Source organism: Eucalyptus grandis, chromosome 3 (genome assembly GCF_016545825.1).
Source record: "Eucalyptus grandis isolate ANBG69807.140 chromosome 3, ASM1654582v1, whole genome shotgun sequence".
Taxonomy (NCBI): Eukaryota; Viridiplantae; Streptophyta; class Magnoliopsida; order Myrtales; family Myrtaceae; genus Eucalyptus; species Eucalyptus grandis.
The window spans coordinates 4,264,316-4,336,404 of record NC_052614.1 but is presented as its reverse complement, the minus strand read 5'-3'; the positions used below and the strand labels follow the sequence as shown (position 1 = coordinate 4,336,404).

Genomic DNA, 72,089 nt, shown 5'->3' with positions numbered 1-72,089 from the left:
CATGCGCATGGTGGACATTATAGTTCAGAGTTCAGTCTGAGAGCTGGCTATTTTCCATAAGGTATGGATTACATATCTAAATTAAGAATTTTTACTGGAATCGAGATCTCATTCAGAGAGAAAACATCATATGGTACCAAAAGATACACTTCATCAGGCTTAAATTTCCAGGGGCACTGATGAAATTTCAAGGTCCAAGAGAATGTGCAATTACACTTGTTTGCTGAAATAAATGGACCCCGAGCACTTGTTGGCTACATTTGCCAAGATTTGTGCAGAGATACTTGCAGCGGCATCTGATGGTATGCTCAATAGCGAAGATGCTACTGGACAGTCAGTTCTACAGGTACTATGCAATGCACGTTAATACTGGTCAACAGTTATGCATGGATAGCTGCAGGAAACAAAAAAAAAAATGATTATATGTTCCCTGTTTGGAATTAAACATTGCAAACGTCATCTCCATAAGCCCAAAATAATGCAGAAACTGTCCTTCTGCTTTACCACGGAAGGGAAAATGTGGTCTCGCTGTGAAATGCTTGCTAAACTTTATGTGCTGTGTGATTCAAAGCCTTGTCATTGAACTGGCACTTAGCAGTTGTCGAAAGATATCTTCACCAATCACTGTTCTTTTGTTTTTAATAAAACGGTAGTGTTTGACCCCGTAAGCTTATCCTCAATGAAAATCCTAGTTCTTATGATCTGCATAAACTCATCTTTACGTGGATTTATGCACCCTCAAATGAGGGAACAGGATGCTTTTCAGATTCTTGCATGCAAGGAAATCCGCCTCCTAACAAACCAGAATTCCACATTGGAGTCTCCCGAAATGGATGACGAAAGCAATAACATCTCCCGCAGCTGCTAAGGGACAGGTCATAAGTCAAGCAGTAAGAAAGAGCCTCATACAAAACACCATCCCCATATTCATAGAGCTGAAGAGATTACTTGAGAGCAAGATCAGCCCCATCACAGGTTCCCTCATGGATTGCCTCCGTCTCCTCCTCAAGGACTACAAGAATGAGATAGATGAAATATTGGTTGTTGATAAGCAGCTCCAAAGAGAGCTCTTATATGACATGCAGAAACATGAATCTGCAAAGGCCAGATCAGAAGCTGCAGAGACCATTGCTGTAATGGGAAAATCAGGGAATAATCATACGCATCAGGCTTCCAACGCTCCCAGTGGAGCGTTGAGCCAGAATGAGTCCTCTAATGAATTGCAGTGCAATTCTAGAGGGGCTTTATCTCTGGCAGACGCCGCAGCTGAGGCCACAGCGCGGTCTGTTCTCAGGGATGTAAGCAGAGGGACTTCCACGCCACCTCTTAGTTCTCTCAAAGTGCCCAAGGTCAGGTCTTGCAATGGAGCGACAGGTAGTAGGGGCGCTCCAAGCAATCGTCCCAGAGAAGTACTGGAATCTTTAAGAAGGCAGCCCTTTGGTTCTGATGATGAAGGTCAGAGCCAGCTAATGGATCATGTACTGTTCTGCTTCACTGAAAATGAAAGCCATTGTAAATTGTCTAGAAATCTTGTGCAAGTTTGTACCATGAGCAAGTTCTTAATGCGTAGATATGTTCCTGGTGTTGTATTGAAGCATAGGGTGTACTATGCGCACTTCCAATTTTACAGCGCTTCATATGTATTGGTAATGTTTATAAAATCGGCCCATGAACTTGCGCTTCAATGTACAGTTGTCTTATACTTTGTATTGGTCAAGTTGATTCCAAAACTATTTTATGGCATTCGATGTCGTACTTCTATAAGCATTCAAGTTGACAGAGTTTCTTGGTAATTCAACTTGGCAGGTCTATTTTTGATAAACTTAACTCAAGTCTTGTCTCGAGTCTCATCCCAACCTCCTCTCGCCATCAAGTCAACTGTCTAGTGATTGAATAGCATAACATAGGGAAAGAAGTTGCACGTGAAGAATACATCAAATTCTATCTCAAATGGCTCTCCCTTCTCTCTCCTATACTTGGTTCGACTACTGTATAACCGAATCCGCAACATTAAAGCTATCTAGAGATTAGATTCACGATATCGGCGTGACCCATTTGTCATAAACTATCATTAATTCTCCATTTTAATATGATTACCCTATTTCCTATAAATCTCTCTCAAATGATTAATGTGGCAATAAAGTAGCCACCTTATGTTTTGTTTGGACTGAAACATTTGTCTGTGTCATTAAACTTTTATCAATGTTCACTAAAAGTCAAATCAAATGATTTAAGGGCCAAAATGTGGAATGCATTTTTTCACAGTAGGGTGGTGGGAACTTGAGAAAATCATAGTAGACGATTTGGGACATCCATATATGAAAAATGAGATACAAATATAACATATTAATAAAATATCTATCACCCAAATTATTGCTCACATTATCGTACTTTTGTCTTTGAGGAGTTCCAAGGAATGGAGACGTTGGTCGTGGTAGTTGATCAGATGCTTTAGGGGGTATTGAGCTCTGGATCATGGGGGTAGGTAATAGTAACTTTAAGCAACATTTTAATAAATCACTGATATTTTTCAACTTTTATAAGTGTGATTAGTAAAATACAAACCTTAGAATGATTTTTACCAACGTCCCCAAAATTAGTCAGATACCAACTTTTCTCAAATTTTATAGGTGTTGCACTATAATATCTTTACAAAAATGTTAATGAAATTAGTAAGTTACGAGCTTCTTTCGTTACAAAATATGTTTTCGTCAACTGAAAATTTTCTATTGTCAGTGTATTGACAATTTGATATTAACAATATACGCAAGAGGGGGTTTAATTTTTAATCACTAAATAAAAAGATGGATTATTAATTTAAAAAGGTACAAAATAATGGATTGAAAACCTTAGTTTTACAAAGCACGCATATTTTCAACAAAACAAAAGAGAAATATTTTCCTTTACATGGAAACTTTTTCTATGAACCAGGTTTGCTAGTTCTTTTCTTTGATCTGTATATTTTATTTGGGTCTATAATACTTAATATCCAAATTTTCAAATTTTCTGATGAAAGGGGAGGAAAGGGTCATTTAAATTTTTCTTTTCGTCTCCTTTCCTTTTACATAAAATAATTAAGTCAAATTTAATCATATTCAATGACGACAGGAATAGTAAAGCGGATTCAAGAGTCTGACGTGATGCTTCAAAGAAATCATTCTATTGATAACACCAACAGTGATCAGAATGCCTTCTAAATACATCAAATCTCATGTGCCATCAAGTAAGATTGTTCATCCTGGATAAGCTATCGATGACTTTTCCATGCAAATGTGAGTTATAAGATTGTTCTGACCCGTTTTGAGTGAGGCGAGAGTCGACTCGATTTCTTTAGTTCTTGCTCGTGCTGGACCTGAATGAGTTGTTTTTTGTTGATTCCGAACGTTGCTCGTTGATTACTTTTGAGTTTGGGCGTGCGCTCGAGCTCCGAACAGGTCAATATTTGCTCCCCAACTCGCTGCTCGCCTTGTGTTTGAAGAAATGCTCGAACCAGATTTCGGTTATGCCTCCTCTGATTTTGGCTTGATTCCGGGCGTTTGTTGGTCCTTAGACGCGGCTTATAGTTTTTTCTATGATTCGTTGCTTGATGTGTCTTTTCTTCGTGCGTATCGTGTCTTCTCCATCGAATGCGATGACTGGCCGGAGCAACGATAGCCGTCGGGAGTAGATTTGCTTTTCCAACGGCGAGTCGAGGTGGAGGCGGACTGGGACGTGGGATGTTGGTCGTTGATTTGGTATGGGCGTATGGGTGTTAATCGGCTGGCGTTGGAGGCGAAAATTGATGGTCAATCGGTCTGGCGATGGGGCGTATATTGTTCATTCGCTGTGAAGCTCGGCGCTCATGTTCTAGCGCTTCAGTTTTCGGTCTTGATTAAAACTTTCTCTGAAATTTCGTGCGCCCCTCTGATGCTCGGGGGTGATGTGAAGGGATCCCGCTGTTGATGTTCCGGCAATGGTGAGCTTCCGTCATGTTTGGGCGTGCTCTCTCTCTCTCTCTCTCTCTCTCTTCTCACGTTATGCTGAAAAAGAAGAGAGAAGAGGGTTGAGGGAGGACAACGTAGGCTTAAGTGGGGCTTGGTTTAGGTTAAATGAGCCCGGACTTATATGTCAGCTGGGGCTGGGTTTTAATTTAATTGGTTTGTTATGGGTTGAGAACCCAATTCCGTGTCCATGGCCCAACCCGAAGACCCTATTTTCGGGAAAATATATTTTTACAAAAAATATTTTAAAAATTGAAATATCCAAAAATTAGGAAAAAGGTTAAAAATTAGTCTTTGAGAATTTTTCTCTTAAAATGTGTGAAAATCATTGATAATAAAAAATTTGTGCTCAAAATCGAACTAGGTCTTAGAGTTTTACCATAGGATTTGAGCGTCCTTAGAGACAAACATTAGGTTCATATTCCTTGATTGAGCACTTTCAATAAGTTCCCTTTAGCTTAGTAGGGAATGGGATTTTTCTTATCTCTTAGTGTTAGATTCTTGTTTTCCTTTGTAATTTATTTAATGCTTCCTTAATCAATGATGGTTATTTTAACGATTGCACACATGTGTAATCACCTCACATATTGGTGGATAACTAAAAATCAATCAACATTGCTTGAAAAACATCTTCTTGAATTAAATAAAATTAGATACCAAGAGAGCACTAGTTAATTAATTAGTGTAACCCAATCCCTGATCATAAATTCTCTAATTGTGTAGAAAGTGAGATATATTTTCGTGCTTTACTTGGTTTCAAGCCGACTTCAATAATTTAGTGGCGATTCCTTATTAGAAAACTCTTATAGAATCAATTAAAGAAAAAATTGAACAACACAATGTCACGTAAGATATGGGCTTGGAAGAGCTCATGCTTAATTGAGGACTGTAGGCTCGCTTTTTGGGCAATACCCCTAAACCTATTTATTTTTCCCTTCGAACGGAAAAAAAGGTAGGTCGCGACAACTATCACTAGCAAATCTTATTTACAATTGTCTCAAAGTGATACTTTTGAAGAATGATTTGCTTCCTTCTTTTAAATCTATTTGGTTTTGTTTACTCCCTTATGCAAAGTCTTTCCATTTCATATTATCCATGAGGATCCTCAACTTAAAGAATAATTGGCTATAATAAGCCATATGTACTCTTTGGGAAATCCCCTAAACTTCAGTCATCTTAGTCCCTTAATGATTCTTTTCATGATAAATCCTTAGCATGTTTCTAATCCGCTGCTATATTTCTTCACAAGATTCCCTAGCCATTTTGGATTCCTTAATCAAATTTTCATGTCAAATTTGACCAATGGCTGAAATGTCGATCAAATTCATCTTGTCTAGAAAAATTATCTTCTCCTTTTATCTTATGTTCATTCAAGCATTATATTTTTTTATGCCATGCAAGGTGTTGATGCTTGTTCTGGACCTTTGGAATAGCAAGATAATGCTAACTAGGATAAAAGAAGGGATGGCATTTTTATATGGGACATCTAAACTAATGATAACCGCATGTACAAGTAGTTTTGATGTGAGATATGAATGAAGTGACTGTAAAATGGACTATTTGTTCTGTCACTGAGATGAACGCAAAGCTGGATGTTGTGATTGCTTTGTGAGAGTTTTTGGTGTCAAGACAACTTTGGAAAGATGGAGATTCCTCACTAGCACATTATGGCATGATTTGCATGAGCTATTAATGCCTTTCTTATTGGTAGTTTTTCAATTTGTTGAAGCAGCTATTTGAATTGATGCAATTCATGAAGGTTGCTATTCCGTAATGATTGTTCTTGACAGTTTAGGTAGCTTGAGATGTTGGAAATTTCCTATAATATGGGCTTACATTAATTAATTGATTTTCTATTTTAAATAATCGGGTTAATGGATATTCCAATATTTGTTGAACCCTAAAGTGATCTAATTGAATTGGGTATTGGCATCTATTGATAATGGGCCTAGTTGAGCAGCAAAGTGTAGGCAATTGTGTTTAACTGAAGCCCGTAACGGGAATGGCCTAGTTGACACGCTGTTGATTAAGGTTTGCCGGGTCCCCTCTCTAGCCTATAAAAAGATAGGTTATACCTATCAGTTGCTTTAATACCATTGAAAGCTACTATATCGAAATAGGTCATAGAGAGGAAGATCTGGCATTCCGATAGATCCCTGATTATCATAATGATCTACTTTTCTTAGAGTGAAACAATGGTTCAAATAGGTACGCTTTAATTCCACTGTATTTATTGATCTTGGTGTTTTACAATCATATATGGATCTGTTTTTCTTGATTGATTAGTTGTATATGTGAATAAATTTTCTACATGTGGTATCAAAGCTTGTCATATATGATTGTAGAACCCGAAAATTTTCTTTTTCATGACAAATTCGAAATCTTCCTCTTTGACCCAAATATGAGCATTACTTTTTCGTGTGGATTTTTGCTCGATTGATCCCGAAATCATAGGACTTTTGTTCTACATGTCAATATCTTTCCAACTGTATATAACTTGCATAATTTCGTTAAGAATTGAGAGATAATTTTAAATTTGAAATTCTAGGGTTTATGCATTAAAAAGTTCTAGAATTTTCAGATTACTTGCAATTGATTGATTTTCGTGGTAAATTGTTGCATTAAGGTAAGTTTTTTTTTTTCTTTGGGCTTAAATTTGTGGAAATCTGGATTGTAGTCATGGGAGTGTTAGATCCGAAATTTCTTGAACTTGAATATGGTCGAATTCTTAGATTGCTCTTGATTAATTAGTCGTTCATGTGATATCTCTCTCTGCGTGCTTGCTATCTTCCACAATCCGTCGGAGCGAATTAGGGTTGCGTGCGTTGGGCTGACCGTTTTCATTGTGCAGATGATGATTCGAATGCTAGTCTGTGTTTTCTTTCGCTTGCTCTCACGTGTGTATTCTATAGTTCGCGGTGGATTGTTTCCCCGTCGTCCCTTTGGGCAGATTGTGTCCATCGAGATGGGAACCGTGGTCAGCTTAGGTTTCCAGATAATTCCCCTGAAAAACCCCATGATTAATCACGGCCCTAAGAAAAGCCCTCGATATCCTATAATAAAAAAAAGGATCGGACAAAGAGCAAGATCGAGGAGGAATTTGGCAATCTGTGCTTGCTGCGCTTGATTTCAAGTTTTCATTTTTTTTTTTTTTTTTGTGGGTGCTTAGGATGGATTTTCTCTTTTGGAAAAGCGACGATAGTTTTGCTTTGAGTCTGTCTTCGATATTGGCAACCGACTCTCCTGCACGATTGTGTGATTGTGCGGGGCATCGATACGCAAGCGCATAATTGAATAATTGGCTGGATATTTATAGTAGCAATTCGTAAGCTTTGCGGCTGATTTTACTCTTGAAAGTGAAAGCTGTTCGTAAGCACTCGTTTTGTCTTTCTATGCAATGCGGCATCACTTTCTTATCGCAGTTTCTTGAGCTTTAATTAGCTGGGTTCTCCATTATCGTGCTTTCTTTTGTTCGTAAATCATAGAAAGTTTACCGATGTCCATTTTATCTTTGGAAATATCGATCACGTGGACAATTTCTTGGATGAGAATGAACCAATCGAGTTTTTTAAGGGGGACGAGTTAAATGGTTGAGCTGGAAACCTTATGGGCATTCCAGCATAATAATATTGATGAATGGTTCTCGAAGATGTGGAATGTTAGAGTTAGAAAGACGTCAAATTTCGGGAGGATCGGGGAACGGCAGTGATATTTGTGTTTCCAGGACGAGAAAGTGTTGCTGCTGTCTTTGATAGAAAGCTGCCATACACAAGAAAACTTTCCTCTGTGAGGCACTTGGATCGTACTCGGAAGAATTGCTATCAAATTAAATCTTGAAAGACCGTTTGGCTGTCTTGAATATAATGAGCATTTGAAACTAAATGGAACAATTTGAGCATCCTAAACTGCTTGAAAGGAGGGAAATACGAGATAGTTGTTAGATTTGTCTAGGGTGTATGGATGCGCCCACTTGGAAGCAATTCCAATATGTCCTTCTTCAAATACTATGTGTTGTAATATAGAGATTGGGGAGTATGGCATATCGACTATGCATGTAAGGTCTTAGGGTGCCAAGGCATTATGCGATATGTGTGCGGTGGCAGTCGCCAGAAATTGTAGTTGATGTGCGGAAGTCTTTTACATGCACACTCTCTTTGGCCAATGCTCTTTGAAGGAGACTTAAAAGGTTTTGAATCCAAATATTCCATGGCATCTGCACTTTTATCTTATTGTCAGTTGTCCACATCTATTTTGTTTGGTGCTTTAAATTCTTTTGCTAATGTTGGAAGAGTGTGCTTCTTTCAATTATCATAATAGTAGTCTTTAGTTTCTTCTAGTCGCCCTCATACTTTAATGGGTTATAGCTTCATCGTGATTGTCATGTACAGCAAGATTGAGAATGTATTCTATGCATTATGATCAGGATGATGCTTTATTATAGATTTAGATTGCACGGTAGAGTTAATGTAGATATTGCAGCAGCTACGATTGATATATTGTTACAATTGACCATTACATATGGAGGCTGAATGATGCTTCGACGTTACTACGTAAATGAATTATTTCTTATGGACTGAGTTTCCTTTTCCTTTTGAATTTTGCTCGAGGAGGAAATCCTTGTTTGATGATGGCCTTTTAAGTCTAGGTCGGTTAGGTTCCTGTTTAATGAAACATGACCATTTGTTAGTGCAAGGTTTTGTCAATTTTAGCTTTTAGCTCTTTTATTGCTTTTCTTATATTAAGGTTAGGTCTTGCTGCTTTTCTGTCAATCACATTCCCTTATCAAATCGATGTTTTGGGATAAGTTATATGATGTGATCATATTTCTTGATGGGGTCAAAGAATGAATCTTGTAAAATTGGCTAGATTATGTTGACCTTCTCGAGTTAGTTGTCATTTGGGCATGAAGATTTTTAAGGACTCTTATTTGCTTTCAAATGTACGTGATCGTTTCTTCCCACTCGGAGTACAAATTAAAGTAGTGACTTTAAAAAAATTTTAGCAAGTATACACAAGGAAGAAGCCGATTCTGGAAAATTGCTTAGTTTTTGACTGAACAATTTTTGCTATATATCTATAAAAGGTGGGTTTTTTGGGTAGCATGAGCGAGGCTGATTCTTGGGTTGCTATTTAATTCCGTCTTTATGATTTACCAAGGTAATGTGTTGATGTTGCGGTGAGACTAGACTTCCAATGGCTTTTTTTTTTCTTTTTCTTGATGTGGGTGTTCCTCTAGGTAATGCTGTGTGATGTGAATAGTTATTCTTGTCAATGTCGAATGGCGTTGATCTGTGGTTGGAGATCCTCCGTTAATTGAAAAATATCTTGATGGAGCAATGCCTGGTTAGTGATGATATTGCGATGAAGTTGCATTCCATAATAAGAATGAGGACTTTTTCTACTCTTATAGTCTCTTAAGAGTCCTATTGCCTATCTTTGTTGTCACGGGATGTTATGATGGTGAGCAACACCTTGTAGAGATTAGAGACTGCAAACAACCATGGGTATTAGATTCGAAATTTTGAAGCTTGTTTTAAAAAAAAAAATTGTTGTTTGATAAATGCAATATGATTTTGGGAAGCACATGTTGTAAAGTGCTTCATATTGTTAGATGAATTTTGGGCATATATTTTTTGGAGTTTCCTATTGATAAAAATTAGTATATACAATTACCTGCCCAAAGGGTTTATTGTGTATATTAATTTGAAAATTGCATGAAGATAAATTCCAAAATTAAAAGATTGGGATGTATGACTCAAAAAGATTTATCTGCCCAAAGGGGATAAATTTTTGAAAGTTATATGTAATTCCCCTCTATATTGATATATTAGAGATGAATGATGGGGATGTGTAACTCAAAAGGTTTATCTGCCTAAATGGGATAAATTTTTTAGAGTTATGTATAATTCCCCTCTATTGAGATAATGGAGATATATATATAATTTAAAGGATTTGTCTGTCCAAAGGGGATTGATCCTTGAAGATTATATGTAATTCTCATTTATCGTCTCTATATATTGATATCATGGAGATGTATAATTTAAATGATTTGTCTACCCAAAAGGGATGGATCATTGATAATTATATGTAATTCTCCTTATTTTTATTTTATAAACTTCATGCTGTGAAAAATAATGGTGCATTATACACTCTGCCTAAATGGGAGTTTATAATGTACTAATTTATTTTTGTTGAAATACTTATTGCCCATAATTAATCTTATTGCATCATGTGTGACAAATAGTTACTTTTGCTATAACTAACGACAATGCCACGGTTGAAATGTTAATTAGATCAAATATTATACTGTTAAGAACTTGATCAAAAAGGGAAACATTATAATTGAGAATATTAAAACTAAGTCAATATTGGCCGATCTCTAACAAAAGGCTTACGATCCATTTTGTTTAAAGAACATGTAAAGAATATGGGTGTTTTAGATTCTTTTGATTTCTTTTGTTAGTGGGAGTTATACAAATTGTATTTCTAGAGATTATAGTTATATGCAGACTGATAATGCTTTTATGATGTATATTAAAGAATTTATTTTCAATGATTGTTGTTATTGATTCTGTTGTTATCATTTCTCCTATTGACTGAGAAATAGAAGTATAAAACAGTATCTTTAAACAAATTTTAGTTTAAAGATGACTGGATGTCACTAATTATAAGATCTCATGTTTGATTGTGACATAATTGTGCAATTTCATGTTGTTTAGAAATCGCACTGAGGCAATTTCATTTTGTTTAGAAATTGCGCTAATACAGTTTCATATCGTTGAGAAATTGCATTGAGGACCGATAAGAAATAGTGTATATTTTGATCACATGTCGGCACTATTTCTTACTACACTACTAGGCCCATGATCCATGAAAATATAATGCTTATTATATATGATTATGGAAGGTCTTGTGTAATAATATTTTCTTAACACATTGATCTCCATAGTCCTATACGGAGGTTATATAGAATTGGATTGGTATTGAGATGCCATTATTGGAATATTATTTTTAAAAAAGTTGTGGCCACATAAAACAAAATTTTAGTTATTAACCCGATAGTGTCGTTTTCAATATAAAATCTTTTTCAAAATAAAATAAGTTAATTAATGTAGCCCAAGTGGGAGAATGTTGGAAATTTCCTATAATATGGGCTTACATTAATTAATTGATTTTCTATTTTAAATAATCAGGTTAATGGATATTCCAATATTTGTTGAACCCTAAAGTGATCTAATTGAATTGGGTATTGGCATCTATTGATAATGGGCCTAATTGAGCAGCAAAGTGTAGGCAATTGTGTTTAACTGAAGCTCGTAATGGGAATGGCCCAATTGATACGCTATTGATTAGGGTTTGCTGGGTCCCCTCTCTAGCCTATAAAAAGATAGGTTATACCTATCAGTTGCTTTAATCCCATTGAAAGTTGCTATATCGAAATAGGTCATAGAGAGGAAGATCTGGCATTCCGATAGATCCCTGATTATCAGAGTGATCTACTTTTCTTAGAGTGAAACAATGGTTCAAACAAGTACGCTTTAATTCCACTGTATTTATTGATCTTGGTGTTTTACAATCATATATGGATCCGTTTTTCTTGATTGATTAGTTGTATATGTGAATAAATTTTCTACATGAGACTCTAGAATTATATTGATAGAACTCTTGATTTGTTGAAGGATTGACACTTCACAGCAATTTTCTTATGAACTTGAGGAAAATATCAACCAGAGATCATGTGATTCCTTATGCCAAAGATTGAACATCATAACACTAGAAACAAAGGGCGCATTTGCAGAGTTTCAGGATTTAGCATAAACTAAGTCCATATTCAATGATTTGAAATTCTTTTGCTCTAGAGAGAATGTATTTTGATAGCTAGCACAGCAAAACACTATTTGTCATCGATTCAAAGGTCTTTTCCTTCGCCCTAATCATGAGATTGTTAGCATTAGTTAATTAAGTGTAGAAGTACAGACCAGTATGTTCATTCGCATTACTTGGCGTTCTAAATTTGTACGTGGATCTTTGGTTTTGAGCTCCATGGCCACTTTAAGTTCTTGTTTCTGCAATTAAAATTTAACTCCATGCTCATTGTCCGTTGCTCTTCCAATTCTGCGGGAAAGGAAAAGAAAGGCACTTCACAGTTTTTTTTTTTTTTTTCAACTTTTTCCCATTTTTGCAATAGTATAAGAATAGACACAGACAAACAGCTAGAAGGAAAAAAAAAATCAAAGAAGAAAGGGATGATCACAAAGCGAATGAAGGGACCCGATTTGATATATTTGTAGAACGTGGATAGAGATTCTGGGCTTGTGGAGGTATCTTCCGGCAAGCAATGCAGCTTCCATGACAACACAGAGGATGTCGACGACATCCTCGACTTGGCATTTGCTTCCTTTAAATGTTCGGCCTCCCAAGTTCTTGAAGTTGGTCAAGCAGTTCACTAAGTCCTGGCTGCACTCTTGGCTCGAATAATCATCTGCACTATGTGGATGACACGACCTGCTCTATGAATAAATTATCAAATTGAACAATCACACTATGATTTCTTCATCATCATCATCGCCTAGCACATTTGAGGAGCCAGAGTATTTGAGGAAGTTATTGTTCCGAATCAATCCATGAGAAAGAGAAAATCTAGACATGTGTTTTTTGTAATAAAAACTAAATGTTGATGTTATTGCCAGCATGAGTCCATTTGCTCCCCCACAAACTCACCCCCAGACCTCATAACAGTGATTAAAGTTTGGCTCATGAATGAAGAGATGGTTTAGTGACATTGTGGAACAACAGAGCCCTCGCAGGCATATTAATCTCACTCATCTCTCTCCTTACCCATTAGTCCCTTGCATCATTTTCTCTATATCCGCTCCGTAATATACATTTTCAAGAATGTGAATCCAAGCATATATAGATGAGTAAAGCTATTGTTCACCAATGGAAAAAAGCTTCCACATTCATCCTTGTAAAATATGCATGTGCAAACGAGCGGGCCAATGACTAGTTATATCAATTGATTCGATGAAGAAAAGTTGAAATAATCGATGTCGAAACTAATTGTTTTTAGCTTGAGTGTAGGCATCATGCTTCATGTAGCAAGCGTCGAGATAGTCACTGGGCCTCTCCCCGGGGCATCCGCAACATAGAAGCCCACAATACTTGCCATATCCCAAAAATGGAGAAACAGTGTCATGTTCAATAATAATTTCTTCTTTTTTTGTTCAATAGTAATTGATCAACCACAGAAAAAGCTCCAAATTAATCGATAATCCTTCGTCATATTATGCACAAAAAAAGTGAATTTTTTTTCTAGAAAAGAGCAAGCATCAGTAGATAGCTGAGCAGATCTTGAATTTTGTCGCTTTTGACGATTTGTGTTCATTGCCTACTCCAAGGATGCTCTTTCTACGTATCAAAAGATTATGCTGGGGATGTCAAAATTGATTTGAAGAAAAATTCCCTAGTAAAGTTCTATGTTAAATAAAAATGTGGGAAAGCCTAGGTTAGAGAGAATGATCAGTGTCGTCAAAGGATCACATAATTGAATCTTGAATTTCCGGTTCTCTATTTTTGGTAGATATATGTATCGGAAAGATCATGATAGATTGTTAAAAAGCTGGAAGTCAAGATGATTAATCTAAAATATGTCATAGGTAGTCGATTGAAAAATTCAATACTCCATCAATGATAATTATCCTTATCGATTTTTTTATCAAAAAAAAAATTATCCTTATCAATTCTGATAGTGATTTCGCATAACACAGTAAATAGTTAATTAACCTCAAAATCAAGAAGAGAAGGAAATCAGGTGTTCAAATCAGGATAGGATACAAGTAAAGCTACTGGAAGACATAGTCAAGATACAAAGCTCTATAAGTAAGATTCTCTACTGTGCCTTTTCTGGTCTCTACTTTGGCCAAAGAAAACGTCATTTCATGCCCCCCATGTGGGTTTTGGTACTATTCTGGATCAGGTGACCAGTTGTGAGTATCCAATTTTGGGCTATGTGCATCGCAAAAATTATGCCATGTCTTCAAATTTTTAATTAAAAAAATGAGGCCGTTTATGGTTTCATTGAAAAATTATGTTAAAGTGAATTTAGAGTGAAATTCGTTCTAAAAGTAAATATCATTCATCATTGTTATTAGGCACAGAAGTATGGCGATGGTAATACGAAAAAATTATAATGAGCAATTTATGACATACTTATTTAAAAATACGGTATAAATATAACACACAAATAAAATATATATCACCCAACTATCACGCCTAATTTATGATTGATGAAAGCTTACACTTACTATTACAATTGTTTTTCTCACATGACACGCAAAAACAGTTAGAGGAAAGCGAACTCTTTTTTATTTCTTTCCCGCCAGCTCTTTCTTTTTCACCTCAATTTGAAGCTCGCGAACTTTGAAAGAACCTGAGCTTTCATGGATGACTTCAATAGCTCCTCATCTTCATGTACGTCTGCCAAATAGTTCCCCACTATTTACCCTTACTTTTTCCTACACAGTAGCCTCTACAAGTAGACGTTGATTTCTAATGATTTTTTTCGTTGAAGACAAGAACTACTGTATCCCTTGTCAAATTCTGCGCATGCTGCATAGAACTTGAATAGGGGAGAATAAAAAGTCCTTGGACAAATCTTTTGGCTGACGATTCGGCGAGGGTACTGATTGACGTGGGTGCTTTTCCTTTTTGGCTTTTGAATAGTTGGAGGACACCAGCATGTTTCACATTGACGCCAAGAAGAAGAGGTTTGTGGCTTTGCAGACGCGGAAAGAAGGGGGTCAATTCCAAAAAGAAAAAAAAATTCAAATTTTAAGTTTAATTTCAAATTTATCTCGAATTTTTTTATTTAAAAAATTTAAATTTTAGGCCCATTCCAAAATCTGCCTTAAACTTTTCTTTTATTTTAGAAAAAATCTTAAACTTTAGGTCTACTCTCAATTTGCCCAAAAATCTATTCTAAACTTTTTTTATCTTAAAAAATTGCAAATTTTAGATTCACTCCAAAATCTACCTTGAACTTTTCTTTTGTTTTAGAAAAAATCCAAAACATTAAGTTCAGTTCTAAATTTATTTCGAATTTTTTTGTCTAAAGTTATTGATATATATATATATATATATATATATATATATAATAAATTTACTCCAAATTAATTTTTTGACAACGAAAAATCTTAAATTGATATACATGTAACAAATTTAATATTCAATTGTTTCCGTTAAATTTTATTGTTAAATTATTGAATTATATGATATATGAGAGTCGATGGATATACCAATTTGAAATTTTACCCTCCATTTATACCAAAAATATCACCACTTTTAATTCGTCGTCAAATTTACCTCATGGTCCAATCCCAACTTTCGTGGCAGGTCCACATCGATAATAAATACACATTGACAAGACGGCATGGAAAATTATCTTTAAATAAACAGTTCTAGGATGAAAAAAATTAGAGACTACTAATTGCGACTTTTGGATAGAGAGCTAAGGGAGCAATTTAGGACTAGAGTAAAAATTGATGATTTTATTTTTGACAAAAAAAATTGGAATAGATTTGAAATTGGACTTAAAGTTTGAGGTTTTTTGAGATAAAAGAAAAGTTCGGGGCAAATTTGAGACAAACTTGAAATTTGGGATTTGTTTTTAAATAAAAAAAAGTGTGGGACGAATATGGGGCTAGATCTAAAATTTAGGATTTTTTTTTTTTTTTTTTTTTGGAATTGGGCCGAAAGAAGAGTGGTACGCACGGATGAGGAAAGTGACAAAGGTCCCCGATTCATGAGATAGAAAGATTGACTCTTCCATTTGCTAAAAACTATGATAGAAAAACCTACCCGACCGACGCAGTGTAGGGTGTAATTACATATTGCAATGCATCGCTTAGAAAAAGTGAATGAGGGGTTCTGGTTGTTCTTCATTCAAATCTAATCGAGGTACAATACCTTTGACTCGTAGGGCGTAACGTGCGGCCATTGACTCCCCACCACACACCCTCTTCCCGACTTTAAGCTAAACGCGTCCTATCCAGTCACATCTCATTTTATTTCCTTCCCTTCTTCTTTTTACTTTCCTCTCTTTTTGAAAAAAAGAAATTCTTCTAGCCATTTGTGCTTTCACACCCAAACACAACCTCGTTAATTTCTTCAAGAAAATATACTCTCTCTCTCCCCGGTCATGCCCAAAAAAGAGTAGTAGGTTCTTTCGGTAGGAATGAAAAGGAAAAATAACAAAAGTAAATTAAAGAAAAAGGAAGGAGAGAAGAAGGGGGAAGGAAAATAGGGCATCTAGAAGGAGATGTACTATTCATTTTGTAAATATGATTTCTACAATGCCAAGAAGACCAACAATGAGTCACAAAGATAAATTTGTACTTATGTGATGCAAGAAATGACGCGAGATGTGGCACAATATAACGAAATAACATCTCATCATGATGAGTAAATCATCACCAATCAAATAAAAAAAAAGTAATGATCTGATTTGACAAAGATGAGTGATCGCCGAGATGAGAGGATTTGCATAAGAAGTGGCTTTTGACAAGCTTATAAGATAGTAAATGAGGCAAGAATGAATCGAATTATATATCGAATAGAGATAATAATTTTAGAATATATTTATATGAAAATTGAAATTTTTCAGCTCATCGTTCGGGCTAAAAAGACTGAATAAAAAGTGAATTCTAATAAATTTCTAGGAGCGACTTCCAACAAATTTCTAGGACGATAAAAAGGGTGAGAATGAATCAAACACCGCACGGGAGAGAGGAAGAGTGATTCAAACGTTCAGCCGCAAAGATTGAAGCCCGCAAATTTTGAAAGACAAAATCCTAAACTATATGAACCTTAGCTTCACGTACACGTCAAGAGCTCCTCATCCTTCATTTTCTAGTCAAAGCATTTATTGTCCCAAATAGTTCCCTACTGGGAGACTTCCTATTTGCCACATCATAGCCTATGGACGTTGATTCCTAGATCTAATTATGCCCCCGCTGCACGCCTCAATTAGAGGACAATTACCTCACGCGGATGCTCTTGGGAACGTACCAATTGTGTCGGTGCTTGAGGCTCTTTCCTTTTCCTTTTAGACTGGCAACCAACGCGTAGGGGTGTCAACGGTTCGGTTCGGTTCGATTTTTCAAAAAACCGAACCGAACCGAACCGTTAAAAAATCTTCCGAACCGAACCAATGGGATCCAACCGAACCGAAAATTCGGTTCGGTTCGGTTCGGTTTTTCGGTTTTTGATTTTTCGGTTTTCGGTTTTTGAAAATCGGGAGCTTCTGTACGTTCTTTTGAAAAGAGCAACACAAAAACAAAAGAGAAAAAAAAGCTTTATAGGGAAAAGTCAAAAGAAAAGCTGTACAGCAGGTTCTCTTCTCGGCAATCCCGCTCGAACAACAACGTAGAGAAGAGACAGAGAGGGAAGGGACGTGAAGGACAGGCCAGCAGAGGGAAAAAGCGGAACACTGTTCATCTTCTTCCCCCCGCTCTCGCTGCCCGCGTCCGCCGTTCACAAGCCCAGCACAGGCGGCCTAGCGGCCGGTCACCGCCGCTCCGCCGGTCTCGCCCGCGATTTGCAGCCCTGTCGCCCGATCGCCTCCGCCATTGCCCGCTCGCCATGCCCCGAACGCTCGCCGCCTCCGAGCGTCTCCGCCGCAACCTCGACACCAGCAAATCTTGGGCCGGTCACCCCTCACCCGTGAGCTCGCACCGCCGCTCCGCCAATGACCCGCGAGCCCGACGCCTGCAGTCGCGGCACCACTCACCCGTCCCCTGCGGCCTACAGCTCCTCCCTCCGAGCGACGGCACCACAGTAGCTTCCCCTCCGCCGCACCTAAGTGATCGCCATCGCCGTTGCACGTCCAAGCCGACCAAGACGAGACACAAGAGGAGAGGCCTCAGCATCGGGAGAGAATAAAACCGAAGATTTGATTTTATCGGTTTTTGGTTCGGTTTGGTTCGGTTAACCGATAAAAACCGAACCAATTAAAAGATATTGGTTTTCACGGAACCGAACAAAACCGAACCGAACCGAAAAATCCGAATTTTTCGGTTCGGTTGTTCGGTTTTCGGTTCGGTTTCGACACCCTACCAACGCGTTTTCCATTGAATCTAAAAAGAAGAGGGTTCACAATGGCCTTGACGACTCGAAAAGAAAGAGTGATTGGGACGGATGAGAAATTTACTATCTTTTGTTGTTCACTAAAGTTCGTAGTTAGTCAAAAGCAAATTGTTGATTTGCTTGCACCAAAAAATATAAGAAGAATCACCGGCTGTGGTGGCTCCACCGAATAAGGCTTTACTGATCCTCAACGAAGAAGTGAAAGGTTCAAAACCTAGGAAAGGCGTTAGGTGTATTAAATGTAACTCATGGGTGGTGGGTCCTCCTGCTTAAGTGTCACCTAGGGGTTTACAGCGTGGCTGTCAGCTACAAGCCGGTTCTTCCAGTACAAAAAAAAAAAATAAAAAATACAAGAAGAAGATCACCCGCCACGGTGACTCAGCTGGGTAGGCGCTAGACTTCCATCGAAGAGGTCTAGTGTTCGAAGCTCCTGCAGTGCAAGTTGCCGAAAGGCTAGCCTTGAGTCTCTTGGCGACTTACCCGGTGGCACGTGTGTGGTGGCCACAAAAAAAAAATACAAGAAGAAGAAATTATATTTTCTTAAAGCTATGGATTAATCTAATAAAATGAAAATGTTTCCTAAATAGATCTAAAATAGATAAAATATATCTATCTATCTTGTTAGATAAATGTAAAAGTGATGTTGCAAAGCACTTTCAATACGTGGCAAATTTCTATAGATGGGTTGTCTTCATCGAAAATCCTTCTATCAGTAAGTGAAAGATGAGACCCAATAATTAAACTATCATCCTTATAATAAGTTGTCTAATTAAAAAAAATTGCAAAACTAATAGTGCTAAGAACATGATAGCAAAAGTTAAGAAAAAAGAAGTCACAACATGAATGTCCCATAATTAAATTTATAATTTATGTCCTTTCTTAAAGTTTTTTTTTTTTGGTAAGAGGTAAGAATATTATAGCTATAGAACCAAAGAGTTACACAAAGGCACAACAACCAACCGACTCCAAGCATACACTCAAGATGACACAGGCGTCAAACTGAGTGGACGGGAGGCGGATGGGTTGCATAGTAGAAAAGAAGCACCAGCAACAAAAGGCCAAACATACGGCCAAGAGAAAGGAACAGGCAAAAGCCAAGAGCCCGGGAGCCACAACCTGCCAAGACTATAAACAGGGGGGAACCCAAAAGCAGCCGAGGCACCAAGGCAACCAAAAGAGGAGCATAATGATGTAACGGGCCAGAGATTAATAACAGAGTTATTCAAAGATTGCAGGATGGATTCCCCAGGCCATTTGGATCCTTCGGTTACACGGATTGTCCGGGATTCTTGAAAATGTGGAGACTCTATCTTTGACAGCCTTCCGAAGATTTTCTTTGAGGGCGGGCAGGAATAATGTCTGATTCCGAAAGATGATATTATTTCGCTCCTTCCATATGAGGTAGCACATAGCAGCGAATGCAAAGCGAGAAATGGAGTGATGGAAAGACGAGTCCGAGAGGTGGCTGATGACCCACTGAAGATTGTCCTTCCAAGGTCCATTTCGCCAATTCAAGTGACAATTTAGAGCCCAAAACGAGACCATCCTACCCGTGACTGAGCAACCAAAGTATAAGTGATCGATTGAGTCTGGCCTACTTGAGCAGAAGGCACAGGACCCTTCCGAGATCCTCCCATACGATAGAAGCAAGACCTGAAGCAATATCAATGGGTGGCTTATATGTGGCACTTAAATGATATCTATCCTAACTTTCTTTTAAAAAAAAAGTTACTTTTATTTGCCCACTTTATTTGAAATAAAAATTTTGTAGAACAATTAGTTATTTTCATGACGATCAATATGCTTCTCGAATGATTATTTCCTATAATCTATTTCACTAGATTTTTCCTGTGCATAGCATCAATCTACAGGCCACTCTAATGTTAAGATGATTGTAGTGCCAATATCACCATTAAGTTCTTTTATTTGCTTTTCGATACGGTACTAATGCTGTGGTAAAAAATGACAATAAAATAAACCCAATGCTCCGATGGCGTAGCACGGGCAAACTGAATGGCTGTCATAAATGGTAAGAAAATCAGCTCGTCTTAATTCCATTCAGCGTTGAGATGGAACCACCACCAGATAATGCCTAGAAGGCCATGACTAAGCACGTGTAAGAGGAAGTCTCCAAGAAGTGGTAAGGAAAGGCGCGCTTGGAGCAGCGAATGGAATGATCATCCATCGGATATTTGCCAAGAAGCCACCGTCGAGGATGAGGAGGAGTTTGGACCACAAGAAGGCAACGCGAGTAGTTTGTTTCGAGTCAATACGAAGGCATCTCCAGATTCCAAGTGTGAACACTTGAAATACAGGAAACGACCAACGTACCTTGAGAGATTAAAATATACTTAATAGTCGAGTAATAATGCCTTGCCTCGTGCTTTCCTTCCACCTATTTACGAGCGACGCTATAAATGTGGCGCAGAGATAGTCCAGTAGCCATTTCCTGCTCCATCTTATCTGCATTAGTCGAGTAATCTTTCTGGTGCCAAGGAAACTACAGTACTTTCGCCCACCTTGAAAGACCAAAATGAGACTTTTCTGGCATTATTTCACGCCCGTTCTTATCCTTGTGGCTGGGTACTACATTGGTAAAAAGAAGAAAAGGACCATCCCTTGAGGACAACCCGAGGATACTGGTGCCTCTAGATCCTCAACCTCGCGAATGAAGTGATTTTGTTCATCCATCTCTACGATAGGAAGAGCTCAATCTTATATCATGAATTTTACATAGAATTGAGTTAATTTATTTATAAACACTTTAAATTAAATGTGATTTAACATTCGAGCAAACGTGCGAGCGATTGTAACTCTGATTCTTCGAATATAATGAATTATGTAATATTGACTTAGACTAGATAAATTTTTGGTGGTATTTACTGTTCCTCAATCAAATTTTTATGATTTGGCATTGATTTAGATTGGAAGATCCAACATTTTTGTGCGTTAAATTTTATAAGAGATTTTTTAATAATTGTTTCTGTTGAAGATAATAATTCAGGTAAATAATTCAATGTACAGATTTCTAGGCTCTTCTAAGGTGAATTTCTCCATCCTGTAAACTGGAGGTGTCGATGGGTCGGGTCGGGTTTGATGATACCGGACCCGACCCGAAACATTAGTCGAGAACGGTTTCCTTTTATCTCGTTTAAAGTATTCGGAGAGATTATCATGCCTATAAAATAATCGGGTCTCGCCTCCTCCTTTCCCTACTTCCTCTTTTTACCAGCGACGCTTCCCAGCACAAACACTAGCAGCCGAACGGAGGCATCTTCTTCCTGGTTGACAAGCAAACCACTGTACTCACCCCCTTCTTCCATCACCTCAAAAACTATCCACAACAGTCGAGTCTCACAGAGAGAGCTGCAATGGGAAATCATTGCTCAAAGTGTGTTAAATACACTGATGCTTCGAGTCCGACCATTTCGAGGCAACAAAGACACGGAAAATCGGTTGAATTACAGTCGGAGCAGCGCGAGAGCGAATCGCCTCATCTTCTTCCCTCTTCGGACTCTTTGGAGAAGATCGATGTGCCGTCGGCGTCCGGAGCGATTTCTGACCCATGCGCTTCGTACACCTCCGTGATTGGAAACAATTACTACGTATTCTTGAGCTTTAGAGGCCCTGATACTCGTAAAGGCTTCGTCGATCACCTCTACCATAGACTCAAAGATGTGGACCTGCCGTTCCATCCAAACTTTGTGTTCAGAGATTATGAGAACCTCCCCTTCGGCATGAAAATTGGTGAAAATCTCATCAGTGCAATCAAGCACTCTAAGGTTTCAATCCCAGTCATCTCGGAAAAATATGCTGCTAATGAATGGTGCCTCCGCGAGCTCATTCAGATAATGGAGTGTGAGGAAAGAGGAGAGCAAAAAGTCTTGCCCGTGCTTTACAAGGTGAAACCCCATGAGGTGCGAGAACTAAAAGGGGCCTTTGGAAAGGCCTACAAATCCCGTAAGAATAAATGTGAGGAGGAGGTCAAGCAACAGGGGCTGCTAGCTCTCAAAAAAGCAGTTGGTCTTAGAGTATTCGAATCAGAGAAATTTGCTAATGGGTATGTCGTTTACCTTCTTTTGATTGATCCTCGTCAGAAGAAGAATTTTTCTATTTATCATCCTCAATCCTTGTTTTGTGGAACCATTAAAAAGTTCTCAGGTGTTGTGTTGTTTGACAGGCATGAAGCAGAATTAATAAAAGAACTCGTACGAGTAATAATGGACGAGCAGCGACATAATTTCCTACCACCTCTTCCTGGGAACTTGGTTGGAATTGAGGATCGTGTGGATGAGGTTATGAAATTGGTGGGTATTGCTCACCCAGACACTCGAATTATTTGGATTTGGGGGATAGGCGGCATCGGTAAGACAACTCTAGCTACGAGCATCTATAATAAACTTGTTGACAAATTTCAGTGCCGCAGCTTTCTCAGAGATATTGAAGAAACAATTAGAAACAAGGGGATTGAGCATGTGCAATCTCGACTAATCTCAGATACATTAGAAATTCATGACCATGTAGCGCGTGATCCTGATACAAGAATTAATATTATCCGATCCAATTGTGCACAAAAGAAGGTTCTTTTTGTTCTTGACAATGTGGATCATCAAGACCACCTCAATAAGTTGATTGGAGGTTGTAAATTCCGGTCAGGAAGTAGGATAATCGTTACGTCACATATGGCCATTAAATGTCTAGATAAGGCCATGTCGGAGTCTACGTATTTGTATGAACTTAAAGAAATGAATTACTTTGACTCTTTGCTTCTGTTTAGCATACATGCATTCGAAGGGAAGCCACGTCCAAAAGAACTCGCAACTCTTTCTTGCGATATCGTTGCCACCACAGGAGGGCATCCTTTGGCTCTCGAGGTTATAGGTTCACTTCTCAACGAAACAGAGGATCAAAGAGTATGGAGAGAAACGTTGAAGGAATTGAGCAAGGCACCTCATATGACTGTGCAGCAAAAATTGAAAGTAAGTTATGATGCGCTAAAATATGAGGAACAACAAATGTTTCTAGACATAGCATGTTTTTGGTTGGAACTGACCAAAGAATCGCCACCTACCTATGGGATGATCTCGGATTTTCCCCAATATCTGGATTGGCAAGAATGGTTGAACTTTCGTTAATAAAATTTGATGAGAATAATGAGTTGACGATGCATGATCAATTAAGAGGTCTAGGCAGAGCTATCGCCCATCAAGTGAAGAAGAAGCCTTGGGATTGGAGCAGATTATGTGGTGAGGAAGCCATGAAAGTTCTAGGACGCAAGGTAACAACTATGTCTACTTTTGGCCTTCCCCATGTCCTCTAGTGGTAGTCCCTCAAGTTATTATTGTTATTGTTCTTTTTATCTCTGACCACTCTCAATATGTTGTTAGCATTTTCCTGGTAAAAGTCACGTTCAACTTTGGCCTTTCGTTCATGAAAAGTTTGCACTCATGACTATGAGGCTCAGAAAAGGGCTATTGACATCATTTTCTAGCAGATTTGTTACTGCTTCTTCCTATGTTACTTGTTGAAGATTGAGCATCGCACAGGTTTGAAAGTTTACTCTATGCCACTTATATATCTGATTCATCACACTCTAAAATGTATAAAAGTTGTTATAACTTTAACAAAAACTTTACTGTTGATCATTAGTTTGTTGTCTTTCATTTTATCTTCCCAAAATATCTCAGCAACTTATTTTTGAAGTACGTTGATGTGAGGATAAATACATGAATTGATAAATGTTAAATAAGAATAAATAACTACGTGTTATAATCACATACCTACTTTTTTTTTTTTTTTTACTTAAATGCATCTGCTTAATTCATGAATCACATATTGTCCACCTTTTTCACTCTTGAAATGTTACTTTTGTATGATATATGTGATTGTATCCTCAAGAATTGAACATATCATCCTATCTTTAATTTTCAATCGTGAACATGTGCAATTTGCTCGTGTGAGGTTCTACTTTATGGCAATGAAAAGAAAGATTTAAGTTGAATTAAGATTTGTTCAATTTGAAGTAACAAGATCTTAGCAGTGGTTTTATATGTATGAATAATCTTTACAATTTGTTTTCTAAGATTTATTATGCATTTTCACAACTTACATCCAATATGATAATGTAAATGCATTAGTACATGTACCTAATAAAAAGAAAATTGAAGGTTTAGTCTAAATTGTATTGCTCAATGAACGTCACTTACATAATTTGAGAAACATCTTGACATATCAATTTTCTGGATAATCTAGAAATGCATAACCAGGTTAATTGATAAATTGAAACAATACTGCATAATTTCGATGACTCTTACTAGATAATTAATAGAAAATTCTTAATTATCTCTTCAGTTAAAAGACTAGTAAATTTTTTTAAAAAAAATTATTTAATTTTTCAATTACAGATTTTGCTTTTCTTTTATTGTCACATTTAATTAAATTAACAAATCACATAAAGTAATGGTGGAAGATTGTTCAAGATACATTATAATAAAGGAAGCGGCATGGTTAAGGTTTTTTTGTTTTAATTAGAAGTTCCGCATATGTATGATGGATCAATCATGTTCATTCATATGAAATATGAGAACTTACAAGATTTCAATACGTTGTAACAACATAAGGCTATTCTCCCATGCATGGTTCTAGTCATAGGCATTTTGAGCACAAAATTTAACATTGTGCAAAATTAAGTAACAATAAATTACGACAGAAAAAACTAAATAAACCACTAACATATGTTTTTTCACTTGTTCATAGAAGGAAATTTTCAACCAAAAACTAAAAAGATAAGACCGAAATTAAGAAATTATATAATTGTAGGAAGTAAGTGGCGGAGTAGTGAAAGGTGAAATAAATTGTGTTCTCTTCTTTGTATCTTTTAGTGTAATATAGTATCCACCCCTATTTTGTAACAAGCAAGCCTTTCCTGGTAAGGATTAATTGAGCCTTTATACGCGAGCACAGATAAAGAGAAGAGACAAAAATCTATTGTTAGAAATTAGAGGAGAAGAAACAGATAATTAACTTACCAAATGAGGTAACTAGAGGAGCAAAAACCAAATTATAGAATGCAAAAAGAGGAAAACGATAATAATTGCTAACCTTTATTTATTAACTCATATATTTCTATATAAATGGGCGAATGCAAAATTACAATACCAAATTCTTAAGATCAAGCCAAATTTTATGACTAATTGGGACAAATTCAATGATGACAAATTGAGTAGTGCACTCATTCATCTTAGGCGAAAATTACCTAAGCAATCCTAAATTTATTGTATGGATATTAATTCAATCATAAACTTTTTTTTTTTTTTTGGTCAAGATAGAAGTGACTATTACTTAATTAAGAGAAGTCTTACAAACCACAGAAGGGGAAAGATCTGCACATAATATATTCCATAGGGGAAGAGGGGGGGAAGACACCCAATTACGTGGGAGGGTGTTTTGTCGATGGTGTCGAGCAATCCAATTCGCTGCTGCATTGGTTTCTCGTGGGCTATAAATCACCGTGAAGTCATTATCCTGCTGAAGCCCATGCGTACACACGTGAACAATTTCTTTAAGGTCCCATGTATGTGCGGTCCGGCCCATGACCATTTCTACCGCAGCGAGAACGCGCTTTCTATGAAGTAGCTTCCGCTTGGACTTCCAAGATCTCGCACGTGGTTCGGCTTGAGTTCGTGCAGAAACGAAATCCCGTGAAGAATTGCTTGAGTTTCCGCTTCAGCTGCCGAGGAAACCCTAGTTGTTGCCGCGAAGCCGTCGAGCACCCTACCAGCTGCATCTCGTGCGATACCGGCGACAGAGCAGAGGAAGTCTCCGGGTCTCCACGACGCATCTACATTCAACTTCAGGTTTTGCCCTTCCGGAGGCCTCCAGTGCGTGGGTGAGTTTTGATTGAGAGCTCGCTCGCCTTTTGTCGATCTACCCGTGCTGAGCGTGTACTGTTGTTCCTTTGCTATTAACAGCAGATCTGCTGGTTGGGGTTCCTTTGCTCGGAAGATCCGGTTGTTTCTCGCCTTCCAGATGTTCCACAGGATCAGACTAATGAGTTCACGAGCGGGTAAGTTCTGATCTCTTCGGAAAGCTGTTAGAAGCCACTGATCCGTGCGATTGATGCTGTTGTTTGGCCTGATCTGCTCAAAAATCGGGTCTTGCCATACTCGCTTTGTCCATTTACAAAGAAACAGCAAGTGCTCAGTAGTTTCCATACTCGAACCGCACACCGGGCATCGTGGGTCGCTTACAATTTTCTTCTATATAGGTTTTCCTTCGTCGGGAGGGCGTTTTGGCATAGGCTCCAGATGAAGAAGCGAACCTTTGGGGGCACATCAAGACTCCAAATTTGTGTCCACAAGGTTCGTGGCGGTTGAAAGGAACATGATGGCCGGTTATGATCTGTGTGGCTAGTGATTTTTCTTGCTTCATTATATCCGCTCTTGACAGAATATTGTCCAGAACCACTGCCTGTCCATATTAGTGTGTCTTGCATTGGTTGCTGATGTAGGGGAATTGCTACAATTTCATTTGCAATTTTTTCTTCATAATGATTGTCAATTAGTTGCTTTTTCCATTCTCTGGATTCTGGATTGATCAGTTCAGACACAAGTTTAGGCTTTGTGTGGTTTGCTGTTCCACCTATTGTGCCTTGTGATAGCCACCTGTCTTCTCTTATGCGAATTGATTTCCCATCCCCTACTGACCATTTAACATTGCTTTTGATGGTATCTCTGCCAAGCATTAAGCTGCGCCAGCCCCATGATGGTCGATTGCCCTTGGACGCGTTCCATAGATCTCCATGAGGGAAATAAATCCCTTTAATCATTCTGCACCATAGATCTGAAGGAGAGGAAACTAGACGCCAGGCCTGTTTACCTAGCATGGCTCGATTGAAGGTAATCAAATCCTTAAAGCCCATGCCGCCTGCATCTTTTCTAGTTTTTAACATTTCCCAGTTTTTCCAATGCAAGCCTCTTTTCGCATCACCGTTCTGCCACCAAAAAGACGCAATCCGTTGTTCTATAGCTCGGCAAATCGAAACAGGCAGCTGAAATATGGACATGGCATAGGTAGGTAGGGATTGCACCACACTCTTTATTAGCACTTCTTTACCAGCCTTTGTAAGCATTTTTTCTTTCCATCCCGCTAACTTGGAGTTTACTCTATCCAGGATCCACGAAAACATCGATTTTTTGGATTGTCCCCACTCAGTTTTTGCGTGAAGTTCCAATGTAATCTTTCCGATCAGTTTTTGCTAAAAATCACTAATGATCCAATCATTTACGGCTGTCCTACATGGCACAACACCACGTCAATGATTTCCTACAAAAAAAAATAGCCAAAAATGACAAGATTGAAATTTCATACAAAGGTAGTTTAGGATTTGATTGGACAATTTCTCCCTTGTCTAAGGATTAGTTGTTGAGCTTTGAGCTTGAATATCCAAGAATGAAAACTTAAGTTCAAAAGACCAAATTCTCGTTTCTATCCAGCCATATTCCAAAACCAAAAATATTTTATGAACGGGAAGTTGTCATACTTTATAAATGCATAAGTTTGATTAGGTACTTTTTGTTTTTGAAATGTGTAACAGTTCTCACATATGTCGAAGGGACACCGTATTTAGTCAGTCCTCAATATTACATATGTTACGAAATTTACTTTCAAAATCTATAAGAAAACTAGATTGATTTCATATAGGAATTTCACATAAAACATCAAAAATTGGGGCATACAAGTGAAGATCGGCATATTACATGATCATGTAATTGTAGAAGATCAGACATATTTCTTTTGCCCTCTTAAGTGGAGACAAAATGCATCGGCCACAATAACATGCAGACTATACTAACAAAAACAAAAGGAGGTGGATTGTATTTACAATCTTCAATTTTATTTTATTTTTTGTAGGAAATAAATGAAAATATTGAGGCACTATGTTTGGACGAAAGGGGTTCCAAAGAGTTCATAAAGCAAGAGAGCTTCAAAAAAATGCCGAACTTGAAGTTCCTTCGTGTGAAGGATGTAGACTTTGATGGAGATTTCGAAGGATCACTTACTGAATTAAGATGGCTAAAGTGGGAGAGATGCCGCGACTCTTTGGAGATGACCAACTTTCATTTGGAGAAATTAGTCATACTTGATTTATCTGGTGTTCATTACGATCGTGGAAGCGGTATTAGTGAAAATTGGAGAGGATGGCGTTCAATTAAGGTAAATATGAAAAAAGGCTTTTTCTTTTGTTACATTTGATGATAAATCATTATATTTCTAATTGCTAATCTTGAAACATGTTTGTTTCTTGTAGATGGAGAGGTTGAAAGTTCTCAATCTTTCGTATTGCTGTTTACGGAGCATACCTAATCTCTCTGCGTTTAAAAATTTAGAGATGCTAAGCCTGTTTTATTGTACTGAATTGGAGGAAATCGACCCTTCCATTAGAGATGTCAAGTGTCTCGTTTCCTTGAGCTTGACCGGTTGTCGAAGTCTTAGGAAGTTACCCGAACAACTAGGTGAACTAGAAAAATTTGAGGAACTTGTTGTAAACCACACTGGGATAAAAGAAATCCCTCATATAGGATCTCTAAAGAAGCTGAAGAGGCTTAGTACGGTTCGGATTTGGGCCATCAATAGTACGGATCCCTTCTTCAATTGGTAAGTTGGGAGAGTTGCTTGAGCTGAACTTGTCATTTACAAGTATTAAGGAATTACCCGAATCCATTGGGGAATTGAATAAATTAAAAATTTTGAAGATCGAAAATAGCGACATAAAAAGATTACCAAGCTCTATTGGGAAATTGCAAAGCCTCCGAGAGCTCCTGGCCTCCGAATGTAAGGTGGAAGGACAAATTCTTATTGATAAAGGTGGATTGTCTTCTCTAAAGACCCTTGATTTACACATCACAAAAATTTCTGGCTTGCCGGAAAACTTACATCAGCTTTCTTCTCTCGAGCGCCTCGATTTACTTTGGTGTCTTGAGCTTGAGTCACTCCCAAAACCACCTTGTAGCTTATCATTCCTGCGGCTCGCCTGTCGAAGCAAGGAGCTGCCATCGCTCTCTCACCTCAAGCATCTACAGGAGCTCTGGCTTTGGGATTGCGGGTCTCTTCAAAGCATCCCAGAGCTTCCCTCCTGCATACGAATGCTTCACGTTGTGCGATGTCCCAAATTGGAAAGGTTGTCAATTCTTTCCGATTTGAAGTTTTTGTTGAAATTATGGCTTGCGCAATGCAGTGGGCTGAAGAAATTGGATGGACTAGAAGCTTTAAAATCCCTAAGAGAGTTGCACCTAGACAGATTGCCGCAAAAGCTTATTCACCCAATCATAGAGCCAGAATTGTCCAACCTCGACGGCGTTGATGAAAAGCCAGATGATCTCGACGGCTTTGATGAAAAGCCAGATGATCTCCATGCGATAGAAGGCCTTGAAAAATTGAGATCCCTAGAAGTGGTGGATATCTCTGCGCGCAAGCACATTCAAGTACTGGACCTTTCGAAGTCGGAGAATCTGAAGCGGTTGATTGTTACGGATTGCAAAAGCTTAGTTGAAATTCACTGCCCTAGTAAATTTCTGAAGTACTTTGATAGGGATGGGTGCGAGTCACTCAAGAAATTTCCGGACTTTTTACCTCACGACAGGCTAATGGTTGGATCGTCGTGAGTGAGATTCTGGGCATGGGGGGGGGTAAGAAGAAGAGGAGGGTGGAATTTGAGCATAGAGAGGGTGAAGGGATTGAGGAGTCCAGCATCATCTGGTGGTTTGTTTCTGTCTTACTTCTAGTGGATGACGATGATGGGACGACTGATTCGAAAGTGAGATTCATAGTCACATGCTCTGCTAGCTGAGAAAGGATCTTCATGTTGGGTCTTCATTGCTTCCGATTGCCATATCTTTAGAGTCCAGGTGATTGGACCCCTTTTAACGTTAAACCATACTTGTCGCCGATTGATCGGTTTGTTCAATGGTTGATTCTTAGTGTGATTGGTGCATGCTCATTCTGGTGATTCAAGGTTTTGAGTTGCTATTGTTGGTCTGATTTTGGATGTTGATGTCTGCACACGTAGAAAATAAAATGAAACTAATTCTAGCTTTTCTGCATGTTCGGCGAAGCATGTTTAGTTCTCCTGTTATATTTATCAGCTTGTGATTCCTGTCAGGTGCAGAGATCTGCTCAGTTATTCTCTTCTACCAGTTTGCTATGGTGTAATGAGATGACTATAGCTTAGCTGCTTTTGATTAGGTTCCGTATCAATGGTGGTGAATTTTCCTTATGTTATTTGAGCAGTCGTAGAGCATGTATAGCAGGATTATCAGAACTTACGAGCCTCTTACAGGTTTAGGTTGATTTTATCATCCTGTCTAAGTAGCATGGAAATTGACTGCAGAGTTGTCGGAACTAATGTGAACTAACTTTAGGTTGAACGGGAAGATTACCTTGATTGATGAGGCTCTACTTTCATAGCCATTTCTTTCCTGTTCTCGGATCATGAAGCACCTTGAGGGGTGTTGAGAAGTGGAAAGATGAACTATCTCCTGTGAACCATTTGTTTGTACCCATGATCCAAAGTAGCATTTTCTCCATGAGTGTGTGGAAATTCCTTCTCATAAGATTCTCCAAAGATGTCCTCACTCATCCCAGTTAGCTAATAACATAGTGAAATTGGTGTTGAACGCTACTAATTTCACATGGAGAAGGATGCTAGTATCTGAATTGTTGTGATGGTGATATGGCCTGTTCATTTTGTCCTTACTTTTTCTTTGCTAGCTTTCTAGTTGAATGGAATTTCTCCTTATCTCCTTCTGACCGTGGGAAAATGCAATAGCTTGAGCTGCGATAATAGAAATCCATTGGTTTCTTCTTTCAGCAGGGGTTATCGGGCTCTGACATTGTGGCGTGTTTGGAAGAACTTTTGCTTTTTAACTTTCATCTATACTATTGTTTTTAGCATTTGCAGTGTGTCATTTGTTCGATATTGAGTGCTTCAAACCTTCAGAAAGCATAAAACTTTGCATTTTATGGCCAATTAGAGCAAAATAATTCTTTTCTTGCTAACAAGGTCAGGAAGTACCTTTTGATTTCTAATGTTGAAACAGAAACACCATTAAATTTGTTTCTATTTCCATGGTTGGTTTCCATTCTGTCATCCTCTGTATGGATCCTCTATAATGTGATGGTCTTGCTTTTTGAAGGTTACAAACTCTATGCTAGTCGACCGTTACCCGCACCGATGTGAAATTCAGAAAGTACGAGTTGATCGAATCGATAGTAAGTGGCTTTTCTTTTAAGTTACCTGAAGATTTCAGTTCACAAAAGGGTGTTGAAGAATGACGTTGAGCTGTGCTTGAGAAATATTTGGTTGTTGGCCGGTTCAACTATGAATTTGAGGATTGCGTCTCCAGTGGGGATGGGTTATGTTTGATGTAGGGGTGGAGACTGCTTTGGCCAACTTATTGTCAGTTCCTTAGCTTTTCAACGTTTTTCTTTTTTCATGTTGGTCCACGATTGAGCCGTGCCCTCAATCGCTGGTGCTGCATTGTTTCATGGTGGAGTCTCTCCTCGATTTGCCTGCGAAAACTCCATCTGTGCTGTTTGGGAGGCTTGATTGTGGAATGGTAAGGAAGAAGATCAATCTTTGGAGCTTAGTTTGGAGGCTTTAGACGTTGCCACCATAAAATAAGCGACATTTGTATTGTCCAATTTGATTGTTGCAGATAATTATGTCACTGTTCAAATCTACTTTTGTTCAACAAGTGTACTCTATTTTTACATTAATACATAAAAGGTTGTTTGGGGTGTTCATCCCCAAGTTTAAAAGTTGAAGCATGCGGGTTGGTAGATGAGTTACTGATTTGATGTTAATTTTTAACCCTAGTAGTTTGGTGCAATATGTTGTCATTGACTTATTATGATGAAGTTACTGTAATACTTGGGATTTGACCAAGCGAAAAAGAAACTTTGGGGCCGTGAAAAAAGAAAAAAAGAAAAAAAAAGAAAAAAAAGAGAAGGTTGAAAAATCAACTAAACAAGGGAAGTGGACGTCGGCTTAAGGGGAGAAAAAAGAGGTGCTCAGCTCCCTCTTAAACTGAGAGCTCATGTAAAAAGAAAATGGAGAGAAAAGAGAAAGAAAAAGATCTAATTTTGGAGATTGCTAATGTCTCCTGCTTAAAAAATATATATATATATAGCAGGTATAGTGCCTTTTTCTGTGGAGATTTCCTGCTTTCATTAGTATTTTCAATTTGGACGGGGCTTTTTGTTGACATGTTAATGTTTTTCTGTCTTAATTCCAGCAACTGGAGGAAGTTGTTTGAGCAAAGTAAGTGTGATGCTTCAGTGTTATCTGGCTTGTGATCTTGACATGAATAAAAAAGATCCCAAAAGGATATATGATGTCTTCAATCATATAGTACAAGATTCTTCATTCTTGACGTGATATCAATCTGCGCTTGTGTAAATAAAGTAATACTTCTCTCCAACTTGTGTGAAGTAGAGAAATTCACTATCTGATGGATTCTGGAAACTGCTCATGCACTTTTGATCTTGATTGCATTTTATTAACTCGTTATTTGGTCATGGAAGTAGGCAGTGAAGGTACCATAAACGTGTTCTGCATTTCCTCAAAGCCAAGGCACTAATGTCAAGATAATGAATCTTCACGGATATGTGTCGAACTTTGATCGTCACTTAATATGCCAGTGTGAAGGTTGCTCTCTTTGAAGGCAAATATATGGCCTTGATCAGGCTGAAAGTATTATCATCAACAGTGGAAAGCCGGAACAAATCATTTCGCTGCTCTTTCCTTGTATTACTTCATGCCTTTATTAATCATCTTGCAAATTCATACCTTAACATCATTCGCAATTTATTACTTCAGTTTGGTGATGACAATGTCTGCACCCAGAGGCTTTAGAAGAACAGAAGATTTCCACACTGTATTGTGGATAACAGTGTGAGATGCAAACCAGAAGTATGGACGAAGTCCTTAAATCGACCATATTGCTTTCATGTTTTTGGGATAAACACGACTAGGAATCAATAAATGGCTAGAAGGTGATTTGCTAATGTTTGAGAGCTGATCTAGATCTCTTAATGCCATCTTTAGTTGAACTGCAGCTCAAATTAGAATGTTTTGTTACAGCTGCCATTGAATAGAATTGGAAAGCCACTTCTGCAATAACTGTGGTTTCAGCCAGAAATGTGCACCATTTTGGCTAGGGTTATGGCAGGGACAAAAGATCTTCAAAGCTTGGGTATTACCCAGCTGTTTATGGCGCTGAAATGAAGTGGGAGGAGCTGTGCATATGATTTTTAATTCTGTGGAGAGCTTAATTGGTACTGCATCAGAAGCGAGGACTTCCAACTATAACTGTAATCTTGACATTGGAGTAGCTCATTGGCAATATTAGGAGTGCAAATTGACTTGGAAGATACAAGTCATGTTCTTTTCTTATCATTTTCACAATAGTTTGATGCATGTCTCTGAATCCTGATGAGAGAAATCATGTTCTTTCATTATCATTCACTCAAAGAGAATACCAGAATGATGGAGAACACATATGCCCCATATAGAATTATGAAGAATAGTTGCATGACAGCAGCACGATAGAGATCAGGTTCTGGAGATCATCCTTATTTCCTAGTAATTGTAAATATAGCAGGAAAAGTATCATATCTAGTTAAGAGTACTTACTTCAGATTAGATATTTCAGTTTGGTATGGAGGGTTGTGTCAATGTGTTATTGTTTTTTTGTCTTATTTCAAGTAATCTCAGTGAAATTGGTCGACTAAGTGAATGCAATGCTTCAGCATCATCTGGCTTGTGATCCTGGTGGGAACGAAAGTAGATAAGAATGCTTTCAAAGTACATTGCGTGTCATTATCCGTCATCAGACACAAAGAAAGACTCTTCATCCTTGACATGACATGAATATGTTCTTATGCAAACAGAGAGTATTACCTTTTTCCAAGTTCTATTAAGATCGTTTCCTTGAACAGGGGATGTTTATTATGTGTTTGTTTTTTCAATTCATTCATGCTTAATAAAAAAGAACTTCATTACTTGTTAGCAAAAGATCCAACCAAAAGCTTAAAGCACTAGTTAGAGGTAGATTCAATGTATATAACCCCTGTTGAAACCCTTTATCTAACCAATGTGGAATGACACTTCTAATAATGGATTGATTTTGGCAACTACTCATGTCTATGTGGTTTTGATTGCATGTCTAGTAGCTTATGTCCACTTATTCTGTCATGGATTAATAAGCTACTGGAGGCACCATCATAAAATTTTTACTTTTCTCAAGTCCAGGACGCCAATGTTGAGATGACAAATTTCCATGGATCTATATGCAACTTTGTTTGTCAAATGAGATGCTAATACATAGATTGCTCAATCCGATGATGGATGCGTGGCCTTGATCCTGTCGAAAGAAACATACTGTATGGTGGAAAATCTGGTAGGAATCATGTTGTGCTCTTTCTTGTTTGTAGTCATGCCTGTATGCATCTCACATGTTCGTACCATCAGTCAGGGTCTTTACATATCGAATTTGCATCCTTCTGTTCATTCTTCTTTTGGTGATGACAATTTCTCATGCCCCCAATGCTTTAAATGACCAGGAGCTTCACTGTAATTTTGGCAATAATGTGATATCCGAACCAAATATCTGGGATATGGATGCAACGAGGACATTCTTTAAGCCGATTGCATTGCGTTGTGCTCTATGAACGGGAGCTGTCCATCATAGTAATGAAAACAGGTGCTTTACTTCACTCCTGAAATGTTTGAGAGCTGATCTGAATCCATGAATGTCCATTTTTTCTTGAACTATTACTTAATCAGATCAGAATACTTTGTTACAGATGCCATTGTTGCAGAATAGAATTGGAAGTTCAACCTACCAAATACAAGAGGACTGTGGAAATGACCAACTACGATCCTGGCGAGTGTGTTCACCTTCTTAACTCCAAACCCTGCAGTCTATCCCTGCAGTTTATTCAATAGGGTACTAAACCATCTCAATTATACTTGCTACTAATGACATTTTCTCGCTAGTGGTCACATCAAATTAACCAGAAGATTATTCATACCATTTTCCAGAGTAGAGCAAACAAGAGCTTCTAGGTTCCTAGCTTGCCAAAACTTGTCAAATGGACACACATGGTGTACCAAACAAAAAGCTACCACCAAAGACTAGCGTGCCCAACCCTCTTGGAAGATAAATAGGCACTTACTACGAATGCTTCTGTGAAGTAATCACACACATCTACACAGAGAGTGTTGAAATGGCTGACAAAATGGTTGATCAGATCAGGGCAATGGGCTTGAACAACAAAATAGAATGGTATCCTGTGATTTCGCCTGAATGGCTAGGTATGTTGTGATAGTCGAGTTGAGATATCACATAATATATACTGTTACATATTCTTTTAGCTTTGGAGTTCTGGTGGAAACATATGGTCCTGATTTGGGATTGGCGATGGAACTTACCATCTACGTTGGGCTTGCGATTCACCACTCCAAATGGATTTCGGCATTTTCTCTTTTCTTTTCGACATTGGTCAAGTTACCTGGTACTTTGTCTAGATAATGGTAAAACCTTGGAGATACAACCTTACAACTTGTTTCAATTTGCACATACGTTGCCGCATTGTTGGAAGTAACTGCAAATAGTTTGATTCTTGACGTCTGGATTGAAATGTAATTTCACCTAACTAGAGGGGAAAAGAAGTATAGCCCATCCCTGGAGACTGGTTCGTTTAGTTAATTAAACTCATGCATGGAGTGCTTAAATTATATCATTACACATCGGGACTAATATTGTGAATCAAAGATGAATATTTACGACATGGTCGAAACATGATATTCTTACTCTTGACGAGTAGGGAGATATCTTGTGGCTCTTGATATATAATCGCTTGTTCATAGTCAGCGAAGCATGGCAAAGTTGCAATTCTGGATGGTCAAATCCAACTGACGGAGAAGGATGAGTTTGTTTACCAAGAGATGCTCACGCATCTTCCCCTCTGCTCAATCCCAAACCTGAAGAAGTTGGTCTCTCTCTTTATTTCTTTCCAACTGCTTTCATCTTTTAAGTTTTTATGCTGTTAAAGTGCCCACTTGATAATTTTACAGGTGCTGCTTGTTGGTGGCAGAGATGGAGGCATTCTGAGGGAAATATGTCTGTCACTCGTCCGTGGAACAAATCGATGTGTGTGAACTCGACCAAATGGTGATTGATGTGAGCGAAAATAAACTGCAAAAACCTTCCAAAGTTTCAAGCTTGAGCCTCTCATTGCTCATCAAATCCTAAGGTTCAGGAGGACCATAGCTTATCCATATACTTCTTGTGTCCTGTTGCAGGTTTACAAGCAATTCTTCCCTGAAATAGCAGTTGCGTACGAGGATCCGCGAGTGAACGTCTACATTAAAGATGGTATATGTTTCTTCTACAGTTCTTACTCATTAATGATTATTATTAAGTTGCGAGAGATTATTTAACATACTTTAATTTCAACATCGCAAGACTTGCTTTCCTGAAGGCTAATCATGAAGGAACTTATGATGCGATTGTTGTGGATGCATTTGATTGTATGGGTATTGTCAAGTGCCGATAACCACCCCCACCCTCTTTGAAATTTAGAATGCCTCCAATTAATTCAAAAACTTAGCAGAATAACAGAAATCTCATATGCTGGTAGGTCATCATCTACTTATTTCAAATGATTTGCAACATTCAAACACCTCCAAGAAAAGGAGTGCTTGCTTGTTAATCATCTGTAAAAAAATTCAAGAGCTACTGCGATTGAACTAGCGAATGAAGAGTTCTTGGAATCGGTGGCTTGGGCACTCTGTCCTGGAGGTGTCATATCTGCTTCAACGGACAGCTTTTGGTTGGACAACTTCACAGTGGAAGATCCCATTGCCGAATGTCACCAAATCTTCAAGGGCTCAGTGAGATAGCTTGGTGTTCAATTCCTTCCTACTCAAGGTATCAAATCAAACTCTTATAACCGAGTGTTTATGCAGTCTCCTTTTTTCAAGTTTATGACGAGAAGAATGAATTTTCAACTGTTTATTCCATTAGCAGGATGATTGGATTTGTGCTTTGCTCCAGCGACAGGCCATTTGAGAAACCTATCAATCCACTAGATATCAAGAACAGTGGGGTGGCTAAAGGGCCTCCTAAGTTTACGACTCTCAGATAAAAAGGATAAAAGTTGTTACACATTATGTGAACTGAAACTTTGATCTCTTGTTAATGCAAACCTCTTTGCCTCTGTTGTGCCAGATCCATGCTCCTGCTTTCTGTCTGCCGTCTTTTGCGAAGAAGGTTGGCAGTGCCAAATTCTGATAAAACAGATTTTCTCAACATATGGCCTATGAAAGACGGAGAAACAACGTCCTTATCATTTGTGTTCTTCTGTCTTCATTTTTTTTTTTCCCGTTGTCCATTGTTTCCTGATCATCGACTATAATACCCAACGTGGCCATATCAAATTACAAATAAGCATCAAAATTGTTGCCCATCAATTGCCAACACACAGTGAGCTATCATTTTACTTGATTAATGGTCGATTCCCGTCCTGCTCTAGGTTACCAAGTCCATTTGTCTAGGTTCCTCTCATACATGCATGAAGAGACTCGACACATCACGTATTGCAACCGGTAGGGGTATCAAAAAACGAATCAACTGAATTGAAAAATTCAGTCTTTTTTCGATTCGGTTCTCATTAAAAATTGGAACTTTTTAATTGGTTCAGTTTTTATCGGTTTGGTTAACTGAACCAAATCAATAAAATCTAAATTTTTTTCTTTTATTTTTAAAAAAACCGTTTTTTATTTTTCTTTTATTTTTCTTCTTCTTCTTCATTGGCCGGTTCAGATCAAATTCGGTTCGGTTCGGTTCGGTTCAATAAATTTCCTTATGTTCAATTCGGTTTTCCAAAAAAATAAACTGAACCAAACCGAACCATTTTGGTTCAATAAATTTCCTTTTGTTCAGTTCGATTTTCCAAAAAAATCAAACTGAACCAAATTGAACCATTTACACCCCTAGTAGCTAGGAGGGCTCCTTTAAGTAATTATGTTGTGAGTAACGAAGGTTTCAAACTCAATAAGCTATACTCTCGAACATGCCGAAAACCAATGTAGCCTTATAGCAGTGAGATCAAAGAGCTATAGTCTGCTTTGCTTCACTGGTTCGTGGACTAAATCTTGAATCATCCCAACATCAGTGATGGGACTTTGAATTAACTCCATAATTTTCAAAGTTTAACTTCCATTGGAAGTACGAAGATTTAGAGAATTATCAAAGGATCTAATTTCTATAAATTTGTAAGGGAATTATAAATGATTTCATACGTCAACATTTGAAAATTTCGCAAAGGTTTTCGGGTATTTCGCTATAAACATAGATCGACCAATCATAGTCCCACAATTTGAAGAAGGAAAAGGTCCAAAGTCAGACGAGACCTAAAGCCATGAAAATTTCAGTAGGACGAAGGTGATTAGAACTGCATAAATTATTTTATTTGTGAACAAAATTTCTTCCATCCATATATGGAGGCATGGAAAATTACACGTAATTTCTCTGCTGCATGTGCCGCGATCAGGTCTACGATTGCGTCTTCGATGCCGCCGTGGTCCTGGCCCAGACCGCGGCCTCCACTCTGCTGGCCTCCACCCGCTTCTCCAGCGGCTCCTGGGCGGTGGTGGCCCCGGAGAACCTGCGGAAACGGCGGAGGGTTGATTACCGGCCGTGGTCACCGGACCCGCGCGAGCGCGCCCTAATGGGGAGCTGTTCGAGCCCCCTTGGGACCGTCTCGACCTCTGATTTGCCGCGGGGCTTGCGGGGGCTCAGTAACTTGGGGAACACCTGCTTTATGAATTCGGTGTTGCAGGCATTGTTGCACACTCCTCCTTCGAGGAACTACTTCTTGTTGGAGAAATCCTTGTGAAGTGTTTTGAAGTTGACAAAACGTTTCCATCAGTCTAGTCTGAAGACTTGCAGACTCTATTATTTAAAGTCTGAAGACCTCCGGACAGCCAGACTCAAGACTCAAAGTCTATCCTCATTGACAGTTTCTAATCCGATGAAGAAAGGCTATCTAGAACTGGATGTTTCATTAAGGATGTGGCCTTATCGACTGGAGAAGATCTCTTGGCTGAATAAAATATAACGGAATTCTTTATTTGATCATAATTGATTCGAAGATTAAAGATCCGATGATTGGCAAAGTAAACTTGGAAGGTTCTACTTATGGAAACCGAGATCCCGATTGTATGGGCGAACAGGATTGATGGGCTATCGACATATTCCTTTAATAGCTCGAATGATCTTCCTAATTGATTCCGTCCAACGGGTAGATTGGAGGAATTCCTTTGGTAAGTGCCAACGGGTAGGATGGCATGAAGGAGTATATAAGGAAGACGTTCCGTTGTTCGAGATGGTGCACGATAGAAGAATTCCAAAGTCCGAAGCTCCTTGTTCTTAGTCAATTCATTTGTTGAGCAAAATCGTGTAAACAAAAGAGAGTCTATATTCGTGAGAAACCTTGAGGAAGTGTGGTAGAACATCTACACTATGGAATCAAGGAAAAACTGTGCTGTAACTTCTCTTTTGTTCATAGTGAAATCCAGCCGGTGGGCTGTCAGTGCGAAAGAGTGGACGTAGGCTTGGAATAAGCCGAACCACTATAAATCTTGTGTTCATTTCTCTTCCCTATCCTTTACTTCGCTTTGATCGTATTTTCTTTTCTATCGATTGCCTAGAATCGCTTCTGTATCTCGAGAATTTGTTTGTGCACCTATTCACCCCCTCTAGGTGCTTATACTAGCTATCTCAATTGGTATCGAGCACATGTACTCACTTTGTTTGAAGTGTTTTACTTGAGTTAAAGATCCATGGCTAGTATGTTGGCTCCCGGGGCTAGTAGAAGGGCAAAGCAATACCCGACCACCTTACTTTGATGGAAAGGATTACAACATATGAAAAAACAAGATGAAAGCATTCCTAAGATCAAAGGATCCTCTGGAATGGGACATTATAGAAAAAAGGAATCATTCCTAAAGCTGCATCTGTCTCAGAAAGAGGAAAAGATGTTGTTGAGTCTAGCGAAATGACTCAGGAAGAGAAAATCAAGAGACAAGCTCTTGATGCAAAAGCAATTTATTCTTTATATTGTGCTTTATCCCCTACTAAATATAACAGAATATCTTCTTGTGTTACAGCTAAAGAAGTCTGGGATAGATTACATATTACCTATGAAGGAACCAATCGAGTGAAAGAGACTAGAATCAACATTCTCCTCGGCTAATATGAAGCCTTCAAAATGAAACCAGGAGAATCTATAACTGATATGTTTAGTCGTTTTACAGATATTGTGAACGGTCTTGAAAATCAAGGTCAACCAATTTCTGATCCCATGAAAGTAAACAAGCTACTACGTGGACTCTCCAAGGATTGGAATCACATAAAGACCTCAATCAGAGAGACCCAAAGAATCATGCCTCTATCTGTTGATGAGTTGGTTGGGACTCTTCGATCTTATGAAGTAGAACGAATCAATGAAGACGAAGACCCTAAAGGTAAGAAATCCATTGCATTAAAATCTAATGATGATTCGATGTTACAGATTCGAAGACGATATGGATGATGAGGAACTTGCTCTCATGATAAGAAGATTCAGAAGCTGAACGAAAAGGAAGAAAATTCAATCCAAAGAAACAAAGTTTTCAAAAGCAACAGAGACTAAGTCTGTTGAAGATGATGAATCAAACAAAGATGTAATCTGCTTTGAATGTAAGAAAAAGGGACACATCAGACCCAACAGTCCTCTTCTGAGAAAGAAGAAAGGAAAAACTGAAAAGTACCGAAAAGCTCTTAAAGCTGAAACATGGAGTGATACAGAGTGCGAAGAAAGTGATGATGATTAGGCCAATATATGTCTGATGGCACAATCGGATTCAGATTCAAATTCCGAGACAGATTCAGACTCAGAAAGCGAATTTGAGGTAAGTAACTTCAAAATCCCTATTAAGGTTTCAAAGTATATTGATGAATTGTGTTTCAGTCTTAAGACTTCTCTTAAAAGAATTTCCGAACTCAAGAAAGAAAATTCTGCTCTAAAACAACAGAAAGAATTTTGAAAGAAAAAGTGAAAAGTTTAGACAAGAATGTTTCTTCTCTTAAAGAAAGTGAAGATAATTTGTTAAAAGAAAATGCATTCTTGAAAAGAGATATCTCAAATATTTCCAAAAGATTTTCTATAGGATCTCGAGAAACTAGAAAAAATTCTTTCTGTTCAAAGATCTTATTTTAATAAATCTGGTTTGGGAATGACTGCCAAACCATTCATTTAATTGATTTTCCTAAAGTAAAGGAACGAATCAAGCAAAGACCCACAAGAGATGCTTACAAAAATCATTTTAAAAGGATCTTTGTAAAACCAGTAGGTCGCAATGCTCTCGGATGCTCAAAGTGCAAAAGTGCAGATCATTTTGAAAAGAATGTCCTATAATTTGGAAACCTCGTTAAAAAGGTATGGGCAAAACCGCATATCATACTAACACCAATGGACCCAAGAAAATATGGGTACCAAAGAAGGTTTGAGTTTCTTTTTTAAATGCAGGTCATTATCAAGAAAAAGGTAAAATGGTATCTGGATAGTGGATGCTCAAGACACATGACAGGAGACTCAAATTACTTCATAAAGCTTGTTCGAGTAAATGGTGGAAAAATCTCTTTTGGAGGAAACAACAAAGGAAAAATTGTGGGATTTGGAACTGTAAAGATTGGAAATCTCAAAATCAGCAATGTTTCCTTAGTGGAATGACTCAATTACAATTTGCTCGGTATTAGTCAGCTATGTGATACCGGTTTCAAAATCAACTTTCAAGAGGGAATATGTTACGAATTAGTAAAGATTCTACTCGAGTCATTCATGGGTCGAAGACATGGAAATATCTACCTCTTAGATGTGAAACCAGATGAATCACAATGTCTAATCTCAATCCAAGACGAAGCAAACTTATGGCACGAAAGCTTGGGCACGTCAATATGAAACAAATAGCCAAAATCTCAACAAGGAAGCTTGTTCGTGGTCTACCCAATTTATCATATCAAAAGTCTGATCTATGTACACCATGTATATTGGGAAAACAGGTAAGAAACTCCTTTAAACGAATAAATCAAGTTTCCACTAACCGTGTACTGCAGCTTCCTTCGCATATGGATCTTTTGGACCAACCGAACGCAAAGCATTGGAGGTAAGAAATACTGCACGGTAATTGTGGATGATTACTCACGATTCACTTGGGTATATTTCTTGGCAAGTAAGTCTGAAACCTTCTCTTACTTTGAAAAGTTTGCTAAAAAGGTTCAAAATAAAAAATGGTATGTTATCTTGAGTATAAGAACAGATCATGGAGGTGAGTTTGAAAATCATGATTTTACAAAATTCTGTGATGAATCTGGTTTTCAGCATGTATTCTCCTCTCCATATACTCCAGAGCAAAATGGAGTTGTGGAAAGAAAGAATAGATCTCCTCAAGAAATGGCTAGAACTCTTTTAATTGAAAGTAACATCTCTTCACGTTTTTGGGCTGAAGCAATTTCTACAGCATGTTACATTATAAATAGAGTTTTTCTAAGGCCTATTCTGGAGAAAATCCCCTATGAACTATTCAAAGAAAAGAAGCCTATTGTTTCATATTTTCATGTATTATACTGAAAAATGCAAATGATTGAGTTGGTAAGTTTGAAGAAAAGTCAGATGAAGGCATCTTCCTTGGATATTCAACCACAAGCAAAGCGTACAGAGTCTACAAGAAGAAGACTCAAACAAGTGGAAGAATCAATGAATGTTAAATTCCAAGACTCTATGCAAAATGAATCCATTCAGACTCATCTTGAAAAATCTGAACCTGCTCCAGACTCTACAAAGTCTAAAATAGCTTAGACTTTGAAGGATCAGCAACAAGTGACTGTTGAAGATTCAAGTGAAGGAAGTGACCATCAATCTGACAAATTGACCAGCAACTGGAAACATAAGTCCAGTCATCCCAAAGATCTTATTATTGGCGACATCAATGAAGGAATTCGCACTAGATCCAAAAGACGCGAAGAGTCTAGTGCCGTGGCACTTGTTTCTGAAATAGAACCCAAAAGTATAGAAGAAGCTTTATCGATGAAAGCTGGATTGAAGCTATGCAAGAAGAACTCAGGCAATTCAGCATTAATGATGTCTAGGAATTGACTCCTAAACCAAAAGGTAAATTTGTTATTGGAGCTAAATGGGTTTTCGGGAACAAGATGAACGAAAAGGAAAAGTCATAAGAAACAAGGCAAGACTCGTGGCTAAGGGATACACATAAGAAGAAGGGATAAACTATGACGAGACTTACGCACCAGTAGCAAGGTTAGAAGCAATTCGATTATTACTTGCTTTTGCTTGTTATAAGAATTTCAGGTTATTCCAAATGGATATCAAAAGTGCCTTCCTAAATGGATTCATCCAAGAGGAAGTCTATGTGGAACAACCACCTGGGTTTGAAGACCCAAGAAAACCAGACTCAGTATTCAGACTCAAAAGGCTTTATACGGCTTGAAACAAGCTCCTCGAGCTTGGTACGACAGACTGAGTAAGTTTTTAATTGAAAATAGATTTGTTAAAGGTAAAGTAGACACTACTCTTTTCATTAAAAGAGAAAGCAAGAGTTTTCTACTTGTTTAAATATATGTCGATGATATTATTTTTGGATCCTCTAATGAAAGTGTGTGCAAGAAATTTTCTAAGACTATGCAGGATGAATTTGAAATGAGCATGATGGGTGAGTTAACCTTCTTCCTTGGACTTCAAGTGAAACAACTGAAGGAAGGAACTTTTATTCATCAAGAAAAATATGCTAATGATATTGTGAAGAAGTTTGGACTGGACAATTGCAAAAGGCCGATATACCAATGTCAAGCTCCGTGAAGATAGATAAAGATGAAGGAGGAAAGAAAGTCGACCAAAAGTTATACAGGAGTATCATCGGTTCACTTATTTATCTTACTGCTTCTAGACCTGATATTTTGTTTAGTGTTTGCATTTGTGCCAGATTTCAAGCAAACCCTAAAGAATCACATTTAAATGCTGCAAAGCGTATTATCAAATATATTACATCAACTTCAAGCTTCGGTCTCTAGTATCCTAAAAGGGAGATTTTACTCTTCTTGGGTACTCGATGCGGACTTAGCCGGATGCGAGTTGATAGAAAGAGCACCTCGTGTACTGTCAACTACTTGGAGCGGGACGGTGTCTTGGTTTTCAAGGAAACAAATTACGGTAGCTCTCTCTATAGCAGAAGCAGAATATGTAGCTCTTGGAAGCTGTTGTTCACAAATTTTGTGGATAAAACAACAGCTAAGAGACTTCGGAATTGAATATTCATGCACGAAGATTAAATGTGACAACACCAGCGCAATCAATCTCACCAAAAATACAATTCTTCACTCAAGAGCAAAGCATATAGAGATACGACATCACTTCATTAGAGATCATGTTCAAAATGGAGAAATCTCGATTCGGTTTGTTGACTCAAAGAACCAACCGGCGGATATACTTACAAAGCCTTTGGAGAAAAATCAATTTGAAATTATCTGTTCCAGACTCAACATTTTGAGGTTTGAAGAAGTTAAAGTCTAGAGACTCTCAAACTCAAACAAATAAGACTTTGACTGCAAGACTTTGACTGTAAGTTATTCTCTCTCTAATCTCATTTTGAAAAGGTACGTTTATCAACCGTGTTGATTATTGTTATCTCAATCGCTATCTTTAATTGACGAAATTATTGTATCATTTCTTTTATAAAAAGAAGTTATTTTGATATGACCATTTTTCGAAAAAGGCAGTTTTTTTTTAAAAGGCATCTTTTCACTTACCATTACAACGGTTGGTATCCCCTCCTTTCGACTGTCTTATATATGGCCTCTTCGTTTAACTCCAAAACCCTAAAAGCACCAATCTTCCATTCTGTTTTCTTCTCTTGTTTAATCTTCGAAAAAGTTGTCATCTTTCTTGGGAAAGTCAAGCAATGAATCTTTCAAAGACTAAGAAAGATGTCGTCTTTAAGAAAGTCTTCGAGGATTGCAAGCGGGGACCACGGTGAATGAGTGAGGGGCCTACGCACTTCGATCTCACTGAAGAAGAAGTGTCCCCAAATCAGCAGTAGAGCCCACAACATTCTCAGCAGCGTCATTCTCCTCCATCTAGTCCTCATGATGTTGATCATCATCAAAATGAAGAAATCATTGAAGATGCGGACTCTCGTAAGAGTTCAAAGGCCCTCTTTTATTTATAAGTTGTATCGTGCTTTAAAAGGGACTGGTACTCCTTTGAACTATGTGGATGATTTTCTTAAGGACAAAGGATATGGAAATGAATATATCTTTTGCGAAAAATGGAAAGTTTGGGAATTGCTCGTAAGGGTGTGGCAGAAGAATCCCTTGCGAATATCCCAAGTGACCCTCGTGATTGGGGAGTTAATCCGGTGGATGGAAATGATGATGATAAATTATACAGCGAATTTCAGCCAAGAATGGGAATTGCGGTGGAAAATCGAGGAAAAGGGGAGAGTTGTTTAGATCGAAGGAACGGATGGATTTATACTCAAAATTGCTGAAGCGTGGGGTGATAAACCTAGGAGTGTGGATTTTGACTTTCTGGATGCTGTAAATGTGAACTTAAGGGAAAAGTTTGGTCATCTTCAACTTAAGAAATTCTGCTCCGACTCCACGGGCATATCCTCAACTAACTGCGTATTTCTATTCAAATCTTAGTTTCTTGGATGCGAATAGATTCTCCTTCAGTGTCAAAGATCAAGACTTTGTTGTGGATATGGATATGCTGCCAAATGTGTTAGGAGTTGAGAGAGGAAGATATCAACGGATAAAAGTGTCTGTTGCTCGTACTACACTGGAACTCGTTAAGGACAGGAGAACAAAGGGAAAGATTTCCTATTCAAGGATGAGTGCATTCAACATCTTGCTGCACAAAATTGTAATCAATTGCCTCGGACCGAAATCAACTTCCAAGGCGATGTCTCAAGTTCGAGGCAAAGTTAATGTATGCAATCATCACTGGAACAAGGTTTTCACTTCCTCACACTGTTATGTTCCACATGTATAGAGCTGTGACGAAGTTATTCAGACATCTGAACATTCAGCCTCCGCAAATCCTTTGTGCTCGATCGTATGATCATATGGTGGTAGGATTGAAAATGGTGACCAAGATGTGTCTGAAGGAACTAAGCAAGGCATTGGAGAAATTTAAGGAGAAGACTCCAGTCAAATCTCATCAATTCTCTTACGCAGGAAAAGAAAAGGGAAGGAGCCCATGGATGCTCCATCCAAGAGAAGAAGAGCTCTCCTCGTTGATGATGAAGATGATGAGGATAACATCACTATTTCTGCCTTGAAGAATCTCGGTCAATGCTCCCGAGAAAGAGTCGAAACAAACAGACGAAGAAAGAGCAGAAAGAAGCGAGAGGAAAAGAATCGGAGGAAAGAAGAGAAGAAGAAGAAAGAGATGCTTTGAGCAAGAGAGAGTTGAAAAAGAAGAAGAAGAGAAAAGAGATCAAGAAGAAGGAGAACATGAGGAGCACTCTCCACTGAAGGCATGGACATAGGGGGAGACCAAGAGAAAAGAGGAATGACCTCAAATCCCGCAACCAAAGTGAGGGAGTCAAATGATCCCAGCAGATCCGGAGGAGGTTTTTGCCTCTCGGTTTCCGAGGAAGGTCATGAGGTTTCTTCGCCAAATCTGCGTGATTATCTTTGATCTACCATCGTCTGCATTTACTCCATCGGATCGTGCTAATGCCCGACGCGCGACCGAAAATTCAGCGGAGACTTTCGCGAGTGATGGATATTCTCTTGGAGATGCAAAGTCAGATATATGCATTGGGATGTGAAGTTCAAAACTTGCAGAATGCAAGACAAGTCTCTTCGGGTTCATTAAATGATCAAATCCAAGCCCTTTCTCTTCATATTCAGGCTAATGCTAAGGGTGAGGATGTTGCTCAGCTGAAGGAAGACTTTAAAAGGCTGGAAGGCATCGTTCAGTCGATGGGAGATTTTCAGCTTGTTCGTGTTCCCAAGAATCCTTGACTTCATTTTCATCTCAATTTTTTATGCTGACAAAAAGGGGGAGAGTTGCGAGAACTTGAAAAACTTTGAACTTAAATTTGTCGAACTTTTGGTTTGTGGTTTGTTTTGACTTGACTTGTGTGTCTGGATGTGGACTAAATTTGGGATTTGGATTTGACTGCTTATTATTAACTATTATTGATATCTTATGGATGGCTTTACTACATATTGGACTAACCTATTTTCTGTGGTTGCAGATTCTAGTGTTATTCATTTAGCCATTTATCTATAAGATATGCATATGTGTTTGAGAAATGTTTTGCAGGTCAAAGTTTTCCAAATCTGAAAAGTTTTGTCACCATCAAAAGGGGGAGATTGTTGGAGAAATCCTCGTGAAGTGTTTTGAAGTTGACAAAACGTTTCCATCGATCCTAGTCCAAGGCTTGCGGACTCGTTATTTAAAGTCCGAAGACCTCCGGACAGCCGACTCAAGACTCAAAGTCTATCCTCATTGACAGTTTCTAATCCGATGAAGAAAGGCTATCCGAAATGGATGTTTCATTAAGGATGTGGCCTTATCGACTGGAGAAGATTTCTTGGCTAGATATGACATAACGGAATTCTTTATTTGATCATAATTGATTCGAAGATTAAAGATCCGATGATTGGCAAAGTAAACTTGGAAGGTTCTACTTATGGAAACCGAGATCCCGATTGTATGGGCGAACAGGATTGATGGGCTATCGACATATTCCTTTAATAGCTCGAATGATCTTCCTAATTGATTCCATCCAACGGGTAGATTGGAGGAATTCCTTTGGTAAGTGCCAACGGGTAGGATGGCATGAAGGAGTATATAAGGAAGACGTTCCAGTTGTTCGAGATGGTGCACGATAGAAGAATTCCAAAGTCTGAAGCTCCTTGTTCTTAGTCAATTCATTTGTTGAGCAAAATCGTGTAAACAAAAGAGAGTCTATATTCGTGAGAAACCTTGAGGAAGTGTGGTAGAACATCTACACTATGGAATCAAGGAAAAGCTGTCTTCTGTAACTTCTCTTTTGTTCATAGTGAAATCCAGCCGGTGGGGTCATGCGAAAAGAGTGGACGTAGGCTTGGAATAAGCCGAACCACTATAAATCTTGTGTTCATTTCTCTTCCCTATCCTTTACTTCGCTTTGATCGTATTTTCTTTTCTATCGATTGCCTAGAATCGCTTCTGTATCTCGAGAATTTGTTTGTGCACCTATTCACCCCTCTAGGTGCTTATACTAGCTATCTCACTTCTTGAGTGACAGGTACAATAGGTACTTTTGTCTGAAGAAGAATGGGGTCAGTGGAAATGTGAGTAAGAGAAATGTAGATGGTGCTCTTGATGGAGGCCATGGGAGCAAGAATGGCAGCTTCGTTTGGCTTGCGACATCGACGCCATGTTCTCGGCGGTGTTTTCGAGGAGCGGACCCCTTATAGTCCGGCGAAGCTCTGTCTGTGTCTGTCATGGAGGAAATTGCTTGATGGTTTCGATTGGTTTTTAGAAGCACATGGAGGTTGGAAATTGTCCAAGAGGCTCTGTAAATTTTGCTGTTGTGACCTAGTGGGCTGTGAAGATACGGAAGTTGTTTGATTAGTGCGTGTTCTGCTATATTGTTAGTATGATGGACATTACCTAATTTACAATTGCGCTTTGACCTCCTTCGTGTCATAGGTTAGCTGCTCTGTTTTTTTTTTTTTTTTGACAAATGGAAATTGGAAAATGTTAGAGAGTGCCCCTTTGCACTTGTTATGGTTTGAAGAGTGAAAAATCACAACCATCTTGGTTGAGATGTGTTGAACAGCTGAGATCAATTGCATTTAAGCCCAACGGTAAAAGATTGTTAAGGCACCATGCCCTTTGGGGACTATGGCTTTGCCCCTTATCAAATGTGCTCTCAAAATTTTAAATTTATCTTTGGATGTATTGCCTTAGTTAAAATGTGTATTTCTTTCCCTTTTTTAAGTGTCTTGGAAAGTATCATTTCTGATTTTGCTAAATTTAACAAGTGCCCTTGGGGCAGTTGTTGACAAGGCCTTTGGAAATTATCTTCTTTGATTGAGTACTTTCGTCTACTGGCTTTTCTTAAAATGGCTGTGGACATAATGTATAGGCATATTTTCCTTATTATAATGATGCATACTTTTGTGAAGTTCCTTGTTGACCATCAATGTGTTAAAGCTCATAAAAACAACAATCAAAACAGAAAAAATTATGTTGTTTGAGAGAGAGAAAAGATAAAAAACAAAGCATAGCACTTTATACGTCTTGTTCTTAGGAAAAAACTATCAACTACAGCAACTAAATACAAAGCAGAAACTGCTCATGTACGTGCAACACATAACTGCACACAAACGTGCCATTAACCTCCTAGAAAATAACAAAAACACTAAATGCATAACTAAATGAACTTGGCTATTTTTTAATAAAAAATAGAGGAAAACAGAGGAAAACATGACAAAAACAGTAGCTGAACAATTCCAACAAACTCCTCCTTGGATCGATTCTTTGCTGCAGATTCCTATTTTCTCTCTTAGCTCAAATCTTCCAGCCTGAAGTGGTTTTGTGAACATATCTGCAAGCTGATCTTTAGATCTGCAATAGACCAACTTAACTTCGTCACTTTGTTGCACCTCACACAAAAAGAAAAATTTGACTTTGAAATGCTTGGTTATGCCATGGAAAATTGGATTCTGTGATATTGCTAAAGCAGCCTGATTATCCACATTAACTTCAATGCAATCACTAGAATTCAACCACAGATCCTTCATTATCTTTTTCAGCCACAAAGCTTGATTTGCAGTTGCAATAGCTGCTATAAACTCAGCCTTTGTAGTAGACTGAGCTACAATCTCTTGCTTTTTAGAACACTAGGAGAAACAAGCAAAACCAAAACTGAAACAATATCCAAACGTACTCTTCATGTCATCTACTGAACTATCAGAAAATCCTTACAAGTTAAGCTTCTAACCTTTCTTAAACTTCACACCAAAGAACAATGTTCTTTGAGATATCTCAATACCCTTTTTGCTGCAACCAAATGTAACTGACTAGGACTACTCATAAACCTGGATAAAACACTCATAGCAAATAGAATGCCTGGTCTGGTTGCTGTAAGATACATTAGACACCCAATCAAACTTCTATACATAGAAGCATCTACTGCATCTGTTCCATCATTCTTCTGTAGCTTCTCTTTAGCAGCCATAGGAGTGCTTACACTTCGACAATCTTCCATCTAAAACTTCTTTAGAATTTCCTTCATGTATTTTTTCTAATAGATGAAGATCTCATATGAAGCCTGTTTGACTTCCAAACCCAAAAAATAAGCCATCTTTCCCAAGTCTGACATCTCAAAAACTGCAAATAGATCTTGCTTCATCTTCTCTATCAATTCCATATCATTCCCCGTCACTAATAGATCATCTACATAAAGTGACAGAATTACAACACCGTGATTCACCTTCTTGACATAAAGAGTAAACTCACTTAAGCTTTTACAAAGCCAAAATCTTGCAAATATCGATCTATCTTCCCATACCAAGCTCTTGGAGCCTGCTTGATCCATATAGAGCTTTCCTCAACCCGTATACACTTTCTTCTTGGCCTTTGATACTGAAGCCTTCAGGTTGTTCAACAAAAATCTCCTCCTCAAGCTCTCCATTCAGGAATGCAAACTTGACATCTAACTGAAATATAGGCCACCCCTTCTCTGCTGCAATAGCTAACAGTAGCCTTATTGTTTCAAGTCGTGCAACAGGAGCAAATGTTTCAGAATAGTCTACTCCCCATATTTGTGCATAGTCTTTCACCACCGTCTAGCTTTGTGTTTATTAACGAGAACCATCGGGATTAAGTTTTGTTCTAAACACCCACTTAACCCCAATCACATTCTTATCAGATGGTCTGTTAACAAGCTCCCATGTGTGGTTTTTCTGGATTAATGCAATCTCCTCCTGCATTGCTGCAATCCACCTCTGATCCTCCTTAGCTTCCACAAAATTAGATGGTTCGAGCATTGCCACATTGCTTCTTTCATAGATTTCAACAAGTGACCTTGTGCCTCTCATTGGTAAATCATCTATACTATCTTCCAATCCATCTATAACTTCATCAACCTCTACATCTGTTGCAAGTTGTTTTTCAAACTGCTGCTGTTCTGCACTTTTCCATCCATCCAATTCCACTCATCTTCCTCTAGAAAAACAACATCTCTGCTTACAGTCACCTTCCATATCATAGGGTGAAAAATTCTATAAGCCTTTAATTGGAGACTGTACCTAATGAAGATTCCAAGCTCTGCTTTCTTATCCAGCTTGTTCCTCTTGACCTCAAGAACATGAGTGTAACGCAAACACCCAAAAACCTTCAAATTTTTCACAGAAGGTTTAACACTATATCAAACTTCAAAAAGTGTTGACCTCTCTAAGGCCTTTGTGGGCAATCTGTTCAACAGAACACCGCAATATTAGCCGCCTCGGCCAGCCTTAACTTAGGCAACATCTTCTCTTGCATCATACATCGGCCATCTCCATAATGCTTCATTTTTCCTCTCACCGACCCCATTATGTTGAGGTGAATAGGGAGCGGAACTGGCGCTGCACAATTCCTACTTGCTCACAATTCAACTTAAACTTGTGAGCAGATACTCATAACCATTATCGACCTGAGCATTTTAATTTTCTTCCCACTCTGATTCTCAACTAAGGCTTTAAACTTCACAAACACATCAGCAACTTCAAACTTGGTTTGCAGAAAATAAATCCAACTCATCCTAATCATATCATTAGTGAAGGTAATGAAATACTTGCTACCATTGAGAGAAGACTCAGACATAGGTCCACATAGATCTGTGTGAACTAATTGCAGCTTCTCACATGCTCTCCAGCCTCCTCCTTTGAAAGGAAATCTGGCTTGCTTGCCAAGAAGACAAGTTCTACACTGCGAAAATTCCTCCTCCAAACTTGGTAAGTCATCTGTCAAGCTATTTCTCTGCATAAACGACATGCTCTTCCTGTGAACATGCCCAAGTATTTTATGCCATAGCTCTGCATTTTCTTCTTTGCACTTTAAAGCCATTTGTTGCATCTCTTGTGGCTTGAACATGAAACTCCTGTCCCTCATTGGGATTATTAGCACTTTTTTGCTATTTGCATTATTAATAAGACATTCCTTACCTTCGAACTTCACTTTATAGCCCTTCTCAACTAATTGACCAATACTTAACAGATTCTGGTCAATGTTTGGCACAAAAAGAACATCATTGATTAGCTTCACCTCCTGATTTTCTTCAATAGCCATTGTACCCTTCCCTTGCACTTCGATATACTGTCCGTTGCCAATTCTAACTCTGGACTTGAGTGACCTGTCTAGACTCCTAAACAGCTTCGAATTGCCGGTCATATGATTGGTAATGTGACCACTATCCACCAGCCATGCATCATTCCCAACGAAGATTCAGAAAAGAAGCTACAAATAAGTGCTCTTCCTCGGTTTCATTCACATTTGCTACTGTGCTTTTCCCGCTTCTTTGGTAATTTTTTCTTTGCAAATGGCTTCCATGTGACCCAACTTGTGACGTCTTACGCATCTAGCATCGAGGCTTTCTCCAACATCTAAAACTGATGATTAGTTTCATCACAGTATTGACAAGGCTTTTTGTTCATCTTCCATTAGCTAGACCCACTAGAATTTCCTTCTTTTTTTTGCTACAAACTTGGAGTCACCAGCATTTTCTCTGGACTAAATCCATTTATTCCCTTTGCCTCCATCATTTGACTTCACTTTGAGCTTGCGCACCACTTCTCTACAAACTCTTCTCTTCTCATTAGTCTTCTATGCTCCTGTGTTTGCAGAGCATTTAACAATTCTGCAAGCTTTATATCAGCTAAGTCTCTTGTATTTTCCAGAGAAGCTATGGTGGCTTCGAACTTCTCTGGAAGAGATACTAGGATCTTCTGAACAAGCCTTTCATCCTTCAAGTCAGCCCCTAAAACTCTGATTTTTTCAACTATCCCAACTAACCTATCAAAGTACTCCTTCACTGACTCTGAATCATTCATCTGCTGTCTCTCAAACTCTCTCAAGAGATTCAGTACCTTCATGCCTCTTATCTTCTCATCTCCCTCGTATTCATCCTTCAATAAATCCCATATTGCCTTTGCGAGAATCACATCTCATGATCATTGTGAAGATAGTGGGTGAAAATTGACAGATACGGGCAAAGACTTTGCCTTAGCCTTCCTTGTGATTCTCTCTTTATGGTACTTTATCGATTCAAAGGTCGGATTGTCGGAAGTGGAGCAACCTCATAATCATTCTCCACAGCCTCCCATAAATCATGACCCTCTAAGAATGCCGTCATCTTGACAGCCCAAGCTGATAATTTTCCCCGGTCAAGACCCCGGAGTAGCCATTGCAGAGAATCCACTCAATCCTGCCTCCATTAGCTTTTTCTTTGCAGATTGGAAGCAATCTTCACTCAATTACCCTCACTTCACGGTCCTTAAGATCCCACAAACGCTCCGATACCAATGTTAAAGCTCATAAAAACAACAATCAAAACAGAAAAAATTTTGTTGTTTGAGAGAGAGAAAAGATAAAAAAAAAATAGAGCATAGCACTTCATACGTCTTTTTCTTAGGAAAAAATTGTCGAGTACAACAACTAAATACAAAAGCAGAAACTGCTCACGTACGTGCAACACATAACTGCACACAAACGTGCTATTAACTTCCTAGAAAATAGCAAAAACACTAAATGCATAACTAAATGAACTTGACTGTTTTTTAATAAAAAAAAACAGAGGAAAACATGACAGAAAACAGCAGCTGAACAATTCCAACACAATGTTGGAGTGAGACTTTCTTAACTGTTCTATCTAATTGACTTAGAGGGAAATGTGCTTTATACTTTTTTTTCTTTTTTTATTGATTTGGTTATCCCACAGTTGGTGGCAACATGCAGCTAACTTGGCAAGTTATGAACAGCAGGACACTCATGAGTTTTTCATTTCCATGCTTGATGGGATCCATGAGAAAGTGGATAAGGATCGATGCCGGCCACAGAGCCAAGGTAAATTTTACAGCCATCACATTAAACCTGTTTCATCCAGTCTCCCTTTTTCACAGGCAGTATCTGGAATCTGCTGGTGCTGAGGACAGAGATCAAGTGTTATTAATATTTTCTCTTGGGTCAGTGGTTCAAGTGGGCTTGTTTGTTTGTATAATTATGTATATTAACTTTTGAACTTAGGATCATGCTTGTTCTGGGTTATTTCCTTTCTGGCATTTCCCAGCCCTAATACCTCTGAGTCCCTTGGGAAGTTTCATTTTGTTCTGGTGTCATTCTTTCTTAGTGGCATATCAGTCAGGAGATTCAACTCCATCAACTAATATCTGTGGGTCTTTATATATGGCACGTGTTAGCCTCTAGTTTCAACTTTTCTTTCAAGTTATTCCACAGTGGAACTTATTATTTGTTCCATCACATTGTAATTTAATGCATCTATAATCTCTGCAAACAACTGCTTTCCTGTGCAAGTGCGCTCTCTTGTGTCGTGTCCAACTGTTGTGTGTTTGCACTATAAAATATGTTGTGTCGTGACTTGTGATGCTGTTGAGGAACTTTTATTTATACGAATTGTGGATTCTCAGATATCTTTAGAACTACGCTAATGAATTATTATGGGGAGTGGAGATTGCTGTATTGCTCACAGAGTATTCTCTGGTATCTTACGCTCCGATGTCATGTGTATGGCTTGTGGTTTCGCAACTACAACATATGACCCTCGCTTCGATATCTCTTTGGATTTGAAACAAAACCAACATGGTTCTGCAAAGGCGACATAGCTAAGTCACATCACTCCTGCAATGGTGAGGCAGAGTGCATGAATTCAAGCCAGAACTCTGGGATACCAACCTTGATGGGCTGCTTGGACCGATTCACAAGACCTGAGAGGCTCCATTCGGACCAGAAGTTATTCTGCCAACAGTGTCGGGTGAGTCAGGAGTCTCTCAAGCAGATGTCCATAAGGAAGCTCCCGTTGGTTTCTTGCTTTCACATCAAAAGATTTGAACATTCTTCCATACGGAAGATGTCAAGGAAGATCGATCAATATCTGCATTTTATATTTTCATTGGACATGGCCCCTTTCTTCTTCCATCTTGAGGAGAAGATTTGGGAACAGGATTTTCCCTTCTGATGGGGATGAACCTATGCATCAAACGAGTTCTCCTCAGAATTTGAGCTGTTCGCTGTTGTCACTCACGCTGGTAAATTAGACGCTAGCCATTATGTGACTTATCTACGTCTGAGCAATCAGTGGTACAAGTGCGATGACGCTTGGATTACCCAAGTGAATGAGAACGCTGTGAGAGCAGCGCAAGGATACATGATGTTCTATGTCCAGAAAATGCTTTATTATAGAGCAAGTGATAAAATGGGTGCTTCATGATAGCCTTCAGAAATCGAAATACCAGTTGCTGGTGCAGTATTATGTGTGTCTTGCACTAAATCGCCAGCACTCAAGGTCAATATGCAGAATAAAGCAAAGAATAGTGCTGCAATTGCTGCTTTGTCTGTGAACTAAACTTTAATGAGTTGCTGCAGCTAATTGCGAAATGCCAAACAACCCTCTTCTACCAGGGCAAACATCTATTGGGAAATAATCTGTAATTCTACTTCGGAGCTGTGCTGAGCCTAATTTTATTTGGGGTGCCTCAGCAGACGAGGGAATCACTTAGTGGAGCCCTTGAAGTTAATTATGAGTTAATTAGTTCAACTTTCCCCCCTAATCTTTCCTGCTTGTCCAAGTATTGATGATGGGTTGATTCTTTTTATGATATGGATCCTCACGAAGGTTGATGCTTGGAGGTGTGGATTCTTTCTGGTATGCTCATTCCTTGCATTCCATATTGCACTTGTATTGGGATTTTTTTTTTTTTTTTTGTCGCTTCGGAGCTTTCTTGGGGAGGCACTTCATATTAATTTCTTGACGAGGAAATGCCAGGAATGCTATGCCGGAGATTTTGTATGTTGTACTTGTTTTGAGCAAAGAGAAACCATAGTATGACTAACTACACCTTTACATTCTTTATAGTGTTCTCTTGCCATCATGATTTGGTCTCAATATCAAAGTCCATAAACGCCAACCTGACTCTGGTGAAGAGTAGTTGTGGCCTTCAATTGAAATGCTACAAACTCATTGAAAAGCAGTATGATTTATTTAAGTTTATGAGCTCATGCTGGATCGAGGAACAAAGACTTGATTGCTGTTTTATCACTTCTTTGAGATGTCGTTGGATCTACAGGGCAGACTTTCTGCTGTCTGGCTCTTGGCAAGACAAAGGTTGGAACAATCTCTCTAGCTGTTAAAGCATAGCCCAGATCATCCTGAATATGAGTACTGAAACACCAAAGTTACGACCAAACTACCCAATACCACCGAAGAAGCTGGTTCTGTATGAATAGAGCCTATTGAAACCTTACAGAATGAAGAGAAAGTGAACACACAGTGAGAGATAGACTTAAACAGAAATGCCAAAGAGAATGTCAGATGGAGTTAAAACCAATGTAATAACTGTGAATTTTCCAGTTTCCTTTTCATGTCTCACCTACTTGAGCCTTCTTTCATCTATTTGGATCTTTTGAAGGGAGACTACCAGCAATTGCAGAGATCATCCAACGTTAAGCACCACACTGTTCAACTGCTACATATGGGTCCTAATTCTCCTTTTGCTCAGTTACGAACTCTTCTTTCTGTTGAGCGTTATTGTGACCAACGGTAATGCCACCGAAAGCATTGATACTGGTAGTATGCTGAAGAGGGTGGTGGCAAAACTGATCCATTGCAGTTCCATCTAATCGCCATTCTGTGACCCCATTCATACTGACATTGATTGCGCCAAGTTTGCTCTCGAAAATTCTGTTGCACGCTTCACCGTGATTGAGCAACATATGAAGAGCTGCGAGGTAAATGTGTCCTGCTCAGACAACATTCGAGCAAACCTACGTTCAAATACCTCTGTGGGCGTGTTCTTCGTGGAGTTTTACATGAAAGACACATCTCACCCAGTGCTTGATGGACACTGGAAACGCCCTTCTCTGGGTTCATTGCATTCCTTGAGATAATTGTGCTCAAGCCTCCGTCCCAATAAACGATCCTAGCACATCCTCAACGTATACAAACGTATCATGCCTGTCAGAATATTGTGACGCTTCACACCGTCCAAAATATGATGAGGGCAACAATTGCAAATGCGAGGTAGAATATGAAGTTGCATGCCCCACAGAAGGGATACTTGCCAGAGAGTCACTCATATTCGACACGTCCATTGAAGGGCTACTCATCATACCAAATGTTGTCTTCAGGTGCATTCATGAGAGCTCGCTCAGAGTGCTTTCTCAGAGCATCTGAGGTCATAAGTCATCAACGAAGGTCCTTATTCCTCGACCTGATATCAATGACTAGCATGTGCAAATGCAGTAAAATCTTTTCTTCCCAAGATTGCTTCAAGGCTGATTTGCCTCAGGATATCTGTTGTGTGTTTCTTTCACATTGACTAACAAAGATCTAACTCCCACCTGGAGTTCCTAGCTTCTGTGATAAAATGGCTGTATATAGACTCGCTGCATATCAATTTCCTGTTGTGATCTATCACATATTTTTCCATTATTACTTTCTTTTAGTTATGTATTCCAGAAAGTGTACATGAAAAATGACTCGATGTTTCAGAGGAATCTCGGTTTTGATACTAGTAAATCAGGCGTTATCTTTCATCAACCAGAGTAATTCTTCCTCGCCAAGATAGCCATGACAAGCATGTGCAGATACAACAACTTTCCTAGTCTCGTATTTGAAGATTGATTTGCTTGAAATAGAGGAAACAGAGCATCGGTTATGGCTTTCTTCCATGTATACAAAAACATGAGGAAATTGAATTTTCTGATTAATTCATCTAAGAATTTACTGATACACACAAGCTGTTGATTCATTTTCTGTAGTGTCCACGCTGCATGGGATGCAAACTGCAGAAGTAAATGTAACTGTCGACTAATGCTAGAGAAAAAAAAACTGGTTCCAAGATTTGGTTTACAAAGTGATATGCTCGCTTAAGTGCTCATACATGGCTTACTTGGGTAACTTAAAACAATTTTTTAAATTGGTCATGCCATACCTAATGCTACTCATGGACATGGTCATTCAGGCAGAGCTCAAGCTGAAAAGTTTATGCCAAGAGAAAAAAGCCTCACTATGTGAGTTTTAGGATTTATCTAATCCATTCAATGGTTTGGGAGACTGAATCGAAGAATTTTCACAATCCCATTCTTCAGTTGCATCCGTCTTAAGCCTGTGCAGACTATGTTTGGGAATTAGTGAAGGATATCTTATTTCAATGAAGTTTACTGCCATTGTATAACCAGTTAAAATTAAAATGGGAGATATTTAGGCAATTCGGCTAAAGGGGACAAAAATAAAAAGGAAAGGAATCCTATTTATGTCACTTTGGCTCATTTGAGGGTTGAAGGCTATAACTTGACTTCATATGATTATCGAATTTCAGGGAACTCCGTCTCCAAAATGAACACATGAAAACAAAGTCAGTTTAGGGAACTGTCACATGAACATGTTTCAATTTGGGTAGACGATCGTTTGTAGAAACTATTACTCCTCTGCATTTTAAAGGGAGAGTTCTAATTGTAGTGAATTTGCATAATTTGGACTACCCACCATTTTCGCCAACTTAGCAAGTGTCACGCCCCGATCCTCCGAGGACACGTGGCCATCTCTCTATGGTCGATTAAATAGTGATGTCTCAGGACGCGTCGCCGACCCATTCATTTTAATGCACATACGAAAGCGAATAATTAATCCCAGACAACAATAAGATATGATAGAAAAGTAGGGCCACAAATTTTTAAAAACCAAACCACACTTATATATACATATCAAGTTAAATCATTTACAATACCAGCCAGTCTATGAACAATGTCTGCAAAAAGGGGGGAAAGAGAGTAAAAGCTACAAGTCCTCAAACATTCGAGTCCCCCTTAGAATACATCGGGGACCCTGGGTCTAATAGGTCCGGGTTCACGTCTACTACTGAACCTTATGGAGGATCTGCCGTGACCCTCTCTCTGTCCATTCCGCTCCTGACGATACCATGATCTAAATTGGTGGGGTACCTTATGAGGTAAGGCCTCATCAACTCAAACCAAGGATCTCACCAACTTATAGATCCATCCCCTTGGGTTCCCATGCAGCGGAATAAAACACTTTTGCTCCGTAACCTTCTTTGGTTGTCCAAAACGCTTAGGAGGAGCTGCCATCTAAGGACCTGAAATTTTTACTCACAACGGGGTGAAACGACGTCTCAGCAAATTCGTCTCCTAAGACCCGATTAGGAAGGAAATTTGTGCCAGATGACTTACCTTTGCCTCAGTCCCTTCCTACAAGTCTGTACAGTTTATAAATTCAACGAATCATTTCAACACTTCAAAGCATCAAATCGAATCGAGTCATTAATCAATCGACTCAGTGATTGCATGTCATCAAGACCATCTCTCGGTCCACCCAATCAATACTACTATCAAGTTCGATCCTATCAAGAACTGCTCACCCTAAGCTGAAAATAGATAGTATAGCTCACCCAAAACTAATAACTAAGTATACTGCTCACCCTAAGCTGATATATTAAGGCCCGCAGGCCAATATAGTATACTCCCAATGCTCACCAAAAGCTGTTAAGGTATACTGCTCACCCTAATCTGATATATCAAGGCTCGTAGGCTGATATAGTATACCGGTGTATTGCTCACACTAAGTTGACATATCAAGCCTGCAAGCTAATATAGTATACCATCCTGATCATCTAACAATTTCACCATTTTTATCGTACCCGATAAAAATAATCATGTGTGGGTACACGGTCTGCCTTAGCCAAAATACAATATTATCCCTCTTGAAAATCCAACTAATTTCAATAGTCCATAAACCCATTTTTTTGGCGTTGTAAACCGACGCCCGATATTTTCTAATTAATTACCGAAATTAATAAATTTTGGGATAAATTCCCAAAATTACAAATCACACTCAATTAATCAAACAAATCACACCATTGTGATCAACATAAAATTCCGGTCACCGGCTATTCTAGTCAAATTTCCAAAAATTAATTAATTAATTAATTCTGAAAATTAATTAACAAATGCCAATAATGCACACTTAGGTTGGAAAAGCCTAATTAAAAGCTGACACAGGCCCGAAAAATTTCTGAGACTCGTTAGATAAATAGTACAGCTTATGTACTTGCTAATTGTACTAATCTAACCACCTAACATGCAATATCGATCGATTAAATTGCTAATCCGTTCTAACTAACTACATAATCCATACTTAGCATAAACTAATCAACCTTTAACCATAATTAACTTTCCTAAGCAGGGATTGGTGAGTAAACTCACTTGATTAACGATCCGACGGGTTCACTTCAACGGGGACGCAGAAACGGTTCACAAATCCCAAAGCAGGGACACCAAGCGGGGTTGGGAAGGGCACCAAAGCGGGCCTCGAAGTTCAAAATCTTTTGTTGGGTTTCGGTTCTTCCGAACAAGGCTGCTCCGGCTTGACTCAGGCTGGAATCGGCCAAGAAGGAGGTGGACGGCCTGGCGGAGGCGAGCGGCGGTCAGACGACGGCTCAGGCGACGGGAGCAGCTTGCGACGGTGGTTGGACTGGCCTAAGGGACAGGCTGGACGTGGGGGAGGGCAAAACGGTGCACGGAATCGGCACAGCTGGCGTGTAGGGCGCGACAGCGACGCGGCTGGACTCCGATGGATGCACTACTCAGACAGGGCTGTCGACGGATTGGGGAGGGGCTGAGCTCAGTTCTCTAGGTTTTTCAAAACTTCTCTAGGCCTGGAATGGAGGAGGGGGTCGACAGATGAGGAGGAAGGAGGGGGAACCGGTTGGCCTTGGAGGGGGCCACCTTGGTCTCCTCTCTATCTCTTTGTCCCCTTGGTTGACCCCGCCAATGCCCAGCTAGTTTCCTCAACAATTCCAGCTGCCAAAGCTTCCATAGGAAGGCATTGAGAGGGTACAAAGGTGTGAGGCATGGAGGGCTACGAATTTTGAAGGTCTTCCCCTCAAATTGGATTAAATCATCACTTGAATTCCCTCAATTCGGCTTCTGAAAATTCAACCGTCGAGTCCTCGATCAAATTGGTATTTTTCCTTGACATTAGAACCAACTTGCATCCCAATTTCGCGATAAAAAATGGTCCTTTGAATTTTCCGATCGAAAACGGCCCTATATAGATTTTTTCCGCCAAAACCTCAGTTTGCAGAAAAATTTTCGGAGGATGAGTCAACGTTCCTAAAATGACTCATGACATGACAAGTACTTTCAATTTCTAAAATCTGATTCAAATTCGTGGTTAATTTCAATCTGGCGTGATTTTAGCGTGACCTAGGCTACTGGGTAGCTTTCAGAAATTTTTAGTGCAAATGACCCGTGGTCGATTTTCTTCGAACCACAATAAACCTCTTCGACACATTGGCGACTCTCGATGGTCGTGAAAATTTCGAGATTTCAAATACGAACATAGGGTACCATAACGATAGAAAAATCTATTTAGTACCGATTAACGGGAATTTTGCAAATTGGTGGAATCATCCACATTTAGCCACACATCTCAGTCAAACCGACCTATCTCTGAATTCTTATCGATCTTTACTGTGTCGTAATAATCTCTGTAGATGAGCACAGTCGAGTAGTCGATTCATGGTCGAATTCTCAAGTCTATTAGGTTAAAATCCCTTAATGACTTCCCCATATAGTCTAGTTATCTCAGGAGTAATCAGCTCTGAGAATAGTACTATAAGCGCATCGATGAAAGACCCGATTTATTAAATTGAAAGCAGAATTGAAATTTTAGGATGTCACAGCAAGATTCTATTTGTTGCGACAAATCAGGATGATCAAATTGACTAAAGGCTGCTCTCCATTGTACAATTAGACCCTATCCTACATCACACACCCTGATAATTTGTTTCGACATTCCAAAATACGTAAAAAGAGTATTATATGTATCACCAACCCCTAATAATTGACCATCCGAGTGGCGAGCGTGTTCGCCTTCTTCACTCCAAACCCTGCCGTCTATCCAATAGTGTACTAAACTATCTCAATTATACTTGCTACTCATACCATTTTCCAGAGTAGAGCAAACGAGAGCTTCTAGGTTCCTAGGTTGCCAAAACTTGTCAAATGGACACACATGGTGTACCAAACAAAAAGCTGCCAGTTAAGGGCTAGCTCGCCCAACCCTCCCGGAAGATAAACAGGCACTCACCACAAATCCTTACGTGAAGTAATAACACACATTTATACAGTGTTAAAATAACTAATAAAATGTTTGATCATATCAGGGCAATGAGCTTGAACAATAAAGTAGAATGGTATCCTGTGATTTCGCCTGAATGGCCAGGTATGTTGCAATAGTTGAGTCGAGATATCAAATGATATATACTGTTACGTAATCTTTTAGCTTTAGAGGTCTGGTGGAAACATATGGTCTTGATTTGGGATTGGCAATGGAACTTTGCATCTATGTTGGGCAATGCGATTCACCACTCCAAATTGATTTCGGCATTTTTTATCTCTCTTTTCGACCTTGGTTGAGTTACCCAGTACTTCGTCTAGATAATGGTAAAACCTTGGAGATATAATTACGACTTATTTCAATTTGTAAGTACTTTGCTGCATCCTAAGAGGTAACTGCAAATTATTTGATACTCGATGTCTAGATTGATATGTAAGCTCACCTACCAAGAAGAGAAAAGAAGTCTTTAACACATCACCAGAGATTGGTTTGTTTACTCAATAAACCTCATGCATGGACTGCTTAAACAATATCAACACACATCAAGACTAATATTATGAATCAAATATGGATACTTATGGCGCGGTCGAAAGACATAACCTATTATTAGGAAATACTTGAATTCATTAGGGATTTGAAATACAGGAAAGTTTTACATATTGCTGAAAGTGAGAAATTGAGTAATTTACCTATTACTACTAGCAAGTTGGGCAAAAAACATAACCTAGTCATATTACATGGTAAAATCGTGTAATTGGTTAGGTATGCTGATGGTAATTTACAAACAAAGCCAGTAAATGCAATAGTAAATGCGATAGTAAGTCATCAGCAAATTCATTAGGAAGTTTCTAGTGAATTCAATGATTTACCCAACGAGATCCAATTTTATGTAAGCCGGTGGAGTAAGGAATGTTGTAATTTTAAGTACAATGTAAGTTATCTAATTATACAAAAGCTCATCATTCAAAATTAAAACTTATGAGGGAAAATGGTGAGTTACGAGTGAAATTAATAGTTTTCGACTTATGTTCACTTTTAGATATTTCACTTTTTTTTTTTTTTGCCAACCTATAGATGTTTCACTTATTTAAAAAAAATGCATAACATTTTGTGGTCATATAGATCATCTACAATATCAGTTTCCTACATTAATTGGATCAAGTAAAAGGACCTCAAAACACGCACATCGATTATGACAGACATTAACTTCTGATTTTGATGAGACTGAACGGAACTACGCACATAGTGGCGAGCCATAATATCTCCAAGAGTTATCTTCTTCCATTGAAATTGGCAAACAAGAAATCTTCACTCCACATAAAGTGGCGGCCCCAGCCATAGCTGAATGCTACTACCCAAGGGGACTTTTTATTTATTTAAAAGTGATCATTGAATTATTCTTAAATGTTCACTTTGTTCTCTAAAGCTTTCAATTTGTTTAATGTAGTTCCTCATAAGGTCAAATAAGTCATTTGGTACTATTCACAAGTTTTTTAATCACACTATTGCCCAGACTTTATAATATCTTTCCATTCAATCAATTTCCGTAATCAATGAAAATATCTGCTATCTTTCTATTGCCTTTGTTATCTTTATAAATATTATGATAATTCTATTTAAATATAAATTTAGCTTATGATCTCTATAATAATAAAAGTAGTATGCAAGGTTAATTTATCTGCTTTTAAAAATAAATGTTGTCATAAGGATATCCAAAGAAGATAATATTAATTTATTTACTAATAATTGTATTTATGTTAATCTAAATCTTGCTCCAAGTTTTTGAGATAGATAAAATTTTCAAGATTATATGTTTTGTGTTCTCATAAGTAAATTTAGTAATATCTATATGTTAGGAAATTAAAATAAAAGGAATATCGACCCAATAAAAACTGTAAATAAAGTTCTACTTTTTTTTATTACATAAATCATAGGCCAAAAAGTATTTAAAGGGAAAATTCATAATATTTATAAAGACTGTGCGAATATAGCTGTTACTATATTTTCTTTCCTTTATTTTCTTCCTGGCTCTTAGATACAATGTTAATGCCGAGGCAAAAAGAGACGACCTTTACAATGTTAAACGATCCTCCCACGCAGTTCACGGGTTAAGGAAACTGCGGGTGTATAAAATGATACCAAAATTAGCTAATGTAAATCCACATTGATTACTAATGACAATTTCCGTGGACGAAGAGAAGTCCTGTAAATAATTTAATGTGAAGACGCCATCGGCTTGGCGCAAAAGACTTGAACTAGAGGAATAAAGGCAACGCGGAGAAAACTTTAGGTGGAAGATTCGGAGAACATATTGTTAATTGATGTGGGTGCTTTGCTTTAAGCTCTTTCCTTTTCCTTTTGGACAGCTAAAGGAAAAGTGCGTTCCACATGGCTTTGGAGACTTGGGAAGAAGACTGGTAGGGCCGGATGAGAAATTTAATAACTTTTGTCATTTATTAAAGTTCATAAGTTAATTAAAAGCAAATGGTTCATTTGCTTGCGCACAAAAAAAAAAAAAAGAGCATAATTTCTTAGAGCTATCAATTTTATAAACTTGTAAAATGAAATATGTTTCACATAAATAGATACAATGATTCTATCTAATTAGATAATGCAAAAGTGACGTTCCAAAGCACTTTCAATGGGTGGCAAATTCTTATTCATGAGTTATCTTCACCGGAGATCCTTCCATCAATAAATGGAACATGATGCCTCATAATTAACTGTTATCCTTTTAATAGGTTGTTTAATTAAAAAAAATTGCAAAACTAATAGTACTAAGAACATATAGCAAAAGTTAAAGCAAAGAAGTCACAACATGAATGTCCCATAATTAAATTTATAATTTATGTTCTTTATTAAATTTCATGAGTTAATAAAAGGAAATTGTTGACATGGTTGAGCAAAAAGAGAAAGCATAACTTCTTAGAGCTTAGTTTAAGCTTATAAAATCAAATATGTTTCATGTGTTGATTCTAAATTAGGTACTATGAATATGTCTTACTAGATGAATATAAAAGCGGTGCTTCAAAGCATTATCAATGGGTGGCTAACATGTGGTACTCTCCATAAATCACATCTATCTTAACTTTCTTTTAAAAAAAAAAAATCCTTATTCCCACTTTAACTGAAATAAAATATTTTCTAGAACAATTACTTTCAATATTATGAAAAGCTCTTATTTTCATGATGATCAACGTATTTTTTGAATGATTATTTCTTATAATCTATTTCACAAGACTTTTCCTGTGCATAGTACAGGTCCTTAGGCCACTGTAATGGTAAGATGATTGTAGTGCCATTATAGCCATTAAGTTCTTTATTTCTTTTTGTTCCTTACTTTTCGATACAATACTAAAGTTGTGGTAAAAAATGACAATAATATAAACCCGATGCTCCGATGCGTAGCACAGGCAAAGTGTACTGCTGATTTAAATGGTAAGAAAATCATATCGTCTTGATTCCATTTAGCGTTGAGATAGAACTGCCACCAGATAATGCCTAAAAGTAAAAGGCCATGACTAAGCACGCGTAGAGGAAGACTCCATGAAGTGGAAAAGAAAGGCGCGCTTGGAGCAGTGAATGGAATGATCATCCATCGGATATTGCCGAGAAGCCAACGTCGAGGATGAGGAGCTTTGACCACAAGAAGGCAGCGAGTGAGTAGTTGTTTTTAGTCAATTTGAAGGCATCTCCAGATTCCTAGTGTGAACGCATGAAATACATGAAACGACCTACGCGCTGTGAGAGATTAAAATATGCACAATAGTCGAACAATCGTGCCTTGCCTCCTGCTTTCCCTTCTTCCTCTTTACCAGCCCCGCTGTAAATGTGGCGCAGAGATAGTCCGGTATCATTTCCTCCTCCAATCCATCCATAATAGTCGAGCCTCAGAGAGAGAGAGAGAGAGAGAGAGAGAGAGAGAGAGAGAGAGAGAGAGAGAGAGGGAGGGAGGGAGGGAGGGAGGAGGGACCGTGCTCTGCAATGGAAGAACAACAATGCAAGCGAGCAAAATTCACTGAAGCTTCGAGTTCGTCCACTTCTATGATTGGAAAAAATCACTACGTATTCTTGAGCTTTAGAGGTCCCGATACTCGCAATGGCTTCATCGATCACCTCTACCATAGACTCCGAGATGTGGGCCTGCTGTTCCATCCAAACTTCGTGTTCAAAGATGATAAGAACCTCTGCCTTGGTGAGCCAATTGCTGAAAATCTTCTTAGTGCAATCAAGCACTCTAAGGTTTCAATTCCAGTTATCTCGAAAAATTATGCTGCTAGTGAATGGTGCCTCCTTGAACTCATTGATGTTATGAAGTGCAAGGAAAGTAGAGTACAAATAGTCTTGCACATGCTTTACAAGGTGAAATCCAAGGATGTGAAACACATGCAGGGGAAATTTGGAGAAGCCTTCAAATCCAGTATGGATCGTTTTGATGAGGAGGTTAAGCAACAAGGGCCGGAAGCGCTCAAAAGAGCACTTACTCTTAGAGTATACGAATCAGGCAAATTTGCTAATGGGTACGTGGTTTACCTTGTTTTAACAGATCCTCGCCGGAAGAAGAATTTTTCTATAAATCATCCTTAATCCTTGTTTTGTGGAGCCATTAATAAGTTATCATGTGTTGTGTCATTTGACAGGCGTGAAGCGGAATTAGTAGATAAACTTGTAGAAATAATAATGCGAGACCAGCAACATGATTTTCAACCATGTCTTCCCGTGAACTTGGTTGGAATTGACGATCATGTGGCTGAGGTTATGAAATTGATGGATACTGATCGTCCAAACACTCATATTATTGGGATTTATGGGATTGGAGGCAATGGTAAGACAACTCTAGCTACAATTATCTATAACAAACTTTTTGACAAGTTCGAGTGTCGCAGTTTTCTCAATGATATTAGAGAAACAATCAATGGCAAGGGTATCGAGCATGTGCAATCTCGATTGATCTCAGATGTACTAAAACTTCATGACCATCAAGTGCCAGATTCTGATAGAGGAATTAATACAATCCGATCCTGTTGCACACAAAAGAAGGTACTTATTCTTCTTGATGATGTGGATTGTCAAGACCACCTCAATAAATTGATTGGAGGTTGTAGTTTCATGTCAGGAAGTAGGATCATTGTTACAAGTCGAGATAAGGCCCTCTTGAAGTCTGAATATGAGTATGAACTCAAAGAAATGAATCACAAAGACTCTTTGCTTTTGTTTAGTAGATATGCATTTGAAAGGGAACAACCTCCCACAAAACTTGCGGCTCTCTCTACTAATATTGTTGCCACCACAGGAGGGCTTCCCTTAGCTCTCATGGTTATAGGTTCAGTTCTCCAAGGAGAAGAAGATGAAAGAAAATGGAGAGAAATGCTGAAGAAATTGACAAAGGCACCTGATGTGACAGTACAACAAAAGTTGAGGATAAGTTATGATGCGTTAGAACCTAAAGAACAAGAAATCTTTCTTGACATAGCATGTTTTTTCATTGGAACTAATAAAAGATCGGCCATTTACCTATGGGATGATCTTGAATTTTATCCATTATCTGCATTGGCAAAAATGACTCAACGCATGTTAATAAAATGCGATGATAACAAGAAGTTGAGAATGCATGATCAATTAAGAGATTTAGGTAGAATTATCGACCGTCCAGCACATAAGAAGCCCTGGGAATGCAGAATATTATGGGATGAGGAAGCCAAGGAAGTTCTAGGACGCAAGGTAACAATTATGTCTCCTTTAGGCCTCTCCCATGTTCTCTAATGGTAGTTCCTCAAATCATTATTGTTATTGTTCTTTTTCTGTGTCTTTGATCATTCTCAACATGTTGTTAGCATTTTCTTGGTAAAAGCTACATCCAATTTTGGCCTTTAGTCCATGAAAAGTTTGCATTCGTGATTATGAGGCTCAGAAGAGGATTATTAAATTTGTGTATAACTCTATCTATTTTGCTCTTTTGTCATTTTAACATCATTATCTAGTAGATTTGTTACATCTTCTTGCTATATTACTTGTTGGTGACCGAGCACCACACGGGTTTGAAAAATTTATGTTATGCCACTTATAAATCATGTTTATCACACTCTAAAACGCACGAGAGTCTTTATAATTTTATGCCATTGATTTATTTTGTTCAATCAAACAACAAAAAAATTACTCTTGATTATTACTTTGTTGCTTTTATTCTATCTTTCCAAAATATATCAACAATATATTTTTGAAGTGCGTTGGTGTGAGGATAAATACATGGATAGCATGTTATCCACCTTTTTCACTCTTGAAATTTTACTTTTGTATGATATATGCGATAGTCTCCTTCTCCAAGAATCAAATACATTATTCTATCTTCAATTTCCAACCTTGAATACGTGCAATTTGCTCGTATACAGATTCTACCTTTTATCAAAAAAAAAGAAAAAAAGATTTCATTTAAATTATTTTCACCTCAACTATTGTCTATCAACTTAAGATTATATTCAATTTCAAGTAATAAGATGTTATGCAATGGTTTTATATGCATGACAAATCTATACAATTGTTTTGTAGGATTTATTATGAATGTTCGCGATGTAAATCTAATAGACAATGTAAATGCAGAAGTACACATGCTTAATACAAAGAAAATTAAAGATTTAGTTTAAACTGCATTGCTTAGTGAATGTTAATAACATAATTGAAGACGCGCCTTTAAATATATCATTTTTTTTAGTAATCTAGAAATGCATAATAATGCTATTAACATGGCTAGGTCAGTTGATAACTTGGAACAACACTACATAATTTGGATGCCTCTTAGTCAACAATAAATAGAAAACTCTTATTTTTCTTTTCACTTAAAGGATTGGCAAATTTTAAAGAAAATAAATTCAAATTCTCTAGTGCGACTTTGACTTTTATTTTATTGTCGCCTATACCAACTTATAGTCAAGTTATCAAATTACATGAAAAAAAATGTTGGAAGATTGTTCAAGATACATTGATTATAAAGGATGTGGCATAATTAGCCTTTTTTTTTTAAGTTTTAATTATGAGCTCTACACGTGTATCATGGATCAATCATGTTCATATGAAAGATCAAAACTCAAATGATTTATATAGGCTATTTTACCCAATTTTCATAATATGTCCTAGTGTTCATACTGGTGCTATGCATGGTTCTAATCATAGGTATTTTGAGCACATAATTCAACATTGTGCAAAATTAAATAACAGTATATTACAACAAAAGAAACTAAATAACAACTGATATATGTTTTTCTAGGTATTCATACAAAGCAATTTACAACCAAAAACTGAAAAAGCAAAGATCAAAATTAAGAAGGTAAATGATTGTAGGAAGTACGTGATGGAATAATGAAAGGTGAAAGAAATTGTAATCTCCTCATGTTTGCCTAATACGATTTCCACCTCTATTCTATAATGAGTGAGCCTTCTTGGTAAGGATTAATTGTGCCTTCAGGACACACACGAAAGAAGAGAAGAGACAAAAATCTATTGTTAGGTATTAGGAAGAAAAATCAGATAATTAACTTATTAAATAAGATAACTAGAGGAGCAAAAATAAACACTAGAATGAAAAAAGAGGAAAAAGATAATATTTTCTAACCTTTGTTCACTAATTTATATATTTTTACATGATTGGGTGAATGTAAAAATGCACAACAAATTCTTAAAATCAAGTCGAATTTTATGATTGATTGTGGCAAATTCGATGATGACTAATTGAATAGTGCGCTCATCTCAGAGGAAAATTCTCCAATCAATTCTAATTTTATTGTACAGATGTCAATTCAATCATGACCTTACTAATTTTGTATTAAATTTTTGCACAAAATTTCAATGTAGTCACCCAGATCAATTTTCACAAGAAATTATCAACATGGCGGTCCAATTATTTTTGGCTATCCTATATGGCACATCACCACGTAATGATTTCTTGCAAAAAAGTTTATGATTGATCATTCAAAAAATTAATAGTTGTTGAACATTGGAATTTCATGTAAAGTCTAAAACCAAATCAGTAAAATTGGTAAGTTTATGATTGATTAGACAATTTCTTCAAAATCTAGTCTAAGGATTAGTTGTTGAGCTTTGAGCTTGAACATCCAAAAATGAAAACTCAAGTTCAATAGACCAAATTCTTGTTTCCTTCCGGCCACATCCCAAAACCAAAAATATTTTATGAACGGGAAGGGAATGAGTTGTCATCCTTTATGAATGCATAAGTCTGATTAGGTACTTTTTGTTTTTGAAATGTGTTACAAATTTAATTTCAAAATCTATAAGAAAACTAGACTAATTTCATATAGTTCTCACATATGTCAAAATAAAAACTAGGGATGTCGTATTTAGTTCAAAAGTCTTTAATACTATGTATGTTACAAAATTTAATTTTTGTTTTTGAAAATCTATAAGAAAACTACATTAATTTCATATAGGAATTTCACATAAAAAACATAAAAAATTACAGCATATGACATAAAGAAGAACATATTACATGATCATGTAATTGTAGAAGATCAAATATATTTCTTTTTTCCTATAAGTGTAGACAAAATGCATCGGCCACAATAACATGCAGATTATACTAACAAAAGGAGGTTGGATGGTATTTATAATCCTCAATTTTATTATATATTTTTTAGGAGGAAAATGAAAATATTGAGGCACTGTGTCTAGACAAAAGGGGCTCTAGAGAGTTCATGAAGCAAGAGAGCTTCAAAAAAATGCCTAACTTGAAGTTCCTTCACGTGAAGGATGTGGATTTTGATGGAGATTTCGAAGGATCACTTGCTGAATTGAGATGGCTAAAGTGGGAGAGATGTCCGGTCTCTTTCAAGGCAACCAAGGTTCATTTGGAGAAATTAGTCGTACTTGATTTATCGGATGATTCATTTAGTGGAAACTATATTAGTCCAAATTGGAGAGGATGGAGTTCAATTAAGGTAAAGATGAAAAAGGCATTTTCTTATGTTACTATTGATGATAGATCATTCTATATCTAATTGCTAATCTTGGAATATGTTTCTTTCTTGTAGATGGAGAGGTTGAAAGTTCTCAATCTTTCAAGGTGCTTCAATTTACGGAGCACCCCTAATCTCTCTGTGTTTAAAAATTTAGAGATGCTAATCCTCAAACATTGTTCTGGTTTGAAGGAAATCGACCCTTCCATTGGAGACATCAAGCGTCTTGTTTCCTTGAACTTATACAATTGTCAAAGTTTGAAGAAGTTACCTAAACAACTTGGCGAACTAGAAAATTTGGAGGAACTTGTCATAGGCTACACTTTGATAAAAGAAATTCCTCCATGTATAGGATCTCTAATAAGCTAAAAAGGCTTAGTGTGTGTCGGCAAGGAAGTTCGTCATTAGAACAAATCCCTTCTTCAATTGGTAAGTTGGGAGAGTTAGTTGAGCTGGACT

At 38.0% G+C, this 72,089-nt stretch overlaps 3 protein-coding genes, 1 non-coding gene and 1 pseudogene across 5 annotated transcripts; 4 read left to right on the top strand and 1 right to left on the bottom strand.

The window, feature by feature from the left end:
- Nucleotides 1-232: 232 nt before the first annotated feature.
- On the top strand, nt 233-1,793 carry LOC104438775 (annotated as a pseudogene).
- A 19,541-nt stretch (nt 1,794-21,334) lies between these two features.
- LOC104438822 (TMV resistance protein N-like) lies at nt 21,335-29,336 on the top strand. Its single transcript, XM_039308553.1, has 4 exons — nt 21,335-22,182; nt 22,303-23,400; nt 28,035-28,337; nt 28,432-29,336. The coding sequence occupies exons 1-2, from the start codon at nt 21,494-21,496 to the stop codon at nt 23,255-23,257; spliced, it is 1,644 nt and encodes a 547-aa protein (XP_039164487.1). The 5' UTR covers nt 21,335-21,493; the 3' UTR covers nt 23,258-23,400; nt 28,035-28,337; nt 28,432-29,336.
- Nucleotides 25,724-26,335, bottom strand: LOC120291564. The gene has a single exon (XM_039309216.1). It carries the CDS (start codon nt 26,333-26,335, stop codon nt 25,724-25,726), a length of 612 nt encoding a protein of 203 aa, XP_039165150.1.
- A 4,568-nt stretch (nt 29,337-33,904) lies between the features above and the next one.
- On the top strand, nt 33,905-36,563 carry LOC104436170. Of its 2 annotated transcripts, none has more exons than XR_005549324.1 (6): nt 33,905-34,582; nt 34,746-34,885; nt 34,989-35,131; nt 36,055-36,176; nt 36,262-36,367; nt 36,490-36,563. It is a non-coding gene; the product is annotated as an uncharacterized LOC104436170 (transcript). The 2 variants fall into 2 exon arrangements; XR_005549325.1 differs by having other exon boundaries at nt 36,012-36,176.
- A 30,088-nt stretch (nt 36,564-66,651) lies between these two features.
- Nucleotides 66,652-68,430, top strand: LOC104438874 (disease resistance protein RUN1-like). Its single transcript, XM_018869652.2, has 2 exons — nt 66,652-67,187; nt 67,308-68,430. The coding sequence occupies exons 1-2, from the start codon at nt 66,652-66,654 to the stop codon at nt 68,428-68,430; spliced, it is 1,659 nt and encodes a 552-aa protein (XP_018725197.2).
- The last annotated feature ends 3,659 nt before the right edge of the window (nt 68,431-72,089 follow it).

Coding starts and splice junctions, on each gene's coding strand:
- LOC104438822 (XM_039308553.1), top strand. CDS start 21,494: ATGGGAAATCATTGCTCAAAGTGTGTTAAATACACTGATGCTTCGAGT. Junction 22,183..22,302: donor TCAGAGAAATTTGCTAATGG/GTATGTCGTTTA, acceptor GTTGTTTGACAG/GCATGAAGCAGAATTAATAA.
- LOC104438874 (XM_018869652.2), top strand. CDS start 66,652: ATGGAAGAACAACAATGCAAGCGAGCAAAATTCACTGAAGCTTCGAGT. Junction 67,188..67,307: donor TCAGGCAAATTTGCTAATGG/GTACGTGGTTTA, acceptor GTCATTTGACAG/GCGTGAAGCGGAATTAGTAG.
- LOC120291564 (XM_039309216.1), bottom strand. CDS start 26,335: ATGGAAACTACTGAGCACTTGCTGTTTCTTTGTAAATGGACAAAGCGA.